We start from the raw sequence: 72089 nt of genomic DNA, 5'->3' as shown, positions 1-72089 counted from the left end.
TGCCTCCATTGTTGAGGCGGCCGATCGGAGCTGTGGCTGTAAGGTGGTTGGTGCCTGTCGGGGCGGCAACACCCGAACCCGCTGGTGGACACCAGCGGTGAGGGATGCCGTCCAGCTAAAGAAGGAGTCCTATCGGGCCTTTTTGGCGTGTGGGACTCCTGAGGCAGCAGACAGGTATCGACAGGCCAAGCGGAATGCAGCTACGGCGGTCGCCGAGGCAAAAACCCGGACATGGGAGGAGTTCGGTGAGGCCATGGAGAACGACTTCCGAACGGCTTCGAAGAGGTTCTGGACCACCATCCAGCATCTCAGGAGGGGGAAGCAGTGCACTGTAAACACTGTGCTCAGTGGGGACGGTGCGCTGCTGACCTCGACTTGGGATGTTGTGGATCGGTGGAAGGAATACTTCGAAGACCTCCTCAATCCCACCGGCACGCCTTCCTTGGAGGAAGCAGGGCTTGGGAATGATGGGGTGGGCTCTTCCATCTCTGGGGTTGAAGTCGCCGAGGTGGTTAAAAAGCTCCTCGGTGGCAGGGCCCCGGGTGTGGATGAGATCCGCCCAGAGTTCCTTAAGGCCCTGGATGCTGTGGGTCTGTCGTGGCTGACGTGACTTTGCAACATCGCGTGGACATTGGGGGCCGTGCCTCTGGATTGGCAGACCGGGGTGGTGGTCCCTCTTTTTAAGAAGGGGGACCGGAGGGTGTGCCCCAACTACAGGGGGATCACACTCCTCAGCCTCCCTGGTAAGGTCTATTCGGGGGTACTGGAGAGGAGGGTCCGTAGGATAGTCGAACCTCGGATTCAGGAGGAGCAATGTGGTTTTCGTCCTGGCCGTGGAACTGTGGACCAGCTCTATACCCTCAGCAGGGTCCTTGAGGGTGCATGGGAGTTTGCCCAACCTGTCCACATGTGTTTTGTGGACTTGGAGAAGGCATTCGACCGTGTCCCTCGGGGACTCCTGTGGGGGTTTCTCCGGGAGTATGGGGTGTCGGGCTGCTTGTTACGAGCCATCCGCTCCCTGTACGACCGGTGCCAGAGCTTGGTCCGCATTGCTGGCAGTAAGTCGGACTCGTTTCCAGTGAGGGTTGGACTCCGCCAGGGCTGCCCTTTGTCACCGATTCTGTTCATAACTTTTATGGACAGAATTTCTAGGCGCAGCCAGGGTGTCGAGGGGGTCCGGTTTGGTGACCTCAGGATTGGATCACTGCTGTTTGCAGATGATGTGGTCCTGTTGGCTTCATCAAGCCGTGACCTCCAACTCTCTCTGGAGCGGTTCGCAGCCCAGTGTGAAGCGGCTGGGATGAGAATCAGCACCTCCAAATCCGAGTCCATGGTCCTCAGCCGGAAAAGGGTGGACTGCCCTCTCCGGGTCGGGGATGAGATCCTGGCCCAAGTGGAGGAGTTTAAGTATCTCGGGGTCTTGTTCACAAGTGAGGGAAGGATGGAGCGAGAGATCAGCAGGCGGATCGGTGCGGCGTCCGCAGTAATGCGGACTCTGCACAGGTCTGTCGTGGTGAAGAGGGAGCTGAGCCGGAAGGCGAAGCTCTCTGTTTACCGGTCGATCTTCGTTCCCACCCTCACCTATGGTCATGAGCTTTGGGTAGTGACCGAAAGAACAAGATTGCGGGTACAAGCGGCCGAAATGAGCTTCCTCCGTAGGGTGGCCGGGCTCTCTCTTAGAGATAGGGTGAGAAGCTCGGCTATCCGGGAGGAGCTCGGAGTAGAGCCGCTACTCCTCCGCGTTGAGAGGAGCCAGATGAGGTGGCTCGGGCATCTGATGAGGATGCCTCCCGGACGCCTCCCTGGTGAGGTGTTCAGGGCACGTCCCACCGGGAGGAGACCCCGGGGCAGACCCAGGACACGCTGGAGAGACTACATCTCTCGGCTGGCCTGGGAACGTCTTGGGATCCTCCCAGAAGAGCTAGATGAAGTGGCTAGGGAGAGGGAAGTCTGGGCTTCCCTACTTAGGCTGCTGCCCCCAAGACCCGACCCCGGATAAGCGGAAGAAGATGGATGGATGGATGGATATCAGAAACAAAATTAAGCAGTCATAGAGGCAGCAACAAGTGTTAAAGCAGGAAAAACAATGATTGCCATAAATGAAAGTGATGATAAAACATTTACAAAGTAAAATAAGAATTAATAAATAAAAAGTAGATAAATAAATAAATAAAAGCGAGAAAGAAGAGAAAGAGAGAAGTTGCAGTTAGCTTTGGGAGTCTAATAAGGTGAGAGAGTTAACATAGGAGAGAAAGGGGTCCCAAGTTCTGTGAAATCTTCTCAGTGATCCTCTGACTGTGTGTTTGATTTTTTCCAAATGGAGAAAAGACATTAAATCTTTCAACCAGGAGGTCGTGTCAGGGGGGTTAGGACTCATCCAGTGCAGAAGTATACTTGGCTTGGCTATGAGGGCAGCAAATGCAACCAGGTCGGTTTGGTATTTATCGAGCCTGTCCGCCGGTGGTACACCAAAAATAGCTATTGAAGGGCATGGAGACAGGGGGGTGCCCAAAATTATAGAGAGGGAGTTGAAAAATGACGACCAGAAGGGGCCAAGCCTAGGGAAGGAGAAAAATGTGTGTGTATGGTCTGCAGGGGAAATAGAGCACCTGATACATTTATCGTCCGAGTCAGGAAAAAATCTCTTCAGCCTGGCCTTAGTATAGTGGGTCCTGTACAACACTTTATCAGGCTCATACAAGAACAGGTGCAGGTGGAGCTAATTCTGAGTAGTGACTTTGCCCACCAATCCTCATCTAGCGCCAGCCCAAGCGCCTTTTCCCATGTGTCCTTCAGCCATGAGAGGGAAGAAATTTGTGAGGAGAGCAGAAGATTATAAATTGAGCCAATGTTATTATTTGAAGCTGGTGGAGACATTATATTTTCTAAAAGGGTCTTCTCAGGCAATTCAGGAAAGGATGTAAAGTTGGCCTTTGCAAAATTGCGAAGTTGGAAATATCTAAATCGACCGTGTCTTGACAGGCCAAACTTAGCAGCAATACTTTCCCATCTGCCAAACGTTTTGTTCAGAAAAAGATCATGAAAAGAGACCAGTCCTTTTCCCTTCCACAGTTTAAAGCAGAGTCTAAAGAGGAAGGTAAGAAAAGGTGGTTATTACAAATAGGGGACAGGACAGAGGAAGACCTTAATCCAAAATGTTGCCTGAACCGTTTCCAGAATTTTAAGTGAAGAAAGAACGATCGGACTGTTAGTATATTGAGAGGGTTGCGATGTGAGTGGAGCAAAAAGCAGTGCAGGTAAAGATGAAGTGCATGAGCTCGCTTCTATGCGACACCATATGGTGTCAGGGGAGTGGCACCAAGTTTTAAGCTTCTGGAGGTTGGCAGCCCAGTAGTGAAACAGCATATTAGGAAGTGCCAAGCCCCCATCACGTTTGGGTCTTTGGAGAATCGATAATTGAATCCTGGGGGGCTTGCCCGCCCAGATAAAAGGAAGTAAAGAGGCGTTTGGAGATTTGGAAAAAGATTTAGGGAGAAAGATAGGAAGAGTTTGAAAGAGAAATAAAAGCTGAGGTAGTATGTTCATTTTAATTGTTTCGATGCGGCCTACCAATGACAGGGGCAACACACTCCATCTCTGAAGATCCGATTTGATCTTCTCGAAAAGTTCTGCAAAGTTGTTCTTATGTAATGAACTGAAAGAATGTGAGATGTTGACACCTAAATATTTAAAGCCACTAAGAGATAAACAGAAGGGTACCGTATCAGGGGAAATCAGCTTTGCTAATTGGTTAATAGGAAAACATGTACTTTTTGCAATATTTAATTTGTAGCCAGAAAACGCTCCAAAGGTCTCTAGCAGGTTCACCACTCCATCTATACAGTTTACTGGGTCCTGGACATATAACAATAAATCATCAGCGTACAATGCTACTCTATGCTCAATGTCTCCTCTGATTATACCTGAAAATAAAGTGGAACTCTTCAGGGCGATGGACAAAGGCTCTATAGCGAGTGCAAAAAGCAGGGGCGAAAGAGGGCAGCCCTGGCGAGTGCCGCGGGAGAGAGGAAAAGACGGTGAAATTTCTGAGTTCGTTTTGACTCTAGCCACTGGAGCAGAGTATAAAAGACGGATCCAGGAAACAAACTTAGGGCCAAAACCAAATTTTTGGAGGACCGAAAACAAATAACCCCACTCTACCCGATCAAATGCCTTCTCCGCATCGAGCGAAATAACCATCTCAGGATACAGAGAGGCAGAGGGAGTTAGAATCACATTCAGAAGTCAACGCACACTGGATGATAGCTGGCGGCCTAGAATGAAACCTGTTTGGTCATCCGATATGATGTCAGGAAGGCAGGTCTCCAGCCGGCGTGCCAATGTCTTTGCCAATAGCTTGACGTCGTGGTTGAGCAAGCTAATTGATCTATAGCTACCACACAAGGTGGGATCCTTACCTTTCTTTAATATAAGAGAAATCAGTGCTTCATTCAGAGTTGGTGGCAGGTGACGAGAATTTAAAGGACATTGAGAAAACAGGTATGTCAAGTCCAGCAACAAAGGATGTGATATGGAGTGACCATAGAGACAAGGCTTCCTGCAGGTAAAGGAGAGATAAAGGAACTCCCAATCAATCAGAAAATGCTCGAAAAAGGTTTGAGGGGCTTGAAGAGAAAACCAAAGGCTGCTGCTGAGCCACCGTTCAAACAATTAAGTAGAGGTGGACACACGAGATCCTGTGCAGTGCACACATCAGACAGGACATACTACTGTGACGCCCTGTACCCTTAAGGTGTTTAATTTCATGACTGGGTTTGGTGGGTGGGTGTTGTATCTTTAATTCATTATTGTTTAGTCTGGATACTATAGATGTAACTAGGTTTTGCAGTGACTTGTAATCATATACTGCCATCTTGTGGTCAAAATGTACAGTTTGTCGTTCAAAGGTCTATTTATCTATTCGTGTTTTACTTTCAAGTGCTGTAAAAAAAGTAAAACTTGCTGAAATCGTATTCTGAAGCAAATGAAAATATTGCGTGTTGATAGGTGGATATACAGTTTCTCAACAAAAAACAACAAAGTCCGCTAATGTTTTTAGATACCATAGCTGAGTTTCTATTCTGCTTTGCAGAGTGAAATAGCAAAAGTCATTACAACTCAATCAAGAAATATTCAAAGCTTATATGATTAGAGCTTAAAAGGAATCGAGTGTAAATGAAATACTGATCACAATAAAGAGCACATTACAGGTCTTTTAAGGTTTTGCAGAGCGAAAAACACTATGGTATAATTCAAATCATGCTTTAAAAGGTGCCGAGAAGACATTTTTATTGCTTTTTTTTTAGCTTTGTGGGTAACTCAAGCATTTGATTTGAAAGTTTTTGGAGCAGTGAGCTGTGGCGTTGACCTCAACACGGAGCACATCATTGTGCTGCATGCAAAGACAAAAAAGCACTGTGCAATAAATGCATATATTTATTAAGACAGTTAGACTCTCACTGTGGTTATAAGCAAAGTATAAAGGTTTGGACTTTTCCTCTATAGCCTATGTATAAAAACACATTTAAAAACAGTAATAAGTAACAGTAAATGAACTCATGTGTCGGATGTAAAATTTAAAAGCGATTTGCAGAAATTGGCTTGGAAGAACATAGTGAGCCCAAATGTGACACTGCTCAAAATAAAAAGCTGATCACTGTTCCTAGATGCCAAAACAGCATTGTTACCGCGTAAGACACAGAAATACAGTGAATTCTGCACAGTTAGACTCTTAACCCTTGAAATATCCTCCCGATTGCAATACACCTACTGTCCTCTAGGGTCAAAATGACCCCATCTGGTTTGGATTTTATTGAAGGCATAAAACATAAAATTATTCAATTCATTTTGTGTCACACCTTTAGTTTGACTTCAGCCCAACCCATAACCACACATTTTCCTCCTCTTTTAACAAAATGAGGGCAGCTGGACGTTGTTAACATAAAAATAACTCATAACCGTTTTTGTTTGAGAAAAGAAAATAAACAATTAAATATTTTGACTTATGCCATTTTGACGATTTAACCTATCACAGAATGATGTATATCTATGACTGGGTTTAAGTTTAGTCAAACCACTATTCATGAATCATTTAATTTTTTGAATGGAAGCAAATAACACCTTCTGTCCTCTGGGGTCAAACTGACCCCATCTCATTTGACTGGTTTTTAAAGCAAGAAGTAAAAATTTTCAATCAGTTCTGTGTTACACCTTTACTCTGACTTCAGTCCATTTGAAATTTTGGGCAGATAGATTTTGTTTATATAAAATATACCCTGTTTTTTGAGGCACAGAAAAATATCTAATTAATCATTTTTGACTCTGTATAATTATTAAGTATTTGACCTCTCATAGACTGGTTTATGTCAGATTTTAGTGAGGAAACTGTTTGAGTCTCTTGAATTTTTTGAATGGCAGCAAATAGTAACACCTGTTGTCCTCTAGGGTCAAATTGACCCCATCTGCTTTGACTGTTTACAAAGCAGAATGTATCAATCATCACCCATCTCAGTTCCAAATTCGTAGTCACCTTTTTTCAACTCACTACCTGACATATAACCAATATCAGCAATCATTTCCAAAACATTAACTTTTCAAAACTAACTCACAGAAAAAATAGATCTTACCGACTGTCTAAATGTGCCCTCTGATGCAGGCAGGTAGTAATGGCTTGATCTTTGAAGATGTATGCATCACATGTATGCGTTGTTTTTGCAATTTGACGGCATTTTTCAATCACCCTCGTCAAGGGTAATATTTGCACCTACACCTTTGGGTGGTGGGCCAGAACGGGCAGCTAGACCAGAAGGTGCAGCTTGGCCAGGAAGGAGGGGGATAGGCCAGAACGGGCAGCTTGGCAGCGGGGGCTTCCACAGATGAGAAGCTAAGCAATCCTGCAGGAAATCCATAACCAGTCTCAATATGTTACAGAGAAAGAGACGACTGGACTGGGATGAGTTGAAATTGATGGGTAGCATGTAGAAGCCCATCACAGAGTGATTCACCTCTCAAGAGCCATTATCATCCTGAGCGGGCTGTTAGCTCCCACTGTCATGTGGGGCGGTGTGGTCACATGATCTCAAGGGTGGATGTTTGGAGAACTTCCTGGGGGAGAGAATCAAACACTCCAGGTTATGCCCAAGGTCTACACCTGAAAACATACCACACATTGCCCTGTTGGTGTCTCTGTGTTTTTTGCCCTTGGCATGGGCCAAGAAAACCTTAGAGGGTTTCCAGACTTAAGTGAACAGGAATATGGTGTTTGCTATAGATCCTCTTTAGTTTTTCAGAAACCCCTGCAATGTCACTTTCTCTTCTTGTTCTTCAAGTTGGGATATGCACAGGTTTTTAGGTCCTCTTTTTTTTTTTTAAATAATTTTATTTATAGTTTTTTGTTTAACAATGCAAGAAAACAAGAGGCAGAAAAAAGAGAAAACAACAACAACAAAAAAACAAACAAAACAATCAAACAAAAAGGAACAAACAAGTATGCACACTACCATAGACAGTACAACAATAATAGAGAGGTCCAAATCCATGCCAGTCCAGAATTGATATTTACAAGAGATGACAGTCAAGTCCTTAAGTCCAAGATTAAATTTAAGATCCAAGTGCAAAGTCCTAGCGTTGATTCCAAAAAGGGAAGACCTTGGCTTAGATACATGGAGGGATGGTTTATAACTGATAACATCACTTATACACATTATCAAAACCTCACAGTACAACAAACAGAAAAAAAATAAAAATAAAATAAAATAAAATAAATATATATATATATATATATATATATATATATATATATATATATATATATATATATATATATATATATATATATACATATATATACATACTCAGTTAACAGACTGTTCCTTCCCCTTTTTATATATATTCAATAAAGGGGCCCCAGATATTTAGGAACTTTGGGTGTGAATTGGACAGTGTGTAACGAATCTCTTCCAAGTTTAAGCAAGAAACCATATCATTCAGCCAGGCTTTAAAAGAGGGAAGGGTGGTGGACTTCCATTCTTTCAGAATTGTCCTTTTTTGCTATAACCCAGCCAAATTTTAAGGCTTTTTGCAGGGCAGAAGGAAGGGTTAAAAATTATCAGAACAGCCCAAAATAACAAGAAGACAGTTGGGAGATAAAGGTTTTTTATATATGATTCTGTAAAGATGAAAAATGTCTTTCCAGAAGCCTCTGAGTATCGGACATGACCACAGTTGATGAGCTAATGTCCCGTCCCCTGTTTTACACTTATCGCATTTGGGAGATACATTGGGATAAATTCTGTGTAACTTGGTTTTGGAGTAGTGCAGTCTGTGAATGACTTTAAACTGAATTAATTGCAGCCTTGCATTGATTGAACAAGATTTTATCCCACTCAGGCCTTTTGCCCATAGCTCATCTGAAATGTCTATACCAGTGTCACTGACCCAGGCATCCCTGATATGAAGAGATGGGGCTTCCAAATAAAAAAGTTTAACTAAGGATGTAATCAACTGTTTTGAGGTGGGAGATTTTTTCATTAGTTCATAGAAATTGTGTTGTTTTGGCATTGTGTCGAGGTGAAGAACCTGACCTGACAAAATTTCTGATTTGAAGATAACGAAAAAAATGTCCTGATGGTAAGTTATACTTCAGCTGTAGTTGGGCGTAAGTTGCAAATCTACCATTAAAATATAGGTCCTTCACAGTTGATAAACCCCTACCAGACCATTGGGAAAATACACTGTCCATTAGACCTGGCTTGAAAGAGGGATTTAGGCAAATAGGAGTGTAAATTGATGTTCCAGAGAGACCCAGCACACCCCTGATTTGCTTGAGGATCTTGAGAGAGTTGCAGAGGACAAAATCACTTTTTAGCTTTTTCTGAGGAATATTAATGTTGGAAAATAAAACGGCAGACAGTGATGCATCAGTGAGAGATTTAAGTTTTTCAGATTCAATTCTCGGCCAGCTAGGAAAAGAAAAAATGATCTGCTCTGTTGGGGGTTGAACATGACTCCAAAAAATCCACGTCCTAGCGTTACATGCCCAGTAATAGTGACGGAAAACTGGAAGACCTAGGCCCCCCTCATTTGTGGGCTTTTGTGAGTGTGCTCTAGAGATGCGAGGAGGTTTGTTGGCCCAAATAAAAGGTATTATAATTGAATCAATTGTTTTGAAAAAGGAAGACCTAAGAAAGATGGGAACATTTTGAAAGATATAAATGAATTTAGGAAGTACAACCATCTTAATTATGTTGACACGTCCTATAAGAGAAAGAGGGAGGAGTTTCCATTTCTCTATCCTGGCCTTTAGTTTATCAATCTGATCTAGGTAATTAAGTTTAAAAAGGCATTTAGGATTCTTTTTAGGTCCTCTTTAATGTGTTTCTGTTGCTTTTCCCTTCCTTCTTTCTTTGTGGGAACACTCTCAGCCTGGTGGTTTAAGGGTTCTGATGGCAGTAAATTGCTGGATGGTTGAATCTCCCCCATGGTTTGAAATGAGCTCCATATAGCCTTCTGTGAAGTATTAGGCTTCTGTCACTTTATTGTGCTGCCTGTTATTCTCTGACTTAATTACAAAAAGATCTATCACTGTGAGAAAAGACATTTGTTGTCATTATTATGCAGAAATGTAGAATTGAACCACAGAAACCACAGCAATATTTAACTAGATACCAAAACAGCAATAAAAGTATCACATGTATCTGTGTTCTGAACCTCCATCACAGCGTGGTGTTGATACACGAAAAAAAAAGCCTTGAAAGTGAGAACCACCTTAAAAATCAGAAATGCAGACATTTGCAGACATTTGCAGACATAAGCTAAGAAGGACACAGAATGTGCCACTGAGTACAGAAAACACAATGTGACTGTGCTAGGGCAAGAAAAGCACTGAAAATGCAATGGAAGTGGTAAGACATTGATTTTTGCGCAGTATGACACGAAAGAGAGAAAAACCATAAATCATTCAAAAATCATGTTTTATCTCTGAAATACACATGTTGAATTGTTTCCTTGGAAATTTAAATGTCACTAAGGTGCTTGATGTCAAATGTGATACTTTTTCCAGACATTAACACACAAAGAAAGCAGAGTTGTGCCACTGAATAGAGAAAACACAATGAGACTCAGCTGGATGCAACAAAAGCACTGAAAATGCACGGGCACGGTGATACATTGATTTGTGCACAGTTTGACCCGAGAGATATTTAAAGGCACAAAAAATGAGTCTTTCTACGCTTTTCTTTGGGCCAGCATCACAGAGTCGTGTCAATGCAAGAATAAACTTGTTGCAGAGAGAGAAACAAATTAAAATGTTGAATCATTCAGAATCACACTTAATCTCTGAAATACACATGTTGAATTGTTTCCTTGGAAATTTAAATGTTACTCAAGTGTTTGATGTCAAATGTGATATTTTTTCCTGACATTACCTGAGATGCACAAAGACAGCAGAAATGAGCCACTGATGGAGAAAAACACAATCAGACTGAGCTGGATGCAACAAAAGCACTGAAAACAAAAGGGACACGGTGATACATTGATTAGTTCACAGTGCATTTTATAATGGGAGTGCGCACATAAACATGTCCATGCATACAGCCAAAAGGGAGGGATGATAACTCAGTCTGTCAAGCAGCAATAGCCACGAGGTGTAAGTACTCTATTGCAACACTGCCATGAGGACCATTATGCTGTGGTCTGTGTTGGTCCAAGTATTTCTTTGACTGTGATACATTATTCTCAGAAGAGATATAATTGGATTGTGGATGTATTCATTTGTACAGCATGACCATCTATGTATCTCAGTATCCCATCTATGTAATATCCAAAACGTTGTTCAGTATAGAATTTGTGAATGGGTGGGGAAAAAGGAAACATTGGTTGAGATATTCAGAATATTTTCATTCACAGGGTTAACATTCTTTTTCAAACAAGTAATAATCCTGTTGGGTACTGTCTGTTTTACGAAAGACTCACCCAGATATTGACATATTTAAATGGAATTGATGGATACAGATACATTTACATATCGACATCCTATACGTGCTTTATGGCCTTAAAGATAAAAGCTAAACATCAATGCTACATACTCTCAGCTACATTTATTAGTCGTGGAAGGGCCAATGTAACTGGACAATTTGTGTATTTTTATTTCTATCCATTGAATGAATCCACCAGTTTTTTTGTTTGTTTGTTTGTTTGTTTTGTTGTTGTTGTTGTTGTTGTTGTTTTCTTTTGTATAATGTGCATTTCATAACATGGTTTGCCCATTTATGTAGGCCTACTTAAAATGATTTGAGCATTAGGGACCATACCAAAGGCTTCTACAGTAAATTATGTGCTATTTTTTGGGGTGTTGACTTGTCTTTACAGCAGCTATTGTGTCTCCAGAGGTCCATCGCACTGCAAACTCTATCTCACTGCCAGCAAATTCCTCCACATTTATTTGTTCAGTGTCGTCTCTTACAAATTTTCTACAGTTAAAAGCAGTGTTGTGTAAACCAAACTTTACGGTGACTGCTGCCGAATAGTGTATTTTACAGTTTCCAGAAAATGTAAACTGTTAGGTGTTATCATGCTATATGATTTCCAAATATTTATTTTATTACAGTCTTATGACATTCTCTACCTTTTTTTCATTACTCAGCAGCTAATCTAATGTATTGGGATAACTTTTATCTGATTACACTAACTTGTTTTTGTAATTTTTTTCCAGTCACCAAGGGCCTGCAAATACGTAGAATATGTAGAATTATGAAACATATATATATATATATATATATATATATATATATATATATATATATATATATATATATTAGTGGTGGGACTTTATATTTGAATATTCTCATGCACAAGTTTAAACAAATCCTGTTTATTTTGTTCAGAAGATGTTTTTTTTTTTTTTTTTTTGTGGACACTACTTTCAAGTACATTCATCAGCCATTATGTGGTAAATAGTGCTGTCAGGAGATTAAAGAATAGTCTTATTATTTACAGGATTTGTAATTAATTGATCTAATTAATCACATTTTAATCTTATATCTGCTTAAGGTCCCCACATCAAGAATTGGAATTCCAGGACATTACAAAATTATAGTGTGTGACTAATCAAATGAATACACGAAAAAGAGAAGATTTGTAAATCCCCTCTTTTTTATCAACTGGTCAATATTAATTTAAATGTCCGTGTTCCCTGCCATAAACATAAATTATATTTTTTTCAGCGGAGGGAGGCGGAGTCTGGTGGAGCTTGTCAATCAAAATCTTGCTCGTAAACTGCTGTGGGAGGTGTGCCCTCTGGATAAGAGCTCAGCGTGGATATGAGGAGAAATGTGAGATGACAGAGACACAGAGACGCTGCGAGTCAGAAAAGTTCAGGCAGCTCACGCTCCAACTCAGGATGTGTCGTGGTAGTTCAGAGAGAAAGAGCGGGGCCATTGTGAGAAAAGACGACAGAGATCATGGAGAGGATCAGAGGATGGAGCCTGAGATGAACACGATCAAAAAAAGTTTGATATTTCAATTTTTTGATCAAAAACAGGAAGAGAGACATTAAAGAAGGGAATCCACTCTTCTTAAGTAACTTTGGTGTTTACATGGTCATAGAAAACATTATTATTTGGGTCTTAAAAGATCATTCAAGATGCTCTGAAAATTCCCGTCAGCCAATGAGTTAATCTTGTGTTGATTTTTATAACGCGTTAATGTGTGGTGTAATTAATTAATGTAATTGACGTGTTAAAGTCACTGCTCTAATATATATATATATATATATATATATATATATATATACAGAGAGAGAGAGAGAGAGAGAGAGAGAGAGAGAGAGAGTGGCTTTTCATCTGATGGTGTATTTAAGCTGAAATGCATGTGTTAAAAACTGTAAACCAAACATACAGACATATAGGCTACATTAATCAATTGATCAAGGTGATTGGAAGTATAGCTAACAATCTAGCCTATTTTAACAAGACTACAGTAATACAACCAACTCAAACGTCATATTTTCAATTAAACAGTACAGAGATAAACATTGCAGCTCCCATTCGACAAACGTACAGCACTGCTTGATCACAACTGATGTTAATGCAGAAAACAGCTTAACCTAAACACGGAGGCACCATTAGAACATCCTAGAAAGGTAGTGGTGAAGTACGACCTCTGCTGGAAGAGCATAGATGCTGCACATGCCAAAAAAAATCCCCCCAAAGACCCCCACTTACTGTATGTAACTTACAGATAATAGCCATTTTGGGCTCTAATTTCGTAGACCTGGCGCAGGCTCACCTGCCTTCGCCGTGCACACAGGGCGTGACCGGCGCACTTTGCAAGTTTCCTGCAGTGCCAAGAGAAGCGCAGTCAAGGTGCAAAGGAGCGCAGAGCTGCGCGTCCATGCCTCCCTCCGCGCAAATGGCAGAGAGGGAGGAGAAAAGCCGTGAGTGGGTTTAACACAGCCGAGCGCTGTTTTCACCAATCAAATGAGCGCCTCTCCTCGCCGAGGCGCAGCGTCTGATTGGTCTGAGTGATCTCCAGCACCTTGGAAACAGTGCTGGTAGCGGAGATGGTCAGAGCAGCTGTCCCTGCAGCAGGAGAATGGACAGCGGGGCACATCGGAGGACACGAAGCGTGTCACCTTGTTGGCCAGCTCCCGGGACAGATTAAATATGTTCCTTTGTCGTTAATAGGAGTACAAAATGAAGAGACAGTTACACAGCTGGCTTATCCATTCAGAATACTTTTGATCCACCTGCACTCCTGGTTTGTCATCGCCAAATAGCAGAACCTTTGGTGATATACTGTATGCTCTCCCTGTGTTTCCGCCTCATCCTCCTTACAATAATGTACTCCATATTTTTAGATCATGTTAAAAAAAAAGACTAAAACAGAGAAATATGGGAAATCACGGGTAAATCCTGAGTGACATACATGTTTCATGTTTTTTTTTTACTTCGTCTTTTCTTCCCCTCTTTCTTTGAATTAAATGAAACGAGAGAAGCCAGATATATACTCAGTATCAGATGTTAAGGCTGTTTATTGTTTAATTGTAAGATGTGCATCAAACTTCCAGCTGCCGTCAGGTTAACTTTCCATTATGACAAACGGCTTTAATCTGACATCAGATGTGACGGGACAGTTAATATAGATATAAATGTATATGCTGGTTCAGACGGTTACATTAAATAGTGATTGCTGTGATTGTTTATTGCATTAAAATGTGCCTGACACTCTGGAAACCTGCCTCTGAGGCTTTGATGACATGTGCTCACATGTGCGCCTGTCACCAAATTACAGCTGCAGATTGTGCGCTTCGCCTTGCGCCGAGGATAGACCAGGTTTGAGCTGGCGAGCTTTCAGTGCACTTTTTTGGCACGAAATTGTCACTGCGCCAACATGAATCTGCTGACACCTCCCCCTGGTGCGCCGTCAACTCCCCCTGGCGCGCAGTCACACCCATCTCTGCGCAGACGGTCTACCAAATTGTCAAATTGGCAGCGCACGGTGGTGCGCCGCACGAAATTAGCACTGCGCAGGGTGCGCCAGGCTTGCGCCCCCTGCACTGCGCCACGAAATTAGAGCCCTGTATGTTTATTTTCTATTCGTGAATAATAAACTATGTAACAAAATGTACCCGAAAGTACTGAGATTAATGAGCATGACATTAACACTACAGTGTCAAATTCAACGTCAATACTTCTTCAGAGATGACCTTTGTGAAATAAGCAAGATTAACATCCGTGTTACACCAGATACTTACATCAGCATAGTGACATCAATCAAGCAAAAATTTTAGCCCAGTCCGTGTAGTCCAATATTTATAGTTTATTTTTAGTTTTTTTATTGTTATTTTTGACAAGATGTGCTGATTTATTCAGTATTAAATGGGGTATTTGATGATCGCAAAACTGATTAAAACATCAATATAGGTCAGTGTTGACTCAGATAAGACATATAAGCCTACCGGGGTGATTCAGAATTCATTTAAATAAAGAATATATATATATATATATATATATATATATATATATATATATATATATATATATATATATATATATATATATAATTTGAAATCGTTTATGTGTTTTCATGATTCAAGATTGAAAAAAATGAAGTATCATGTAAGTATGATCATCCATGTATGGATCACTTGGACATTTAGGGATGATTGAAGGTATTGTTATGGCACGAAACACCTCCGGATCATTCAACTGCCTACTTTCCTTGTGCCTCCTCGATCTTTTCTTGTGCGTTTTATCGCCGACAAATAGGCTTCTCTCTTGTGGTATCTTGAATCAGGAGACATTCATGTCATGTTTACTTAGCCATTTTGACACACACTGACACGGCGCATGCGCGCTACATCAACTCAACTGGGCGTTACCTTAAGGTGTACAGAACTCATACAGAAACACAATGTAACTGTGTGGTTAATACACCACATCTCTCAATCAATAGATAGATTACTTCCGTGTAAATCCTGTACTGTGTAGACTACTTGGGTTGATTTGGATAAATACAGGCAGATCACTGAAAGTCCGGTTCTCCAAGCCTGCCAGAGGAGTTTTATTGTGAAGGGCACAGCTAGGGTGACCAGATGTCCCGCTTTGTGCGGGACAGTCACGCATTTCCATTACTTTTCACACGTCCCGCAAATTGAGACGGTGTCCCGCATTTTTATTTACAGTCAGGCTCCAGTTTTGCACTGCACCTTTTATAATATGGCATTTGTCAGACGGTTGTGTGTGTCTGTATCTGTGGGTGCAGTGAGTGACTGAGGGCTGCTATCAGGGGGCGGGGTGGGCTGCTTGATCACGTCAGTCAAACTCTGACACGGACACAGCTCAAGGGCGGGCGCGCGCACCAACAAGAAAATGCAAATCAGGTCCGAACGGCACCTGCAGGCAGCGCAAGGACAGACATGGAGGAAAGAGAGGAAAACAGGATCAGCAATACTAAGAAAAGGAAATGCAGCTACAAAAAAGACTGGAAAACTATCTACTCCTGGGTGAAACCAGTGCAGGGCGAGTCTGATAAAGTTTTGTGTGAAGTTTGCCTGAGCCAGTTCTCCGTTTCACACGGAGCGGAGGTGAATATGACGTGAAAAGGCACAGACAATGCGAGACTCACAAATAACCTGTTGCTTTAAAGGCGACTTCCCAGCCTATGAATACGTTCCTGCTAAAACCTAAACAAGATTCAAACGCAGATAAGGTGACAGCAGCTGAACTGACGAGCGTTTACAACACTGTGAAGCACTCCCTGTCATACCGGTCAGAAGACTGTGGTAATAAGACAGCATTGACCATATTTCCAGAATCTGAGATTGCAAAGAAAATGTCATGTGGTCGTACAAAGGCAGCATCCATAGTTACAGATGTTCTTGCACCTGCCTCTGTCGAGATTTGTTTGAAAGAACTAAAAAGTGTTTGCTCTATAAGAGCAAACACTTTAATGTGGTGTTTCGAGTTGTGCTAGAGTTGTGATGTTGCTCTCAGCTGATGTACAAATACAAGAAAGAAAGAGCACATTGAGGCACATTAAAATATAATACTTGGAATAACAACTGTAGCCTTGGCCATCTGTTCTGTTTTCAGTCAGGTGTTTTAATTTGAGAGGCACTGTGAAATAACATGAACGCTCCATGCCTACTATGTTTTCTCACATGAGAGAACTTGGGAAAGTTACATTTGAACAGGACAAATTTGGTGAGTTTTTCTTTGCAGTCTGTTATGTACTAGTAAATCAACCAGATAACAGAAGTATTGTAATGTTATAAGCTAAGGGGCAGACAGAAATGTTTTTTTGTTTGTTTGTTTGTTTTTAAGTTATTTTAGACTACCTCAACCTTTTGGTATCACAAGTGTCCCACATTGTCCCACATAACCATATTTTTTTGTCCCACATTGAGTAAATTCAGATCTGGTCACCCTAGGCACAGCACTGTTGGGCTTCAAAGCCCCGCCCACTAACAAAATGAAATATTGAGTTGTTTCTGTTGTTTCTGTTCGTGTCTTTTATACCAAGGAAACAGACTGATAAAACGTACCTTGGTCTTGGAGATTTAACTCTTCAGATTTCTCTTCCCTTTTTTGGGGTTAGCAATACAAAGCAGCTGTGAACATAAAATCTGTCACCTGTTTATTGCTATGACGACAGTCCTTGGGAAGAACTGTCTTATACTGTAGGCCTGTAATGGGGGGGGGGGGGGGGGGGGGGGGGGGGGGGGGCGCACCTTACTTTGGCAGGATGTTTTGTTCCCAGCTGTGTTGAAGTGTTCCTCAGTTGTTCAGGTACCCAGTGGGAAGGGTACCTCAATTATGTCCCTGGGCAAGAGCTGTGGGCCACACAGCATCTATTCATTAAAGCCTCCACAAATTAAGGCCATACATTTATTTATTTATTCATTTTATTTTATTTATTTATTTAATTTTTTTTTTTTTTTTTTTTTTTTTTTGGGGGGGGGGGGGGGGGGGTAGATAGAGGTATCAAAAAGTCAATTAAAATGTTCGATTACAAAATCTAAATTTCCATTAAAATTGAGAAAACATTTTTTTGTATCTCATTTGATACAATAGGTAGACTATTTTTAATCTCCTTGTGGATATTTTATCATTTATCTAATTTTTTTCAGATGTATAATCAATAATCTGTTGACCACATTGATTAGATAGAGGTATCATATAGTCGATTATGTATCAAATATGTTGCACCAGACTTTAAGGGGTAAAACCCTACGACATTTTTTGAACAATGAAGAATGGGAGCAACAGTATTGGAATATTTTATCAGCTCACGATGTGGCCACCTATTCCTTCGAGAGTTGGGAAAATGTTTGTCTTACCCGGTACTCTTCTCGAGTGTTCTGGTGGGAACGGACGCCCCAACAAGTCCTGCTCCGACTGGGTGACCTCGGATTTTTCCCCGTGTAGAGAGACAGACCGACAGAGCACTGCTCAATCCAACCTGCAGGGGTACAAATTTAAGCTGCGGATGTGGCTGCCGTGCGGCTGTGGTTCGTCACTCACTCCGCTACCATAACATCTAGGATTATAACTCCAAACATTAATCAAAAGCAATATGTATAGCTGGCATAATTTACCTCGTTTGTGTAAGCACTGTCAACAGTGTGTGTGTGTAACAGGTTGTGTTTCTGTCGTCTTCAGTGGCGTAGCAAGGGTCCCCTGGGGCCCCAAGCAAGATTGGATTGGGGCCCTTGGGGGGTTAAAAAAAAAAGTTAATATCTATATCTTTTCAACATAATATACACCCGCATCAAAAACAATCAACAATAGTTGTGCAAAACAATCAAATCTCTTTTATTAATACAAATCACTGTAATAAAATAGTAGAACGATTACTAGAAAATATGTCTATGGGTTACCTTGGTCTAACGTCTGTTATATCAAATTGTAATCAAAAGTGCACAACTGAAAAGTACAAAAAGGTCTGAAAAACTGAAAAATAGTGTCCTTTGAAGTTCTGTGTCCATTGCAGGTAAATCAAAAGTGCACATCTACATTTCTTAAAACAAATATATCCAATATTAAAGCCAATAAACCAATAAACCAAACCAATAAATTTGCTTTTAAAAATATAAAAAATAAAGTGCAATGACTACAGCTGTCCTTAATTCTTTGCAAAAGTCAAAACTTTGAGTCAAAAATAAAATATAAATACCGCTAAAGATGTTGCACCCATATTCAAAAGTGGTGCTTCCTTGCCTTTGCTTGTGCAAAATCACTTGTGATGTCTTCTAGATTCAATGATCTTCTTACTCTGTGCTCTCTCGACATTAAGGCAAGTCCTGAAAGCCTCTCATGGGACATGATGGACCTGAGGTATGTCTTAATCAACTTGAGCACAGAGAAGCTTCTCTCCCCAGAATCACTGGAGGTGGGGGCGGAGTGGGACTCATTTTCAGCCCTGGAATTTCATACCTCAGACCGGCCCACTTTATATTATGTTCCATTGTATCAAAATAATGTAATTATAACTTAACATGTTAAGAGCGCTGATAAGAAAAAAAAAAGTGGGCAAGCAAAGTAGTCAAAACTATCAACAGACTCATCTTCATCTATCTCATGTTCCTGGAGGTCTCCCTGGGGATAATGAAGGGGTGGAGGAAAGAGAGGACTGCAGGGAACTACCATCTTTTCCCTGGCTCTGCCCCTGCACTTCCTGTCAAAGTCGTCAAAAGTGTGCATCAATCATAAAAGGCATCGATGCAGGCCAGTGTTGCCAACTCCTCAGTAAGGAAAGTAGCTATTGGCTGTCCCAAAAGTCGCTAAATGACATCATCATCTATTTTGTATTATCGGCAATTTGCATGAATTGTAATGAACGCTGTAGGAGAGAGGAATAACATCATGGGAGAGACAAAAGTGAATAAAAAAACACCCTAAATATGTTTAGAACTACAAATAAACAAAACAACTTCAACATTAAAGACATTAAATTATTTCAATGCTCGTTTTGTCCTGTAGTATTAAATGTTATAGCAAATTTAATCACGATTGTTATGTAGGGCGGAATTGCTAGCTCTACAACCAACCCTCCTCTTTTATCCGGGCTTGGGGCCGGCAAAGTGACCAAAAAAAGACACACTCAGGCAGTTACTTAGGTTTTTTTTTTAAAAAAAAAATATATATAGTCTTTTTAAGTTTTTCTTTCTTTTTAATTGTTTTTTTTTTAAGTTTGGTTTAGTTTATAACTTTATACTCCACTTACCTGTAGGAGCCCACAACAAGTCACAGTAAAACATAAACATATTATGCCATAACAATAACATTTTTTACAATTTTTTTGTATAGATGGTTTTAACTTGACAACATTAACAATCTATATGGACCAAAAAGAGACAACAGACAAAAACTGTCAATGGCAATGTGAGAGAATGATGGTAACTGGTCTGGCATTAATTCAGGCTCCTTGTTTTTTTTCAGACCCCACTCCACACACATACGGTGTTCTGGTTCACAGGAAAAGTAGGTTATCATCATTTTGGTCAAGGCTTTCTATGGCAGGTTCAGCAACTGAGGGAGCTGACTTAAATGAGTAAGCAGCTGATGTGCCAAAAAGCTGCACAACATTATCAGGCAGCTTGTGCTCATAGCAAGCCTCACCACACAGCTTGAGACCATATCGGATTTACAAGATGGAGTTAAGGGTCTGCAAGGACATCCGATTTCTGAGTTTGCTTTTTACCACAGACATCTGACTGAATACTCTCTCAACTTCAGCATTCAAGTGTGGCAAGGACCACACAGACACAGCAGCCATGGCAAGTTCCTGAAATGGGTTGATGTCAGCTGCATCCCTGAACTTCCAAATCTCACTCCAGAAGCCCACTGTATTTTTTGTTTCATTCCACTTATGAAGATGGATGACACACCATTGCTGGACAATCTTGTAATGCCAATGTTAGTTTTTGTTAGCACAGGCTAACTTTGGAGTATGACAATTTGCTTGCATTAATTTAAGCTTGTGTTTTAGCTTTTAGCCTGAGTTTTTGCCTGTAGCTCATGTTTTATCCTTAGGCCTGTGTTTTTGCCACTAATTTTTTTAGCTGTTAGCTTGTGCTTTATCACTCTCCTCTTAGGCTTTCTTCTGTTCTTCTGTCCTTTTTCTGTCTGACAGTTATGTCCCAATGTCCACCACTACAAAATTAGCCGCTGAATTTTTTTTCCGCAGGGAAAAACACAGATCTCTCTCCTCACTACTAAACTTCATTTGCTGCTGTGATGTTAGGCACAGAGACTTTGTTGTGCCTTTGATCAGTCAGGTCCTGCCAGAGTCCAACAGCTTTCAAATGTTAGGCCTGTCTAATGTGTGCTAGCCAAAATTAGCATTAGCTAGTGCATACTAACATTAGCCTGAGCTAGCACGTGCTATCATAAGCCTAACCTAGAGTGCTAATTTTAGCTGATGCAGGCTAACTTTAGCCAAACATGTTGTGACAGTGAGGGCTAATTTTGGCCTAAGATAGCTTGTTAACATTAGCTTTAGCTAGGTCGGGCTGATTACAGTATAGAGGCACTATCAGTTAACTACTTGTTGAGAATCATGTTTCAAATCAAAGACTTTTCTCTTTTCTGTTCAGGCTAGTTGACCTGCAGTGTTTGATGGCGTCTACTCCTGTGGTTGATGACAGCATTTAGATGCTTGTCTATTTCTGGGGTTATATTAACTATTATTAGTAACAGTCAGCAAGATATACCATTGTGATAACTCACTTTGAAATGTGGTGTAACAAAATCACTTCAAACCAAGTGTAATCATTCCACCTGCTAGTCATTTTTCAGATTATGCTGTGGATGGTGAAGTTCTCTGTTACAGCCGCTTGAACTAAAAGCAGATAAAAGTCTTGTGGGTTTTGTGTGTCTGTTGACAGGTATGGTGGTACATCCGCCTTTTTCTTTAGGTGTTTGGCCTCAACATGTAGGATAGGGCTTTCAATCAAAATTTGGTCAGTCTAAGGACATGAGCTGGGTCACACATTTTAAGCAAAGTTAAGCTGCTGTGGTCCTCTCCTGAGCTATGCAAGTCTGCTTCATTTTAGTACATCTTGGCCTGGTCATTCTCTGCTCTTTTTGGAGATGTCTTCTATTTCGACCCCAGGACCTCCACTCAAACTCAGCACTGATGTGTTTACCATGCCAGCCACTTGGAGCTTCATGAGGCCTTACGTGCCAGCATCTTGCAAACTGCTGTAATATGCTAAACTGTCTCAGGGGGATCATTGCACTGCCCGTTCCTGAGGTGCTGTCTTGTGGGGTAGACACCACCCTGTGTTGATCTTGTGCTTGGGGCCTGTCTTTATGCAGCTATAATCGGTTGCTCTCTTTCAGTCCAGCCTGACTCAGAGGAAGTGGCTCATATCAATAAAACAAACCAGTGGCTGTCAGTGAAACAAGCCATGCAGGTGCTTGTCCCTCTATGAAAGTCCCTTGCTGTCCTCCACATTGGGTTTTTGCCTGCCTGAGGTACTCACTGAGCAGGTAATTACTTGGGGCAATCTTCCTGACCTCCTCCTGGATCTTTGTTGTTTCATCCTGGATAGTGGCTTTCACACTCTTTAGTCCTCAGCCTCCATCTTTCAGCTTAATGTACATCCTCAGGGTGCTGGACTTGGGGTGAAACCCTCCATGCATTGTGAGGAGCATCCTTGTCTTGGTATCACTGTTTTCTTCTGTATCAGTCTGAATGAGTTCTGTGTTTGGTTCTGCTTTATCAGTCCTTCTTAGGAGCTATAAACTGAAAACATTCGGCTGACTTATTTCTTTCTTTTTAAACTCACATCCCTGTTGTTGTTTTTAACTCAGTCTTTGGCTGAAGGATTTCAGTTTGAAACATTTAAAGCTTGTAATCTTAGTTCTTTGTCAACAGGTGAAACTGTTGGGTAATCTGATCTTTAGCAGCTTTTTGTGTAGAGTGGGGGAGACTGTCCCTCCTACACAGAACACAGACTCACTGAGGACCCAGGGCACAATGAAAATCCAGGATAGAGAGGTTCAGTGAAGGTTGTGCTGAAGGTGTGGAGGTGGATCAGTGTGTCAGAGAAGACTCTGTAGAAGGACAGAGTGCCAGCAGGACAGTCCACATACACTGCTACTCTGTCAGAGTCAGAGGGCGAGGGGAGACGGAGGAGTGTTCCTCTGTTGTTGTGACAGACAGAGTAACCTTTATCAGAGCAGCTCAGACTCCAGGACTGATCATTATATCCAAACAGACAGCCATCCTTGTCTCCTTTCTTTCCGATTCCTCTGTAACTCACTGATATATAAACTCCAACTCTCCACTCCACCTCCCAGTAACAGCGACCAGTCAGACCATCTCTACACAGCAGCTGAGGCCAGTGGTCAAATCTGTCCGGGTGATCAGGATATGACTGATCTTCTTTAACACGTGCCACCTTCCTGTTGATTTCAGACAGGCTGAGGTATCTGTACGCTGTGTTTGAGTCCAGAGTGAGTTCACAGAAATCTGACAGAGAGAAAAAGACACAACACAGCAGCAGTTTATCATCAGACACACCTGAAGGCTTCATTCTTTGTTAGCTGACAGTCTGCTGTTTGCTCATCTGGAGTCAAAGTGATTCCACACTTACACTTCTTCAGACCAGGTTTTAACCACTGCTGTTCACCATGGTCCACCCTGGAGGAAGAAACACAGTCAGAATGATTTTCTGTCCAACACGAGTCCTAACTGCTGCTCAACATGAAGCAGTGATCCTCAGTTTGTCCCTGTGACAGAGAAACAGGCTGAAACTCATCTGAGCCAACTGTCTTTATCACACCGTCACTTTTTCTGACCGATTGGAGATCCTGGGAGAAAAAGATTCAAAAAGCAAAGGCTGCCTGTTGCTCTATCTTCCAACATTTACTTCATTTGATCCTTTAAAGAAGAAACTAATTTCTTCTTTTAAAGTTACACTTCAGAATATAAAGCTGATTATAAATAGACTTTGAATCTGATCATTGTCTGCAGATAGAGATATAAAGTAGAGCTGAGCAACTATGGCAAACTCAAAATCACAACTGTCTGACCTCTATTTTGGTTAATGACAATTATGCCACTCGACTCAGTTTATTCTGTAACTATTTGTATAATTTTAAACCAAGTAACTAAAATGAAAATGCACAGCTGAACGATTAAGGGTTATTTATTGAAACAATGGAATTGAAAACTCCCATCAGCGAGAATGAAGATGTTTTATGAAAAAAAAAAAAAATTCTCACAAAAACTTAAAATCTTGTATTACTTGCAAGTAAAATCAATAGTTTTAATACTGCTGCATTATTGTAGAAAATCAAATTCACCTTATGAAAGAGGTACTTCACTTCTTTTTGGCGGATGTCATCCTTGTTGTTGGCAAAGTGTCCAAACAACTGACACAGATTTTATTTTGGGTACTAGCTGTTTGCATTGTGCTGTCTATTGGCTCAGTGTGTAAGTTTTCCTCCCTGATGCTTTTGAGACCCACTAAGTCCTGCTGAATTATCAGCGTGTATCAATCAATCTATGCTCAGTCTATCCTTGGTCTGACTAATCTGTTTATATGCATTTTAATAGTCTGATTTCTTGCTAACTAAGCTCATAGTCCAATTTCTGAAGCTCCTTGTAAATGTACTGTGTGAAGCAGACTGAATGGCACAGTGTCGTGTGGCTACTCTTTCTGCTGGTTTTCTGGCAGCCTTCACGCTTTGGAACACCTGGCTGCCTGTCGTGTAACTACACAACCAAGAGTGTATATATATATATTTTTTTCACATTTTAATTTAGGCTTTACATATTTATACTTACACACCTCAGTTGTTTAATCATAGTTATAACCCAAAACGAAATCATTAACGGTTCGGCAAGTCATTAGTCATTGTAAACTTTTCAGATACCTCTCACCAAATATATATTGACACTAACAAAGGAAACTTTAAAATCTTGAAAAATTATAACTAATAACTAGGGGTGGGGGATATACTGTATATCAACAACAATATTATCCAAAATGTTGCACTAACGATGAGCAATTGTACATTATCCAGTATTACTGCCTCGGAACAATAAACAAATGGACAGTGTGTAGACGGCAAAGAAGAGGTGTATGAAAGTCCACATTTGCCGTATGCTTGCCTCAGAAGTCAATCAGCTCACAGGATTCAGTCACGTGACTCAGTGGCAATCAAATATTACAAGGTCTCACACGGAGGAAACATGCAGGAGTCTCCAATCTCAGCAAATGATTGAATAGCAAAACATTGGTCCTCCTCCCCAGCCTGGAAATATAAGATAGGCCGAAAAAACTGTTGCTGTGAAGGGCATTTTAATTACAAATCTGTTCACCCACTTGCAAATAAACAATACGAAAGAGTCTGAGAAATATGTAAAACTTCATTACTCCACAAGCAGGACTACCAATAAAGAAAAAATGAGTAAATCTGCGCAACACACTCAGCAAACCTCCCACCGACTCATTCAGCAGCACGATTTGTGTTGTGTGTTGCTCACCCTTTTCTCTGCTGTGGCTAGCCTTTTCTGTGGTTCTCCATTTGTTCTTTTACCTTGCCTTTTGATGACTCCAGCCTATCAAAGGTTCTTTTGTGTCCCAGAAAGACTCATTATTCTCTTGTCGAAGTTCCTCAACTATGTTAGTATCTACGATTCGCCACAAGCATCACTGTTGGTTTTTGCCATTTGGTTTAGCTTCTGCTTAAGTTAACTACTTCAAACCTGTTTTCATGTTGTTGCTCTTTCTAGATCTTATGTCTTCCTTTGTTGCTCTCTGGCTTGAATTCATCTTTATTAAAGGGTGCAACATTTACTTGAGTGCTCATTTGCTGGTTTTTATTCATTTCAAAGCTATTTTAGTCATGGGTCTGGCAGAGCAGAGAAATCTAGCATCTGCTTAACTCACGACGCCAGCAGAACATGCTATGCTGACATGTATTGAGTGAGTGCCTGATTCAGGCCCAATCACTTCTCTTAAAAAAATATGCAAAACCAAATTTCTTTCTGGAAATGAGATGCTTTCTTTTGCCCATTTGGTCTTGGAGCTCTTGTCTGGTTATACCTCAGTTTGTCCAGTCTCCAGAGTGGATCTCCCAGTCCAGCAGACAGCAACTTGACTTCTGAGTCTCCTGGATGATTGTAGCTCAGGTCCAGCTCTCTCAGGTGGGAGGGGTTGGAGCTCAAAGCTGAGGCCAGAGAAGCACAGCCCCTCTCTGTGATCAGACATCCTGACAGACTGGAGTTAGAAAATGGTGCAATAAGGAAATTGAACTGATGATGACTTTTTGTGAACATAGAGCCTGAAACAGAATGAGCAGAAAACCTGACCTGAGAGTTTCCACTTCACAGTTTCCTGACCTCTCCTTACAGATGATTGGACAAACTTTAGAGTCATGCTGAGTTCTGTGTTTTAAGTCACTGACACTGACATTCAATGGATTGTTCTCCCTGACAGAGTCAGATTTGAGCTCCAGCTTCATACTGACCTGAGAGTTGCCAGTTTACAGTGGGGACTCTTCAGTCCAGGAGACAGCAGCTCCACTCCAGAATCCTGCAGGTCATTGTTAGTCAGGTCCAGCTCTCTCAGCTTGGACGACTGTGAGCTGAGGACTGAGGACAGAGCTTTACAGCTTCTCTCTGACAGGTTACATCCAGAAAATCTGAAAAGACACAATACTATTTGCTCAGTGTGCTTGATAATTTTAAATAATCACAGGCCATGCATGTTTTGTGAAATTTTCACTTACTTGCTCTGCTTCCTTGAATGGAATTGTTCAATCAGATGCTCTTAGTAAATATCTACTTAATGTGTGACTTTCCAATCCATGCTTCTAAAATATTGTGAAACTTTAAATTTATAAAGAGCCTTTGGTTTTAAGCATACCTTACACTCAAAGGATTGTTCTCCCTGACAGTCAGATTTGAGCTCCAGCTTCATACTGACCTGAGAGTTTCCAGTTTACAGTGGGGACTCTTCAGTCCAGGAGACAGCAGCTCCACTCCAGAATCCTGCAGGTCGTTGTTCGTCAGGTCCAGCTCTCTCAGCCTGGAGGACTGTGAGCTGAGGACTGAGGACAGAGCTTTGCAGCTTCTCTCTGACAGGTTACATCCACTTAGCCTGAAGAAGATCATGGAAAGAGAACAAAAAGATGGTTTCACTGATCATGAACAGAATGAATTCAGTTTCAAATGTCTCTCTCTTTCACTCACACAGCTTTGTTTGCAGCTTTGATCACTGGCAGCAGCCTCAGAAGAGCATCCTCTGAAGCAGAGTATTTCTTCAGGTCAAACAGGTCCAGATCTTTGTCTGAGGACAGTAAGATGAAGACCAGAGCTGACCACTGAGCAGGAGACAGTTGATCTGTAGAGAGACGTCCTGATCTCAGGGTCTGTTGGATCTGCTCCTCTAGAGAACGATCATTCAGTTCATTCAGACAGTGGAACAGGTTGATGCTTTTCTCTGCAGACACATCCTCACTGAGCTTCTCCTTCATGTACTGGACTGTTCCTCGATTGGTCTGTGAGTCACTTCCTCTCTGTGTCAGCAGACCCAATAGCATCTGATTGGTTTGTAGAGAGAGACCCAAAAGGAAGCGCAGAAACAAGTCCAGGTGTCCGTTTGGACTCTGTAAGGCCTTGTCCACAGCACTCTGATGGAGACAGTCCAGTTTAGGTTTGACTCTGAATATTTGAGGCCACCAGGATGTTGTTTGTTCTTCCATCAGGTTGAGTCCAGACTCGGTGAAGGTCAGATGGACATGAAGAGCAGCCAGAAACTCCTGAACGCTCAGATGGATGAAGCAGAACACCTTGTCCTGGTACAGTCCTCTCTCCTCTCTGAAGATCTGTGTGAACACTCCTGAGTACACTGAGGCGTCTCTGATGTTGATGCCACACTCCATCAGGTCTGATTCATAGAAGATCAGGTTTCCTTTCTGCAGCTGCTCAAAAGCCAGTTTTCCCAGAGACTCCATCATCTCCCTGCTCTCTGGACTCCAGACTAGATCAGTCTCAGCTCCTCCTTCATACTTGATGCTCTTCACTTTGGACTGAACCACTAGGAAGTGGATGTACATCTGAGTCAGGGTACTGGGCAGCTGTCCTCTCTTGCTGGTCTTCAGCACATCCTCCAGAACCGTAGCAGTGATCCAGCAGAAGACCGGGATGTGGCACATGATGTGGAGGCTTCTGGAGGTCTTGATGTGGGAGATGAGAGTGCTGGTCTGATCCTCATCTCTGAACCTCTTCCTGAAGTACTCCTCTTTCTGGCGGTCACTGAACCCTCTGACCTCTGTCACCATGTCAACATACTCAGCAGGGATCTGATTGGCTGCTGCAGGTCGTGTGGTTATCCAGAGGCGAGCAGAGGGAAGCAGGTTCCCCCTGATGAGGTTTGTCAGCAGCACATCCACTGAGGTGGACTCTGTACCATCAGTCAGGACCTGGTTGTTGTGGAAGTCCAGAGGAAGTCGACACTCATCCAGACCGTCAAAGATGAACAGGACCTGGAACTCTTCAAACCTGCAGAGTCCTGCTATTTTGGTTTGAGGAAAGAACTGATGAACCAGTTCCACCAAGCTGAACTTTTTGTCTTTCAGCACATTCAGCTCTCTGAAAGTAAATGGAAATGTGAACTGGATGTCCTGGTTGGTTTTGTCTTCAGCCCAGTCCAAAGTGAACTTCTGTGTTAAGACTGTTTTCCCGATGCCAGCCACTCCCTTTGTCAGCACTCTTCTGATTGGTCCCTGTCTTCCAGGTGGGCCTTCAAAGATGTCTTCTTGTCTGATGGTTATTTCTGCTCTGTCTGGTGTCCTGGATGCTGCTTCAATCTGTCTGACCTCATGTTCCTCGTTGACCTGTCCAGTCCCTCCCTCTGTGATGTAGAGCTCTGTGTAGATCTGGTTCAGAAGGGTTGGGTTTCCTGCTTTAGCGATGCCCTCAAACACACACTGGAACCTTTTCTTCAAGGTGGACTTCACTTTACGTCTGCACTCTGGAGCAAAAGATCCTGAATGAAGAAAACAGAAATGTAATGAATGAAGTGAAGCTACAATCAGTCTAAAGAGTTTCAACTTTTAGACATCAGGATGGATTTGATTTAGCTTGTCTCTGAAATCTCTTCAGCTTGTCAGTTGTGAACAGTTTGTCTCAGCTCATAGATGTGATACAAATGTGAGCGTCGTACTCAGAGCAGAGTTTGAAATGTAAACCTCTCCCATGTTGTCTCCATTTCCTCTTTCCATCATGTTTAATGTGTTCAATTCCTCTTACTGCTCTGCAGACAGTCGGCCAGCTCCTCCTGCTTCATCCTCCTCAGGAAGTGCAGAGTGATCTTCAAGAAGGCCTCTCTGCTCCTCCTCTGCTCTTCATCCTCATCCTCATCCTCCCTCTGACTCTCAAAGCATTCTGGGTAATCTGGACTCAGAGCTCTCTGGATCTTCTTCATCTCGTTCTTTACAAAGCTGATGATGTTCTCCTGAAGCAGCTGGAATAGAGGAAAACGTCAGGTTGAACTTGTAGAAGGTAAGATCAGACCATGTGTGACAGAATAGTTATTATATTTCAGAGAGGAGTTCTTTTAAGTTATTGTTTATTTTGGGGTTATTTGGTCCTTCATTATTTTCAATGGTTTAAGGTTTATTTTTAAGTCCCTGTGAGGAGTTTCTAAGTGATCTTGTAAAAGTGTCACCGCTAGATATATGCCTGATTGTAACCACACTTTAAGGCCCTGTGTAAACAACAAGGTTTCGACCGAAAAGGCTAAAACACTGTGAAAACGCTGTGAAAAAAAAATCTGTTTACACGGAAACACTGAGGGAAGCTGTAGTAAGCATGCCAGGCCTGTAGTTGGCGCTGTAACTGTCTTATCCAGAAGCAATTTTTGGTAGATCTCCACTGAAAAGAGTTGGGTCGATCATCTGGTGTATTGGCGAATGCTAAGAGCAGAAGTAGAGCAACAGATGCTTAGTTTATTGAAAGACAGTCAGCAGATCCAAAACTGAGCTCTTTGACCCTCCTGCTCGTCCCTCAGATCAGCCACAGATCAGTGTCCTGCTTGATCAACTTGTGCAACAAACTCCGCCAGAAATCTGGGTGTCATGATTGATAACCAGCTGATCTTTAAGGCTCATGTGGCCTTGATTGCTCGATCTTGTGGATAGAACTTTACTGTCATTGTAACAAGTACAACGAAATTAAAGTCACAGCAGCAATCAAGAAAAGAAAAGTAAAAAAGTGTTTAGAAAGTACAAAAAGGTCCATAAGAAAATAGATGCTGACAGCTTGTCCATCATTGTCCAGTCAGCCAGCCTCCACCTCCACAGGGTCCAGGACTGAGTTTCTTCAGCAGTCTGTTCAGTCTCTGTCTCCTGGATCCTGTCTGCTCACAGCAGGTCAAAGCAAAACACCCTGCCAAAGCTACGTCCACGGGGCCTCGTCAGTCAACGCTGCTGGAGTGTGGTGCTCGTGGGCGGATAACTAAGTCTGTGAGTGAGAAGGTGACGGACTCCCTGGTTATGTGGATAGCGAAAAACTGCCGCCCAATTAACATATTGCAAGACGAGGGACTGAAAGAGGTTATTCGAGCGGCATCAGGAGATGTGTCATATGATACACCGTCGAGAGGAACCATCATGACAAGAATACACACTCTGTATGAGAATGAGAGAGAGCGGCAGAGGAACATGCTTGAGGAAGCAGTGGGCATCGCGCTCACAGGTGGACTTCTGTGAACTTCTGTAGGTGGGTGTGCGCGCGCGCGTGTGTGTGTGTGTGTGTGTGTGTGTGTGTGTGTGTGTGTGTGTGTGTGTGTGTGTGGGAGAGAGGGTATGTGTGAGTATGTGTGTGTGTGTGTGTGTGTGTGGGAGAGAGGGTATATGTATGTGTGTGTGTGTGTGTGTGGGGGGGGGGGGGGGGGGGGTGTATGGGAGAGAGGGTGGGTGTGTGAAGTAAAGGGAGAGTGTGTGTGAGTGAAGTAAAGGGAGAGAGAGAGTGTGTGAGGGTACAGAAAGACTGAGCCAAATTATCTTTATAGGGTAAAAAATTGTTAAACATTCTGTATTTTCAGCAGTATCTTTCCTTTTTCTTTTTTAATTGACTCATGCACCTTTGAAATTTAACTTATATGAAGATGGAACACATTTTTGTTGTTATTACTGGTAGCTCATATAAGACATTTCTCGATTAATCTAGATTAATCTCAGTTAACTACAGAAAATAGTGCGATTAATTAGTTTTTTTTTTAATCTATTGACAGCACTAATATATATATATATATATATATATATATATATATATATATATATATATATATATATATATATATATATATATATATATATATATATATATATATATATGCTGTCTATATATATATATATGCGCTCTACCAGACAGAACAGGCCACGCAGCTTCTGGTACAGGCCCTTGAGATATCACGCATCGACTGCCATTTCCTCCTAGGCCTCCCTGCATGTATGTTTAAACCTCTGCAGATTACCCAGAATGCAGCAGCACGTCCGGTCTTTAACCAGCCTAAAACAGCAAGTCACCCCACTGTTAATTTCGCTTCACTGGCTTCCAGTAGCTCCAGTCCAATTCAAAGCTCTTCTCCTGGCTTACAAAACTTGACAAAAACAGCTCCTGCCTACCTGAGATCCCTCATCCAGGTCTATATTCCTTCTGGTCCACTACGCTCTGCTTGTGAAAGACAACTGGTGCACCCAGCCCAGCGTGGCTCTAAATCTTTAGCCAGACTCTTCTCCTCTGTTGTTCCCAAATGGTGAAATGAATTACCTAACTCTATACGACTCCACAGAGTCGCTTTCTACTCAAAGAGATGTCTAAAGACTCATCTGTTCGGGGAACACTTAAGCTGACCCTTCACCTCTTTGTCCTCAGGGTTTGAATAAGTCAGAAGGTCTCAGACTCAGCTCTTTTGATTTTTCAGCACTATTATTGAAGATTGTTGAAGGTTAGAGTATATCATTGCAGCAATTATATGTGGTTTGCTGGTTAGATATCCAGCAGTCCAGTTAGATCTTTATATATATATATATATATATATATATATATATATATATATATATATATATATATATATATATATATAGTTTGGTCCATATTGACATGATAGCATCAGGCAGTAGCTGCAGATTTTTCGGCTGAACATCCATGATGAGAATCTCCCGTTCCACCACATTTGGATGTGGTGCTCTATTGGATTGAGATCTGGGGACTGTGGAGGACATTTGAGTGCAGGGAACTCATTGTCATGTTGAAGAAACCAGAAACCAGAAACCATCATTCCAACTTTATGACATGGAGTGTGTCTGTTGGAAGTGGCCATCAGAAGATGGGTACACTGTGCTCATAAAGGGATGGACATGGTCAGCAACAATACTCCGGTAGGCTGTGGACTTTAAATCATGCTCAGTTGGTACTGGGCCCAAAGTGACCCAAGAAAATATCCCCCACACCATTACACCAGCAGCAGCAGCCTGAACTATTGATACAAGGCAGGATGGATCCATGCTTTCATGTTGTTGATGCCAGTCTGAATGTGGAGCAGAAATCCAGACTCATCAGACCAGGCAACGTTTTTCCAATCTTCTATTGTCCAGTTTTGGTGTTGCTGTGTGAATTGTAGCCTCAGTTTCCTGTTCTTAGCTGACAGGAGGGTCACCTGGTGTGGTCTTCTGCTGCTGTAGCCCATCTGCCTCAAGGTTGGACGTGTGGTGTGTTTAGAGATGCTCTTCTGCAGACCTCGGTTGTAACCAGTGGTTATTGGAGTTACTGTTGCCTTTCTATCAGCTCCAACCAGTCTGGCTATACTCCTCTGACCTCTGGCATCAACAAGGCATATTGGCCCACAGAACTGCCGCTCACTGGATATTTTCTCTTTTGGGGACCATTCTCTGTAAACCCTAGAGTTGGTTGTGCGTGAAAATCCCAGTAGATCAGCAGTTTCTGAAATACTCAAACCAGCCTGTCTGGCACCAACAGCCATGCCACATTCAAAGTCATTCAAATTACCTTTCTTCCCCACTCTGATGCTCCATTTAAGCTGCAGCAGATCATCTTGACCTAAATGCATTGAGTTGCTGCCGCGTGGTTGGCTGATTAGAAATTTGGGTTAACAAGAAGTTGAACAGGTATGCCTAAGTGTAGGTGCTGACTGAATTCCGTCAGTAGTACTGAGTACTGATTCACGTAAAATCTAACAGTACCATGTTTTGGTACCCTAAACACATCCTTGTGACTGTGAGGAAGGGTTGCTGACTGTCTGTGGTGGACATAAACACAGCATTGCAAGTTCATAGTTATTAAATACACCTCTGGGTGCTACTTGGACACATCTTCAGTGATGAACCCGAGGTCATAGGGTGTTCCGGGTCTTTGATCATCAAACACCCTCGCTCGGGCGACCCAGCCGGGGGTGATCAGCCCCCGACTTATGTCCAAGTGGCCCACTACTCCACGGATCCCCCCTCCGGATCCATAGCCATCTTGAGGCTTTCTCCGCAGCCTCTATGATGGTTTTGATGGCTCTTCTGCACAGCTGGCCTTTAACTCCAAGGAGTTTAAGGGTGCGGGACAGTGATTGGCCAGCAAAACCCCGGCACCCCACCTCGACTGGTTCGCAGCAGGCTTTCCAGCCTTTGTTCCGGCACTCCACTACCAGTTCGGCGTATTTGGCCCTCTTGCGTTCGCTGGACTCCTCCGAAGTGTGGGGGATGGATCCATAGGCGTGTGATAGGTCCAGCCAGAGTGTTGCCAAATCGCCTCTGCTTTCCCTTGCTTCCTGAATCAGTTGGGAAACCACACCCGTGTGCTCTTGGCATCCTGGAACGCCTGGGACTCCCCCCTTCTGCACTGAGGTGTCTATGTAACCATTCTTCAAGAGGAAGTCTGTAAGCCATTGGGACACTATCTTGAAGAAGATTTTCCCTTCGACAGCGATAGCAGCGAGATGATTCGGAACTGCTCGATGTTGCTTGCATCCTCCTCTTTTGGAATCCAGACTCCTTCTGCAGACCGCCATTGAGTGGTGACCCTTCCCCTGCGCCAGATCACCTTCATGATCTTCCAGAGTCGCACAAGGAGTTTGGGGCACTGCTTGTAGACTCTGTATGGGACTCCGCTGGAGCCAGGAGCTTGATCTTGCCGCCATCACTACTTCTTTGACCTCTTTCAGGGTGGGCTCTGCGGTGTTGAACTGGACCACAGGCTCTGGCGGCTTTACCAGTGCCTCGCATGGGCCAAGATCTTGTTCCCTTAATGGATCGCTGAAGGTGATGTTGAGATGGTGGTTAATCTCCTCTACAGGACACATCAGGTTGCCGCTCTTCTTCTGACCCAGTAGTCGCTTGGTGAAGCTGAACGGGTTGGTGATGAATGCCTTGTGCTTCTTGGCCCTCTCCTTTCCTTTCCTTCTGTGCCATTCAGCTCGCTTGAGTGTGATGAGCTTCCTCCTCAAGATCTGCCTTAGCTCGGACAAGGCATCTCTCTGCTTCTCACTTGCTGCCCTGAACTGGCGTTTCAAGGTCTTCAGTTCTTACCTCAGTTGACTGATCTTGTGCTCCCGCCAGTTGGGTCTTGCTGATTCCTTTCTCACAGGCCATTCTGTCACCCCAAACCGTTCTGCACCGATGGTTGTTATGAAGGTGCACATGGCCTGGAGTTTGTGGTCCACATCGCCCTTCACTGTTGTCTCCATGATCTTGTCTATGTCCTCATCCAGCCGAAGCCATTCCTTGTTGTTGATGGCAGGCCACTTAACCCGACGTTCTTATTTTCCACTCTGCGAGAGGACTGGTGCGGCTTGGAGGTTCCGGACACTGTGGGGTGGCTCCGGGCCTGGCTCCTCCTCCGTCTGACCAGGATCTGTGACGAGCACTTTTTCTGTGCTGGCCACTGCCCCTGTGCGTTGCTTTACCTTCCCTCCCTTCAGGCAGGCCATCTTGGTCGGATGGATTTTGAGACCTGTCGGGTTTTTGCACACCTTGCCGCATATACAAACTTCATATATGGAGAAATAAATTTGTTGAACTGAAAAATTTTGAGATTTTATTATTTAATAAATCAGTATTTTTAACCACAGAAACACATACATTAATACCAGAAATTGGTAGCCTTTAGTACTGATACCAATTGCCAGGTACAGAAACAGATATTGTATTGTTTCAAATGTGGATTGTACCAACCCTTAAGATTGAGTGTGTGCTCTGATTATCAGGAAGAACTGTGTTTGTTCATTTACACACCATCAATATGGAGTCCAGTTGTGTCTGTTGCTGCCGGACATACTGACCAATGGGGGCCTTTGATCTCTGCTGCTGAACTCTGTGGAACAAACAGAGATCATAGTGTTTATAACAGAATGACACATGGTGTTCATGCGATAGACTATCAAATGGATCCTCCTACAAACACAGGACACACATATACATACATGCTGAGTACACTTCTTTCTGCCTCCAGTCCTGTAAACTGCAGTTAGATCCTGATAGAAACGCAAAGACTAAAACATGTTCACCTCCACAAGGAAAACACTAACCTAAGTTGGGATCAAATGTTTCACACACAACAACAACAGGAAGTTACCTTTGAAAGACTCACCTTTCATCATCACTAAGCTCTGCAGACTTGAACACAATACGGCCATCCATGGACTGGTCACTCTTTAAGGACACACAGCTTGGTCCAGGCCCAGCAGAGTCTGGTCTCTGATGTTTGACTCTGGCAGAATCACAAACACTGATGAATAAACATGAACACTGAAAATCTCCACGGTTTGAGATCCGCTTAAATTCACTCAAAACTTTTATAAAGTTTGAATTTGTGATAAAAATGCAGAGAAAGACTATTACTTTGGACCATCAGACTGATGAACAGCTTTGCAATTAAAATGTTAACCAATAGACCCCTGTTAGATCCTGACAGAAACGCAAAGACTAAAACATGTTCACCTCCTCAAAGAAAACACTAACCTCAGTTGGGATCAAATGTTTCACACACAACAACGACAACAACAGGAAGTTACCTTTGAAAGACTCACCTTTCATCATCACTAAGCTCTGCAGACTTGAACACAATACGGCCATCCATGGACTGGTCACTCTTTAAGGACACACAGCTTGGTCCAGGCCCAGCAGAGTCTGGTCTCTGATGTTTGACTCTGGCAGAATCACAAATACTGATGAATAAACAAACTTCTGATCACTCTTTGAGGACATGCTGCTGCTCTGAACTTCAACAGAGAGAGAGATGCAGTGATGTGAGTGTGAATGGTGATGGTGCAGTGATGTGAGTGATGAGCTCTGACATGAAGAAGACTCACGGACAGTTAGAGATCCTGGTCTCACCTCTGAGCTTTGGTCTGGCTCTCATGGTCCCCACTCAGGGTGCTTTTAGCACCTCCCTCCTCTCCGTCCTCACACCGATTCATAGCAGAGCCCCCACCTTCACACAAAAACAGCAACATGTTCATTCTTTACAACAAGTTTTATATCACAGTATGGTGGCCCTGGAGGCCAAAACACAACAGAGAATCAGAAAACATAACATTTAGTAAAAGTTTGAGGCAGCTGAAAGTTCACTCAGTGGTGGAGCAGCTCAGAAGGTTGGCTGGTTCGAGCCACAGCAGATCAAAGCTATGTTTTTATGAATGAACAAACAAACTCTAAAGATTGAATGAAAGCATATGAATAGTTAGGATTTTAAAAATCTTAAAAGTAGGGGTGTAACGGTACACAAAAATCACGGTTTGGTACGTACTTTGGTTTTAGGGTCACAGTTCGGTGCATTTTCGGTAGCGTATGGAACAATGCAAAATCCTTTGCTTGTTAAGCATGTTTATTAAACCAAAAACTTGCCATTATACAGCTAGGGGGGAGGATCTTCAAGCTCCGGTTGGTCGTTAGCAGCAGCCATGACGCACAATTCAGACACAAGGGCTGTTTCCCAAAGCCTAGGTATTTTGCCTTGCCTCTGAAGGCAGTGCATCCGAAGCCACTTCCTTCCAATCCAAGACAGGTGTCCTGCCTCTGCTCAAAAGGAGATGCTAATGGAACAGCCTACAAAGGCATATTTTTTACCATCAGATTCCTTTCACAAATTTTTGTGTAATTGGAGTTACATTGTCTCACATAACGTGTTGCACTGTGGACAGTGCTTGGAAAGTTTATACAAACGCGGGAGGAGCTCAGGCGGCTACAAATATTGTCATGGCTTGCCACTTTTGTACGCTTTTTGCTTTTTTATTGTCACATCATTGACACACTGGAGGTGCAGCTTCTCAGTAATTATAGTTACGTGAGTGGCACACAAAAGAGTTAAGTGGTGGACATGGCATAAGTTGTTATTTTCAGAGGTGTATTTTGTTGCTAACATTTAAATTGGAATTTACCACACGCCTCCGCTGGAGCATCTCTCTCTGGTGCGTCTTTTCCTTCCATTTTTTTCCTTTTTTGTAGATTAATGCATTGCATGTTGGGTATTTATAGCCATGGCAAGCCCGTGAAGGATACACCTGTGTATCCTTCGATGTCAATTAACCACATGCTAACCAAACCAAGGACATATGCCTCCGGAGGACATGAACATTGGAACGGCACTTGGGCAGCAACTGATGATGTGGATGCCTGCCCACGCCCACCCCTTGCCCACATCAGACCAAGGCAAGGCAAGGTACCTGGGCTTTGGGAAACAGCCAAGCTCCTGTGGCTACAAAAGCTCTTTGATATTCATCTTCTGATTGGCTCACCGTGAGACGTCACGTCCACATGATATGCACATGATCGCAAAACACAAATCACAGACCACTTTCCTCATGAATATTAAAATGCCTTCGCTGCTCAGCCAATCATAGACGAGTACTCATGTGAATATTAAAGAGCCATGTGCAGCGGCTAACGTAAACTTACTGTACTGTTCGAATCCAGCACTGTACCGAACCGAACAGCCTTATGGAGCAGTTTGGCACGGATACATGTACTGTTACACCCCTACTTAAAAGATATCGGGTTGTTATCACACACATAAGGAGAATCTTCATAGATCATCTTCTCATAAATCTTAAGCACACACAAACTGCAAGATTTGAAAATAATGACCAGCACCACTGCATAATTTCGCCAAGATTATTTGACCAGAGACAGAAACGCATCACTCGTGCCCAGTTGTTTGATGTAATGTTTTTAGCGCACTGGTTGGACAGGGGGAGAGAGCCGTGGAGCTGTCTACAGTGGTGCCTTTTATCCATTACGGAGAGGGACAGACATGAAACTCTCCCTAAATCAATCAATAATTTTGTGATCTCACACTGATTACTGACAAAACAACAGTTGGCTACTATATGAAAATTATGTGATTATGTGTTATCTTTAAAGGCATTATTTAACTGGCTTCAGTGGGCTGGTGGAGCGCGCTGACCTGGAGCCTTTCTGTTGCGCTTTGAGCTCAGCAAGCGGGCCAGTTATAATGTGGAGCCCTCACAAGGAAGCAATAAGCACAAAAAATGGAGGCTAGAGCTGCGATGGCTGTAGACATTATTTGTAGTAAGAAAAGTAAACAGAGACACAACACATCGGGATGAAGTTGTGGTTAGCAGCCAACATTAGCTGGCATGAGCTGTGCGGTTGTTGTCTGTTGTCAAATTGTTTTTTTTTTGGCTTCCTTGGCCCACTTAAGCCAGTTGAATAATGCCTTTAAAAAAAATGTGCATAATCACATCATTTTCATATAGAGCTGAAACGATTCCTCGAACAATCTGAGGTACTCGATTACAAAAAATGCTCGAGGAATTTTCTACGCCTTGAGGAATCCTTCATTCAAATTTTAAAAACGATCAAAGAGTGGTATTTCAAATAGAGCTGACACTATATTTAGAGTTTTCAGACCCCTCAAGCTACCTCTTTTTCAAAATAGCGACTGACAACAAATCTAGCTTCTTTTTTGGAGTTTTCTTTCGCAGAGGGATTTCACAGTCACCTCTCACTGCTCCTCTAGTTACAGTGGTTGTTGTGGATGGAAAGTGGGGTGGGGAAGTGGGGGGGTGGGGTGGGGGGGGGGTGATTTCTAAGATGACGGAAATTTGCCAAAGCAAACCTTACATTTTTACAGATCTTGGAGACATGATTTTTAAAGGTGAGATTACAGTCAATCACAATGCCTAAGTATTTGTATTCCTTTACTATTTGTATTCTCTGTCCAGCAATTAACACTTCAGGTTCTACATATGCTTTTTTTGTTTTTTCAAAAAACATAGCAACTGTTTTAGTGGTGTTAAGTTGTAAACAACAGTTGTTCAGCCACTCACTTACAGTGACCATGTTTTTTGTGAGTAGTGTAACAGCTTCTGTGTGGTTTCTACCTTTTACAAAAATGACTGTGTCATCAGCGTGCATGAGGTCTTCACAATCCTGGCACACAGACGGGAGGTCATTGCTGTAAAGACTAAAGAGGATTGGGCCTAGGACTGATCCTTGAAGTAAGGTTTTTATAGCTGGACACTGAATGCTGGATTTTAACACACTGAGTTGGATGGAGAGATATAATTTAAACCAAGTAGATGTAGAAAAATTAAATTGACTTAGTTTAGCCAGTAAGACATTATGATTGACTGTGTCAAACGCTTTCCTAAGGTCAAGAAAGACAGCACCAACTACACCACCTCGGTCGATCAAGGATTTGACCCTCTAAGCAAAGTAAACAGTTGTAGTTTCTGTGGAGTTGATTGGTATTAAGATGAGGGATTAATTGTTCTACCACCAATTTTTCAATTACCTTAGATATGACGGGAAGTATACTCATGGGCCGATAGTTTGATACGGATTCAGGGTCGCCACTTTTGAAGATGGGAACAATAGCAGTTGGTTTCCAATGTTCTGGGAAACCACCCTGACTCTCTGAAAATGAAATATTTGCAATGTGAGTTGTTTTTTCACCAGAGGGAACAAGTCCTTGATCATAGCAGAGTCCATTTCATACACATCTCTAGTTTTTTTTTGGTTTTAAGTGGATCAATTACTTTTTGCACTTGTGATTCGGTCACCTTTTCAAGGTTAAATCTATTTTGCGCTGGGTTTGGAGCAGTGATGGTGTAAATGTGAGGGTTTGTAAAGCTGCTGGCAATGCCAGCTATAGAATCAACAAAGTACCCATCAAAAGATTCAGCCACCACAGATGTTTTTTTTTAATTACGTTACCATCGATTCTTAATTCAATCTGTTTTTCTTACATTATTTTGTCCAATAAGTTTCTTAATTTCTTGCCATATGATTATGGGGTTTCCTTTAGAATTCTCTATTATTTCGAGAAAGTAATTTGCCTCGGCTTTCCTAATTTTACTTGTCGTTTGGTTTCTTAGTGATGTGAACTTGAGCCTATCCGTTGTCAGTTTCGATTTCAATGCCGTTTTTAGAGCCCGATCTCGTTCCTTCATACTTCCAATTAACTCCAGGCCAGGAGCTCCAGGCCTGTTTTGACTGCACAGATTGGAGCGTCTTTGAAGCTGCAGCCACAGACATTCATGGACTTTGTGACACTGTGACATCTTACATCAGTTTTTGTGAGGACCTGTGTGTGCAAACCAAGACCTTTCGCACATACAGTAACAATAAACCTTGGTTTACTGGGAAACTGAGGCAGCTTTGCCAGGCCAAGGAGGAGGCCTACAGAAGTGGGGACAGGCTCCTGTACAAGCAGGGCAGGAACACACCGACAAAGGAGATCAGAGCAGCCAAGAGGAGCTACTCTGAGAAGCTGAGATGACAATTCTCAGCTAACGATCCTGCGTCGGTGTGGAGGGGCCTTCAGGAGGCCGTCAACTACAAGAGACCATCCCCCCACCCTGTGGAGAACCCTCAACTGGCTGAGGAGCTGAATCTGTTTTACACCAGGTTCGAAACAGACTCCATCACACCCCACACTAATCCCATCAACAAAGGACTACCTGCCCCCCTGGACAGTTCCCCCGCCTCTGCAACCCCACCCGTACTGACGATCCATGAAGAGGATGTGTGCTAGCAGTTCCATTGACAAAAGATAAAGAAGGCTCCAGGACCTGATGGTGTCTCCCCCTCATGTCTGAGGGCCTGCGCGGACCAGCTGGCCCCCATCTTCAACAGATCTCTGGAGCTGTGTGAGGTGCCCTCCTGCTTCAAACGCTCCACCATCATCCCAGTCCCAAAGAACAGGATAACCATAACAGGACTGAATGACTACAGGCCCGTCGCCCTGACATCTGTAGTCATGAAGTCTTTTGAACGTCTGGTGCTGAGCTACTTGAAGGACATCACAGGACTTCTGCTGGACCCCCTGCAGTTTGCCTACCGGGCAAACAGGTCAGTTGAGGATGCAGTCAACATGGGACTGCATTACATCCAACAGCACCTGGACTCTGCAGGGACGTACGTGAGGATCCTGTTTGTGGACTTCAGCTCAGCGTTCAACACCATCATCCCTGACATCCTCCACCACAAGCTCTCCCACCTGTCTGTGGATCTCCAGCTTCCTGACTGGCAGGACTCAGCAGGTGAGGCTGGGGTCCATCACATCCAGCACACGGACAGTTAACACCAGCGCCCCCCAGGGGTGTGTGCTCTCCCCACTGCTCTTCTCCCTCTACACTAATGACTGCACCTCAGGGGACCCCTCTGTGAAACTCCTGAAGTTTGCGGACGACACCACCATCATCGGTCTCATCCAGGATGGTGACGAGGCCGCTTCCAGACAGGAGGTGGAGCAGCTGGTGTGGTCAGAACCACCTGGAGCTGAACCCGCTCAAGACTGTGGAGATGACAGTGGACTTCAGGAGAAACCCCCCTCCTCCGCCCCCCCCTCACCATTCTGAACAACACCGTGTCTACTGTGGACTCCTTCCGGTTCCTTGGATCCACCATCTCCCAGGATCTGAAGTGGACCTCACACATAGACTCCATCAGAAAGAAGGCACAGCAGAGGTTGTACTTCCTCAGACAGCTCAGGAAGTTCAACCTGCCCCAGGACCTGCTCATCATCTTCTACACCTCCATCATTCAGTCTGTTCTGTGCACCTCCATCTCAGTTTGGTTTTCCTCAGCCTCCAAACACGACAGGCACAGACTGCAACGAACTGTCAGGGCTGCAGAAAAAATCATCGGAGCTAGCCTGCCCTCCATCCAGGACTTGTACAGGTCCAGGACCAGGAAGCGGGCTGGTAACATCTCTGCAGACCCTTCACACCCCGGACACAAACTGTTTAAACTGCTCCCCTCTGGCCGGCGTTACAGAGCTCTGTGCGTCAAGACGTCCAGACACAGGAACAGTTTCTTCCCCCAGGCCGTCACTCTGATGAACAGTTAACCTGCTTTAAAACAACTCGTATACCTCATGTACAGCCACAGTCTCTGTTTCTGTTTCTATTGCACATTCATCTTCCATTCCCTGTTGCAAATTGCACATTTTTTATGACATTTATTCAGTGCACTATTTTCCTTACTTAAATTGTGTATATATTTTGTATTTACTCTGTGCAGAGTTCTTTATTTAATATTGTAATTTTTTTTTTTCTACTACTTAAACTCTATTTTTTCTACTCTATAATTCTATCCGCATTTGTACTGAGAGAGTGCAGTTTAAACCGGAGTCAAGTTCCTTGTATTCTTGAAAATACTTGGCCAATAAAGGTGATTCTGATTCTGATTCTGAACTTTGGTTTATACATGGGAGAAAGGCCTTTTTATTTCTACTTCTTAATTTCTTTGAGAAATCCCTACTTGTTCTATTTAGTCTTTCTGTAAGGCACTCGCTAGTACACTCCAAATTGTTGGATATCAACAGATCATCCCAATTTCTATAAATGTTAAAGCCTGGCACATTCAAACCGGCTGTTGGCGAGTTTTCATTTAACCAAGTCTCAGACATTCCGAGGAAGTCCAAATTAGATTCACACAGTAGATGTTGTACTTGCTCACAATTGGAGAGGATACTTCTTATGTTTATATTTCCACCTAGAAGTCCTTTGGAGATCCCAGAATCCCAAACTAGTCTAGAGTTATTTACTGTGTTAAAAACGTTCCTTTCCGGTGCTTGGCTATGGCTCAGTTAATGCAGTATGGCTTTCCAATGATCCTCGGAGCTAAGTTGTCGGGGGTTTATGCCCCTGGTAGGGTCTGGTGGTAATCAGGTCCTAGGGAAGGGACCAGACAAAGTGTAGCTCACACAGACCCCTAATGATGAGTAACAACAATGGTGCCAGGTTTCTCTTGCCCGGACGTGGGTCACCGGGGCCCCCTCCTGGAGCCAGGCCTGGGAGTGGGGCTCGATGGCGAGCGCCTGGTGGCCTGGTGGTTGGTGCCTGTTGGGGCGGCAACACCCGAACCCGCTGGTGGACACCAGTGGTGAGGGATGCCGTCCAGCTAAAGAAGGAGTCCTATCGGGGCCTTTTTGGCTTGTGGGACTCCTGCGGCAGCAGACAGGTATCGACAGGCCAAGCGGAATGCGGCTTCAGCGGTTGCCGAGGCAAAAACCTGAACATTGGAAGGAGTTTGGTGAGGCTATGGAGAATGACTTCCGGACAGAGGTTCTGGACCACCATCCAGCATCTCAGGAGGGGGAAGCAGTGCACTGTAAACACTGTGCTCAGTGGGGACGGTGCGCTGCTGACCTCGACTCTGGATGTTGTGAATTGGTGGAAGGAATACTTCGAAGACCTCCTCAATCCCACCAGCACGCCTTCCTTGGAGGAAGCAGGGTCTGGGAATGATAGGGTGGGCTCTTTCATCTCTTGGGTTAAGGTCGCCGAGGTGGTTAAAAAGCTCCTCGGTGGCAGGGCCCCGGGGGTGGATGAGATCCGCCCAGAGTTCCATAAGGCCCTGGATGCTGTGGGTCTGTCGTGGCTGACACGACTTTGCAACATCGCGTGGACATCGGGGGCAGCGCCTCTGGATTGGCAGACCGGGGTGGTGGTCCCTGTTTTTAAGAAGGGGGACCGGAGGGTGTGTTCCAACTACAGGGGGATCATACTCCTCAGCCCCCCTGGTAAGGTCTACTCGGGGGCACTGGAGAGGAGGGTCCGAAGGATAGTCGAACCTCGGATCCAAGAGGAGCAATGTGGTTTTCGTCCTGGCCATGGAACTGTGGACCAGCTCTATACCCTCAGCAGGGTCCTCGAGGGTGCATGGGAGTTTGCTCAACCTTTCCACACGTGTTTTGTGGACTTGGAGAAGGCATTCGACTGTGTCCCTTGGGAATCCTGTGGGGGGTTCTTCGGGAGTATGGGGTATCCGGCTGCTTGTAACGAGCTGTCAGTTCCCTATACGACCTGCCAGAGCTTGGTACGCATTGCTGGCAGTAAGTCGGACTTGTTTCCAGTGAGGGTTGGACTCCGCCAAGGCTGCCCTTTGTCACCGATCCTGTTCATAACTTTTATGGACAGAATTTCTAGGCGCAGCCAGGGTGTCGAGGGGGTCCGGTTTGGTGACCTCAGGATTGGATCACTGCTGTTTGCAGATGATGTGGTCCTGTTGGCTTCATCAAGCCGTGACCTCTAACTCTCTCTGGAGCGGTTCGCAGCCCAGTGTGAAGCGGCTGGGATGAGAATCAGCACCTCCAAATCCGAGTCCATGGTCCTCAGCCGGAAAAGGGTGGACTGCCCTCTCCGGGTCGGGGATGAGATCCTGCCCCAAGTGGAGGAGTTTAAGTATCTCGGGGTCTTGTTCACGAGTGAGGGAAGGATGGAGCGAGAGATCGACAGGCGGATTGGTGCAGCGTCTGCAGTAATGCGGACTCTGCACAGGTCTGTCGTGGTGAAGAGGGAGCTGAGCCGGAAGGCCGGACTCTGCACAATGCAGACTCTGCACAGGTCTGTCGTGGTGAAGAGGGAGCTGAGCCGGAAGGTGAAGCTCTCTGTTTACCAGTCGATTTTCGTTCCCACTCTCACCTATGGTCATGAGCTTTGGGTAGTGGCCGGAAGAACAAGATCGCGGGTACAAGCAGCCAAAATGAGCTTCCTCCGTATTGTGGCTGGGCTCTCCCTTAGAGATAGGGTGAGAAGCTCAGCTATCCGGGAGGAGCTAGGAGTAGAGCTGCTGCTCCTCCGCGTTGAGAGGAGCCAGATGAGGTGGCTCGGGCATCTGATGAGGATGCCTCCCGGACGCCTCCCTGGTGAGGTGTTCAGGGCACATCCCACCGGGAGGAAACCCCGGGACAGACCCAGGACACGCTGGAGAGACTACATCTCTCAGCTGGCCTGGGAACGTCTTGGGATCCCCCCGGAAGAGCTGGATGAAATGGCTAGGGAAAAGGAAGTCTGGGCTTCCCTGCTTAGGCTGCTGCCCCTGCGACCCGACCCCTGATAAGCGGAAGAAAATGGATGGATGGATGGATGGCTTTACTTGCGTTTTACTGGAGGCTCCCCTAGTTGCTCAGCACTCTGCCGTCGGTGTTCAGCCAGCCTACCCACAAGAGCAGTCGCGGATCCACCAGCTGCACCACCCTCCGCCGTTGGCATGTACCCCCCACTGCGGCCTGGCTGTCGACTTGGCTGCTACTGCTGATGATAGCTGCTCTGGTAGCAGGCCCACATGGCTCCGTAGAGATGGCAGCTGCAGGTCAAGTTGGTCTTTGGTCACTGGCATCTGCTCAGCTAGACAGCCCAGCTAGAGACAACCACCACCCGTACACTGAGTCCTGCAGTAAAACCACCGCAGCCAGGCTGCCAGGCACACTGCTGCTCTCAATGCTGGCATCCCCAATACCAGGCCCAGGGCACTGATGCACGTCCCCAGATAGCAAAAGGTAAAGCGTGAAGATGATGATGCAGTCATGTTGATGTTTACTTCGGGTGTTGATGGAACACTTGTGTTGGTATTAGGGGTGCACCGATCACAAATTTCCGGCCGATCACCGATCTCTGATCTCTGACCCGTCGATACCGATTTTTGCCAATACCGATTTTTCTTTTTGTAATCAAAAGCACACACTTTCAATGTTCCTGTCACAGAGTGTCACAGACAGACCAAGATATAGCAAAAAATATATTTCTTTATTTCTCAAACATGATTTAAATTACAAAGCAACACTATGAGGGAGAGCTCCTCACGGAGACATATCCCAACTCATCTCTCCAGTCCTAGGCTCTGGAGAGGTCTCCTCACTCTCTGCCATGCTACACCTTTTAACACCTTCCCCTCAGGTGCCACTGAATACCCCGCACTCACAAAAAGAAAACACACCGGTAACCAAACCTTCCCCCATTAACATCCTGTAACTTAAAGGAACACTATTGATAAAGATGTAATGAAGGATTAACGTTAATAACACAAGAAAATGAATTTGATGAATAAACTGATTGGCCAATCCTTAAATCCAAAATAAGTTACAGTTAACCTTAACCCCTAAACTCAACATAGCATAACGTAACATACTAAAATAACATTCCCCCGTTTATGTTTAGAGTGTGAATGTATATATGAAGGTGTAGGAGTATGTATGTGTATGTGTATGCATGTGTATGTGTATGTGTGTGTATGTATGTGTATGTATGTGAATGGGTGAGTGAAAGGCTCAGACAGACAGGGCAGCAGGCCCAGCAGAACCTCCCTTCACATTTCCCAACCTGTCAGATGACTCGGAACCTGGGTGATGAGATAAATAATCAGCCACAACATTGGATGATCCTGACCTGTGTCTGATCTCAAAACTGTAAGGATGAAGGGCCATGTACCACCTGGTGATGCGAATATGGAGTCTTTCATTTGCATCAACCACCTCAGAGCTCTGTGATCTGTCTCAACTACAAAATGGTGTCCCAGAAGGTAGTACTTTAAGCTCTCTAAGGCCCATTTAAGAGCCAGGCACTCCTTCTCTACCACCAAATACCGCATTTCATGGGGCTTTAGCTTACGGCTGATAAAAAGTACTGGCCTTGCCTGTCCTGCCTCTCCCTGCGCTAACACAGCCCCAAGCCCCACCTGAGAAGCATCAGTCTGAACCACAATGTCTTTTGTAAAGTCCGGGCTTGCCAACACTGGGTGGTTGCAAATCACTTCTTTAAGCCTGTGGAAGGCCATCTCACACTCCCTTGTCCACTGAAAGGCTTTCTTGTCCTTTGTTTTTGTCAGTTCAGTCAGTGGATAGGCAATGTCAGCAAAATCTGGCACAAAACGACGGTACCAGCCAATAAGGCCCAAAAAGGACCTAACTGCTTTCCGGGTACCAGGAACTGGACAGTTCTTATCTGCTGCCACCTTGTCCACTTGGGGCCGCAATCCCTCAGGGCCAACAGTGTAGCCAAGGTACTGGACCTCTTTTTGGGCCACTGCACAACTGGAACCATTAACCGTCAGTCCAGCTTGTTGAATCCGCTCCAAGACAGCGTCAAGGTGTTACAGGTGCTGCTTCCATGAACGACTGTAGACAACCACGTCATCCAAGTACGCAGCAGCAAACTCCTCACATCCCTGTAAAACCTTGTCCATCATACTCTGGAATGTTGCCGGTGCCCCCTGCAGGCCAAATGGCATGGTTGTGAATTCAAAAAGTCCAAAGGGGGTTCTGAAAGCAGCCAACAGTCTTGCCTGCTTAGCTAGCGGCACCTGCCAGTAACCTTTGCTGAGGTCCAATGTGGTCAAGAAGTGGGCAGGGCCTAGCCGGTCCAAGAGGTCATCAATGCGAGGGAGTGGGTAACAGTCAAAACGAGACACACTGTTTACTTTCCTGAAATCCACACAAGGCCACATCTCTCCACTTTTCTTTGGCACGAGCACCAGGGGACTGCTCCAAGCACTCTCTGAGGGCACTATAACCCCCAACCGCAGCATAGCCTCCACTTCCTCCTTTAGTGTACCCATCAACCGTTCTGGAATACGATACATGTGTTATCAGATTGGTTTTGAGTCCTGCAGATGAATCTGATGCTCCACCACTGAGGTCAGCCCTGGTTTCTTGGTGAACAAACCTGGCTTATTCAACAACTGCTCGACCTCAGCCCTTATCTCCTCTGGCAGATGGTTGAGGTTTGGCTTGGACTCCTCCTCTTTGTCAGAAGGAAAACATCCCTCTGCCGTTTCCTCATCCTCCACTCTACGCACCAGCCCCACAGTCTGCTTCCTCTCTCTCCATGCCTGGAGGAGGTTCACATGAAACACTTGATTGGCTCTCCCCTTCTCCTCTAGATTTACTTCATAGGTAACAGGCCCCACTCTGCGCACCACCTCAAATGGGCCCTGCCACTTAGCCAACAGCTTATGCTCTGAAGAGGGCAGCAACAATAACACCTTCTGGCCAGGTGCGTATTCCCTCTCTCTGCTGTGGCGGTCATACCATCCTTTTTGGGCTTTTTGGGCTTCAGCCATGTTCTCTCTCACCATCACTGCATACTGGGCTAATTTATCTCTCATTTGGAGGACATAAGAGATCACAATTTTGGGCATGGCAGTCGCCGGCTCCTCCCAAGTCTCTTTCAACACATCCAGGGGCCCCTGCACTGCCTTGCCATATAACAGTTCAAAGGGGGAAAATCCGTGGACGCTTAAGGCACTTTTCGGTAGGCAAACAGGAGGTATGGCAGCCAGGCATCCCAATCCTTTCCTGATCATTGACATATCTTCTGAGCATTTGCTTGAGGGTCTGATTGAAACGCTCCACCAACCCGTCTGTTTGAGGATGATATGGAGTACTGCGTATGGCCCTAATGCCCAAGAACTTGTAAATGTGTTTTAATAATGTGGACATGAAGTTGGTTCCCTGTTCTGTGATTATCTCACTAGGAATACCTACTCGTGTGATGAGCTGTCCTAGTGCTTTAGCCACCTGTTTTGCTTTTATTGATCGGAGAGGAGAAGCCTCAGGATAGCGTGTTGCATATTCACAAATGACCAATTGAAACCGGTTTCCCGAACTGCTGGGGAGCAACGGACCTATTATGTCCATAGCAACCCGTGAAAACGGCTCCTCTACCACTGGCAGCGGACACAAAGGCGCTCTATCTGACACCCGGACACCAGCAGTGACCTGGCACTGTGGACAAGAACGACAGAACTCTGCCACTTCCTGTTATACCTTGCCAGAAAAACCTTTGCTGAATACAGGCTAAGGTTTTTTCTCGTCCTAAGTGTCCTGCCATAGGAATACTGTGGCCTAACTCCATTACTGCTCCTATGTACTGCTTCGGCACTACCAGCTGCCTCCCTCCTTCTCCAAGTTTATACAGCCTCTGATCTATCACTGTGAACTCCTTCTCAGTTCCTGTTTCCTGGCCCTTCTCCGCTCTGCGAAAAAGTCCTGTCAAGCTACAATCATCCCTCTGGAGCTGCACAAAATCTTTTCTCAGTGTCTCTGAAGATGGTAGTAGGGTTTCTAGCTTCCCCAATTGCTTAGATTCCCTGCGTTGGCGCTTTGACTTGCGCTCCCTACTGGACATCTCCTCTCCCTCAATGCTGCTGTGCCAAAATGGCAGCTCCTGCAACCACTGCTCCTTACCAGGCCGCCTCATATCCTTGGCCTGACTGCGGGTCACCACCATACTTTGCTGCTGCGCTGCCCTTAGTAGATCTGCCACCATAGGAATATCTGTCCCCAGCACCACATCATATGGAAGCCTCCCAACTACACCAACCTGCAGCTTAATTTTCTCTCCTTGAACAGTCAGCACAATCTCAGCTGTTGAATATGGCCTAACATCTCCATGAACACACTCAATTTGCACAACTGAGCCATACTCATCCTTACCATCCTTTATTGAAAAATACAGTAAAAAATACAAATTGGATGTTTTGACTGCACATAAACAAATATAAATGAAAAGTTGTGAATATTGCTGTCCAAACTAGTCTTTTATTTTCCAAATTTAAAAAAATAAACAACACTTGTGTAACAGATTACACTGCAGGCCTGTTTTGAGCCTCTTACCAAAATAAGAGTGCACAGCAGTATTTTGCTATTATAAATAAAGAAAATCACAAGGCTTGAGGTAGTTCATAAAATAATTATCTACAGGACAAACTAACAACAAAACTTCAACCTTGATTTAAGTGTCCTGAGCTTTAGGTTTCCTTGTATTGTAAGAAGAAAAATGCCCAAATGCAGCAGCTTTGTGGTTACTTAAACGTATATATATAAATCTTGAAATAATTTGAATCAGCTTGTAGGAAAAAGACTCTTAAGAGTCAAACATTCTCCAAAGAATATAATGTAGCATGTGTAATAACAGCGTGTAGGAAAACGACTCTAAAAAGTCAAAAATTCATCAAAAGAATCAAGTGTAGCATGTGTAATAACAGCTTGTAGGAAAAAGACTCTTAAGAGTCAAACATGCTCCAAAAAATTAAGTGTAGCATGTGTAATAACAGCTTGTAAGAAAAAGACTCTTAAGAGTCAAACATACTCCAAAAAATTAAAGTGTAGCATGTGTAATATTTTTAAAAGTCAACTGTAAGGAAAAAAATGGATAATCATATCACAGGTAAGTTGTTCTTTCAGATTTACTACAGTCACTGGTACATTAGTGGCAGGTTTTTCTTGATAAACAAAAGCATTTCTGCTTTTTCACCAGAAAGGCAATTTCTTTTCTCATTTACAACATGTCCAGTCAAGCTAAACAGGTCGCTCGCTTTCAGTGCTTGTGCAAGGGGCAGAGAGATAGGCTCGAGCAAGCAGAGCAAGATGAGGGAGACAACTTTCATTGAGCCTCCAGCTGGGTCATGGCTTCTGTCGATGGGAACTTCAGAAAGGTAGTTCTGTACCTGAATTGCTGAAGCACTAGCTAGCTGTTGCTCCTTCTCAATGTTCTCCTTCAGGATTTCATTGTGGACTGCAAACAGTAGACTACACCTTTTGGCTGCAGGTGCATCTGTGTCAGGAGGTCCCACTTTGGTGGATGTTTCTGCAACAGGTCTCTCATCCACAGGTGTCCATCTGGTCCCTCCCTCTGCAAGTTTGGCCAAAAGGAGCAGTTTCACTTCATCCTTCACCTCTTCTGAGTTGTACTGATTCTTGTACCTTGTTTTAAATAAACAAAGAAAAATGGGTCAATCATTGTGGTTTTGTAAATGCAGATGTAGACTATATTTGTTAGGGCTAGAAAATACAATATTTTATAGTTACTTGCCTTGGATCAAGAATAGTGGCCAAGCTGTAAAGCGGCTCATGCTCCATGTTGCTGAAACTTCTCACAACAGCCTCCAACAGTGTGGCTTTGGCTGTACCCACACCACGGTCTGTGTCTGCTTGCCTCTCCAAAAGCCGTTTGATTGCAGTAAAGGCTGGGATGACATTTGCTGCTGTCGCTGATGATGAGCTGATCTCCTTAGTGAGTTCCTCAAGAGGTGCGAGGATGGTCAACACATTGTCTATAAGCTCCCACTGGTGTATGATCCAGCTCTAACTGTAAGCTTTATCAAAAAGGAACGTTTTAAGTCTACTCTTAAAGGTTGAGACCGTGTCTGCTCCCCGGACCTCAACCGGTAAGTTATTCCAAAGAAGAGGAGCCTGATAACTAAAGGCTCGACCTCCCATACTACTTTTAGAGACCCTAGGTACAACGAGCAGACCTGCATGTTGAGAACGCAAAGACCTAGACGGATTATACGGAACGATTAAGTCTTTAAGATACGATGGCCCGATGCCATTAAGCGCTTTGTACGTCAGAAGAAGAATTTTAAACTCTATCCTAGATTTTATAGGTAACCAGTGTAGAGACGCTAATACTGGAGAGATGTGCTCTCTCCTCCCAGTCCAAGTCAGTACCCGAGCGGCAGCATTCTGAACCAGCTGAAGAGTCCTAATAGACTTATTAGGACAGCCGGATAAAAGAGAGTTACAGTAGTCCAGCCTAGAAGAAACAAAAGCATGGACCAGTTTCTCAGCATCACTCCAAGACAAGATGTGTCTAATTCTCTTGATATTGCGAAGATGAAAAAATGCCGTTCTTGAGACCTGTTGGATGTGAGAGTTAAAGGACAGGTCCTGATCCGAAAGAACTCCCAGGTTCCTGACAGTGGTGCTGGAAGCCAAGCTGATGTCGTCAGAGGAGGCGATGTTGTTCAAGAAAGCTTCTCTGAGATGTTTAGGTCCAAGAACAATGACTTCAGTCTTCTCTGAGTTCAGCAGTAAGAAGTTTCTGCTCATCCAGGACCTTACGTCTTTGAGGCATGCTTCAAGTTTAGATAAGCGGTTGGTTTCTTCAGGCTTCATTGACAAGTAAAGCTGAGTGTCATCTGCATAGCAGTGAAAGTTTATGGAGTGTTTCCTCAATATAGTGCCGAGAGGAAGCATATACAAGATGAAAAGAATCGGTCCGAGCACTGAACCTTGAGGAACTCCATATTGCACCCTGGTGTGCGAAGAAGAGACGTTGTTCACATGAACAAACTGATGTCGATCCGAAAGATACGATCGAAGCCAGGCTAAAGCGGTTCCTGAGATACCAAGAAGACTCTCTAATCTCCCCAGAAGAATGCAATGATCAATAGTGTCGAAAGCGGCACTAAGATCAAGCAAGACAAGCACAGAAAGAAGACCACTGTCCGAAGCCAAAAGTAGATCGTTGGTTACTTTCAGCAGTGCAGTCTCAGTGCTGTGGTGGGCTCTGAACCCAGACTGAAAGACCTCAAAAAGACTGTTGCTATGAAGAAAATCACAGAGCTGACTCGCAACAACTTTCTCCAAGATCTTAGAAAAGAAAGAGAGGTTAGATATCGGTCTGTAGTTGACAAAAGAGCCTGAATCAAGTGTAGGCTTTTTAAGAAGAGGCTTAATAACAGCAACTTTAAAAAGTTGGGGCACGTAGCCTGACAGTAAAGACGCATTAATCATCCTTAGTAAAGAAGATCTGACCAAAGGAAAGACTTCCTTTAACAGCCAAGCTGGGATGGGATCCAGAAGACAAGTTGATGGTTTGGCTAAAGAGACAGTTGAATCCAGCTCTGACAGGTCCACAGGCGAGAAGCAGTCCTGGAGTATATTAGCTCTAAGCGACGTTTCCGCAAATTCGCCATCGATCGAAGGTTCTATCACGGTTGCATGTAACACGCTACTAATCTTATCTCTAATTTTTAATATCTTATTGTTAAAAAAGCTCATAAAGCCCTCACTGCTAAGCGATAGAGGAACGCATGGCTCAGTAGAGCTATGACTGTTTGTCAGCCTGGCTACAGTGCTGAAAAGGAATCTAGGATTGTTTTTGTTCTCTTCTATAAGAGTCGAGTAGTAAGCTGCACGCGCCAGTCGCAAAGCCTTTCTATATTCATTTAGACTATTTTTCCAACGCGAGCAGGATTCGGTTGTTTTAGTCGAACGCCATATTCTTTCTAATTTCCTCGATTGTTGTTTGAGCTCACGAGTTTGAGCGTTGTACCACGGAGCGGAACGATGTCGTCTGAGAGTCCTCTGTCTGAGCGGAGCAATTGAATCGAGGACGGCTTGAAGAGAACCCGTGGTATCCGCAACAAGTTGATCAAGCTGAGAGGGAGCACAAGAGCTCTCTGCAAAAGTAGAGCAAGAATTCAAGGCAGCAGGAATAGCTTCCTTAAAGATGTCTACAGCTCTGTCAGACAAGTTCCTGGACAAGATGGTTTTGTTCGCAGGTGAGAAATCCGACAGCAAGAATTCAAAAGTAATGAAGAAATGATCCGACAGAAGGAAAGTAGACCTGGATGAGGGATCCCAGGTAGGCAGGAGCTGTTTTGTGTTTGTTTTGTAAGCCAGAAGAAGAGCTTTGAATTTGATTGGAGCTGCCACTGGAAGCCAGTAAAGAGAGATTAACAGCCGGGTGACATGCTGTTTGAGCTGTTTAAAGACCAGACGTGCTGCTGCATTCTGGGTAATCTGCAAGAGGTTTAAATGGACACGCAGGGAGGCCTGCTAGGAAAGAATTGCAGTAGTCGATATGTGATACCATAAGGGCCTGTACCAGAAGCTGCGTGGCCTGTTGTGTCAAGGTAGGGTCTGATCCTCCTGATGGTATAGAGAGCATATCCACAAGATTGAGCAATTGAGGCCACGTGAGCCTTAAAGATCAGCTGGTCATTAGTTATGACACCAAGATTTCTGGCAGAGTTTGTGGCACAAGTTGATTGGAATAAAGCAGGACACTGATCTGTGGTTGAACCGTGGGACAAGCTGGAAGGACAATGGCCCTCATTTATCAAACGTGTTTACACCTGAAAAATGGGTGTATGCGCCTTTCCACGGACAGATTGGCATTTATCAATCTGAACATGGGTGTCGTGGTACCAATAATCATTAAACTTCGGTCTATCCCTGCATAATTGCGCACGATCGACACACTTCAGCTCCACTCCCTCCTCAGTCTGTGACAGGTTCAGGCTGGAGTCTGCAGCTTCTTTCAGACTTAAACACATTTTTAAAAGCCAACATTTAGAGATTAGTTGATCATGGTACAAACGAAGGCTGTGTAAATTAAATGTTTAAAACTCTGCTGTATTTTACGTTGTCACATCCACGCTACTGAATCACTGCAGTGATTTCATTGCAGATGAGTTGTTTTTTTCTGATTCGCTCTACTTTTCCAACTGCCAAACAACGTGTTGTCATTTTCTCTCTACCTCTGTTGCTATGGCGTTGTTGATTACCAGCATGGAAAATTTCCCTTTTTCTTGTATTGCGTCCCTCCATGTTGTAAATTCTGTGAGTTCGGGCCAGCTGAACCTTGAATATTTTGGTGCGTGTTATGTAAATTACATTTGTTTTCAGCAGCCACATTTATCAACATCTGATCAGGTATACACCATGAATGGCCCATGTTTCATAAATCCCACTTGAACGTTACCGTAGGATTGTTTTTACACCCAAATCTGCGCCAATTTTCACGCAAGATTGATGAGGGGCAGTGAGCTCAGTTTTGGATAGATTAAGCTGAAGGTGGCTTTCCTTTATCGATGTGGAGATATCAGCCAGGCACGCTGATATCTGAGCAGAGGCAGTTGTGTCAACAGGAGGAAAAGACAGGAAAAGCTGAGTGTCACCAGCAAAGCAGTGGTAGGAGAAGCCATGAGAGCGGACCAATTCACCAAGTGAGGAAGTGTATAAGGAAAAGAGTAGGGGACCAAGCACTGAACCTTGGGGTACCCCTGTTGATAAGCTGTGTGAGTGAGACACTATTCCTTGTCATGACACTCTGAAGGATCTGCCAGTGAGGTAGGACTTGAACCACAACAGCACAGATCCTGAGATGCCAAGTTCAGAGAGTGTGGAGAGATTGGGTTGAGATTTGGTTTCTTAAGCAGCGGGTTGACCCGAGCTTGTGTGAAAGCTGTGGGGAAGACCCCAGACTCCAAGGAGGAATTGACAATGTGTGACTGCAGGTTTGAATCTGGGTAAAAAGGTCTGCAGGATGCTGGTAGGTATAGGATCAAGAGGAGAGATTATGGGTTTGGAGTTTAGGTGAAGTCTGGAAACCTCCTCCTCATTCAAAGGAGCAAAGAGCAGAGTGAGGCATCAGTAGCAGGTTGGATCTGACTGAGCTGGTCAGGCTCAGAGAACTGGTTGTTGATGTCTGCAACCTTCTCAGAGAAAAAGGAGGCAAACTTGCCCAGAGTCAGTGCAGTAGAGAGCTGAGCGGTTTGAGGAGAGAGTATGGAGTTAAACGCCATTAACAGTTTTCTGGTGTCAGGAGCAGCATGGACCTGGCTTTGTGCCATAGATAAACCAGGGTTAACCCCAGAGTTACCTCGCTAAGATTTAACACCAGTGATTCCCAACAAGGGGTACGTCTGCCCTGGGAGTAACAGGACACATTGCAGGGGTACATGTAAACATTTAATGATTTTTTGTCAAACTTGGAAGTACATAGATAAGTTCATCAATAAAATGGTACAAATGCACTACATCTAGTTTCCCCTGGGAGACAATAACCTGTGGCACAGCAGTAACAAAATCAATAGTTGCTAACCTGGGGCCAGGCAAATATGAAAGACAAGCTCAAAAGTCTCATTAAAGCTTAGATGGCTGATGAAAAGAATGTGAAACTGCTATAGTGAGTCTGAATATTGTATTATATATTGTATTATATATGTATTGTATTAAATGTTTTTTTTTCCTGATTTCAAAAGTTGAACTATCTGTTCAAAAGAGATGTATTCAACTGAGCTCCATTTTTTGAGGTAAATGTTACAAGAGTTATATATAACAAAGGTAGGTTGGTTAGGTTTTTTGATTTCACTTTTTAAATTTATCAGTATTACTTATTTATTTTCAAGGCAATATATTATAAATTTCTGTGTTTCATTTGAGTTAAAAAGAAGAAAACAACAGAGGATTAAATGTTCAATTTAAGGAGGTAAAATAAAATGATTTTCATTTCAGTTGTGTTATGTTCTACTTTTGAGAATTATCAACAAGCATGAGTGAGGGGATACTCAAGACAAAAAAGGTTGGGATATAGCTCAGCTATATGAGAAGAATTTCTGATTTAATTTTGGTGAACGACAACTCCCCTCCGCAATGTTGTATACAACACAGTGTTTTCCTGAGGCCTAGACTGTTTTTGTTGTAATTTAAAGAATGTCTTTTTCAGGCTTAAAACTGCTTTAAATTTATTAAACTGGCTGAGACCCAATTATGTAAAACACATTTTACACTAAAAATCATTGTTAAATATAATATCTATACAATCAAATTCACTGATAGTTGTGAAAGTAGAAAGTGAAGTTAAAAGGAGAAATGGTAATATGTACTGTACACACCCTGGTCACCCCTACCTATTTCTCTGCCCTCGTTAATTGATCCAGATAAAAACGAGGATTGGACTACATGATCTAATCTGAATTTGAAATCCTTCTTTAAGTCTTGAACAACCCATTTTCAGGATTTAATCCAATCCGATAACCAAAATCAGAATGGATGACCTTCAAACAACATGCCCAGAGAGATGATGCGATTAAGAAACAAAAAAGAATAAAACTTTTTTCACACAGCTGCATCGGGCTCACCGGTCTGACCAGGAAAAAGATATTAGTCACACTGTCTCTCTCTCACACACACAAACACTAAGTAGCCTATTTTCCGCACCATAAGGCGCACCTAAAAGCCTTCAGCTTTCTCAAAAGCCGACAGTGCGCCTTATAATCCGTTGTGCCTTATCTATGGATCGATATTGATTAATCATGGATAATGTAGTCAAGGGGCGTCGGCGGAGTAACAGCGGTAAGCAGTAGAGCCTGTAAAGAGGAATTCTGCCAAGTGCTAGCATTAGCTCACAGGCTGGCCCGGGCTTCTTCTCTTGTTCATTGTTAGAGCAATACAGCTGATCTGATCTGAGAAATGCTCCAAGATACTCCGTACCGAGTCGAACCGAACAGAACCGCTCAGTGGAAACGAGCCTTTATGTGAATGGGAGAGGCGGATGGCTTGACCCTACTTCACTCGAAACATTCTCAGTGTACAAAACCTTTGCTCTTGTGTGTACTTACTTTGGATTAGTTTACGTAAAGTAACAGAAATGTGCGCCAAATGACTAACGAATAGAGTATTTTTACTAAATGTCCAAATTCAAAACAGGTCAAATTTGACCCTAACAGTATGAAAGGGTACGGAGAGCGGAACTGTCTCTACTGTTAGCAAAGTTAGCATAGCCTCCACACAGAGTCAGTGTTAACAGTCTGATCAGCTGACTGCTGCCAACCTGGCAACTAAATGTTAGATTTCAGTTCTTTGTACACTTACATCAAACTAAGAGTCTAAAAACAGAGAAAAATCTCACTTACCAAAGTTTGGACACGGAGAACTGATGTCACTGTGTTACAGCAGGAGAAAACGAACGCACGAACTGTGTCAGCAGGAAACCCCTGGGCGTGTCAGCACAGCAACAGGATCAAAACACAGCTTTAAAACCTCAGCTCTGAATCAACAGGGGGATTTCAGACAGTCATTCATCATAAAGATAAACGAGAAAACAGCTTTTATTCAAATGTCAGGGATAATAAAGTTATTTTAGTTTTATCCTACAGAGTTTTTAAGTTTTTGTTCGTTAATCACACTCATATCATCTTTAATCCTAACTCATCTTTTTTATGTTTCATTGGTTAATGTAATGAGTTAGATGTTGAATGAATTTACAATGGAAAAGTGTTTGGTTTGACTTAAAGATAAAGTCAGAGAAGTGATTCATGTTTAAGCTCCTGTATTAATGTGACCTGTCCACTAGATAGAGCTGTTTCCTCACATTTCCTCATGATCCTTGTGATCAGAGGTCGGTTTCACAAAGCAGTTTCAATAAACTCTGAGTCTAATTCTGAACTGTGAGTTGATAGAAAACTCTGAGTTTTTGGTTTCAGAACAGCTGATATGAGTGACTTAGTTAAATCAACTCAGAGTAGTTTCACCTGGAGTTCAGCCTGTGAAGCCCGACCATAGAAAGCCATCATCAATGGAGCCCCAATTAAATGATACACCACGGCAACAGGGAGGAGGCGGGATGCGTTATCTATCCCATTTCAACTAGAAATTTTGATGCGCTCATATGAAGATGTTATTAGAAAGAAAGAGCAACACAGCAGCAGCTGCAAGAGGGGGAGAGACAGCATGGGAGAACATTGCTGCTCGTGTTGATGCGTCAGTATAAATGTAGTCCTTTGTGATCACAATAACATTACAGCTGTTTGAAAAGTTGCATATTAGTTTAATTCATTTAACGTAGGTGCAATCTTGCAGGAGTAAAGCGTTCATGGCAGAAGCTAAGAATAAAATATGCGCCAGGAGCTGAAAGGTTTTCGCTCTGACTTAAAGTTCCCAGGATTCTGTGGGGTTTTGATTCTTTTTTTCATGGTATATCAGTGATTTTGTTGATCGATCAAGTACTTTTGGTTTTGGGCATTTTTTCCGTGTGGATTTATCTTTCGTTTCCTTGTGGATATAATGGCATTTTGGGTTGTGTGCCTCAAGGACCAAAAACTTAGTCAGACAACTTAAAATAGCTTAAAACAGAACACATAGATTATTGTCGTTAGTTTGGGACTTTTATATAATTTTTGATTGAAAAAGACTGAGATTGGGGAATCATTTTGGTTGAGATTTACTTTGGATTTGTCATTACAGGTGGGGTGTGCAGGAGAATGATGAATTGTTGATTAAACGGGAAAAAAATGGCTTTAAGTACAGTATCTGAGAGACTCATTGGTTTCATTTGTTTACTAATATTATTTTTTATTATCTATATACTTCTTACAAAGTTCTTCAAAGTTTTCTACTTTTCCTTGAAGTTCCCCCCTTGAGTGTTTTTATTTAACACTGACTTAAAGGCAGGGTTGGCAGTCCTGAAAAACTAGCATGAATTTGAATGTAGCATCTCGTCAGGACTCCTCCTAGCCCCTCCTCCCCCTCCCCTTGGGGCTCCCTCAAAGCAACGCCCCCGCTCACATGCACAGGCGCCGCTGATTCGCAATTATGATTGTGAATGACTGAAAGACGGATTCAGCACATCATTTTATGTTTTGCACTACGTAGAGTCATGTCTCATTTAGAGGTAAGCAAACACCAAAACGTTAAAACGTAAAGCTAAAAAAAACAATTTAATAAACGTGGCTTTTGTCAGTATTCGCGACTGTCATGTTAGAGTCGTCCACTTTTACCTGTGACATGATATCAGGAGTAAAGCTATAATACAAATAGTACATGAACATTTTCTCTAGGACTTACTAAATATCACTGTTTTTTTTTCTTTGCTTGTCAGAGCCCCAGTGGTGCGAGTTTATTAGACTCTGATCCGAACTACAGCCCAGAGCCAAGTACCCCATCAGGTCAGGGGGGACAGGCCCGAGGTCGAGCGAGAGGGGCAGTAGTTAGAGGCAGGGGAACAGAGCAAGAAAAGAAAGCCTCTGTCTTTCTTTTCTTGCTCTGTTTAGCTGGAGGAGCGGCAACGGGCAATCGAGGTATAGGTAGCTTCTCCGCCGTTCTACAGCGCTGCTCCTTCCTTCTCAGCTCGACCACACGCACTGAATCATGTGCACGCCAGTGAAATGTACGCGCAGGAGGCGGGCAGAACGGTGACGGGATTTGATTGGTTTACAAATAAGGTGTCCCTGGATGACGACTGGTTTGTGTTTTCCCTGTTTTACTCCTGTTGTGGATAGCGGATATTTTCCGCTCTACTTTAAGAACACATCATGTATTTCTTGCCATCGGTACATATAGATCATTTTAACCAGCATAACAAAAAGTGTATCTAAATCAGACTACTAATTATACCTTTAATAAAGATTGTGTTGTAAATATTAAAAAAAAACATTGTTCAAGCAGGTAAAATCTCAGCATAATCTCATGGTTTTTTCATCAATATCATATTCTGTTAAATAATGAAGCCCAATTTAACTAACACAGACTTCTACTCAGCCAACAGAAAGGTAAAACTTCAAAGACCGGTAAAAGCTGTTTCATGGTGAGGCACCCTTTTCTGACCACTCTGCGTTCAGTTGCCTTACTCGACGGCTCAACATCTCGGATGTTAAACAAAAAACTTCTTTTTACAAAGAAACACAGTGCAACACACAATATCTCTTTTCAATGACAAACAACCAAACAAGGCTTCACCAAAACTCACTTCTGACTGAATGAATGAGGAACTGAAAAAGTGTGTGGCTCTGAAAGAGGGCGGAGACAGAGAAAAACTCAAAGTTTACTGTGAAAAAACTTGCTCTCGACCAGGTTCGATCCAGAGACTCAGATAACAGAGTAATAGACACAGAGTTTTAGGTACACCTCTTTGTGAACTAGGCTCGAGTTAACCCTCTTTCTAAGGTTTGATTAACCTCCCTTTCTGAAACCGAAAACCCAGTTTCCCCTATTTCAAAGTTAACAGAGTAAAGTTTTCATTAAACCTGCTTTGTAAAACGGACCCCAGGAAACTGCTGTTTGAGGATCTTTGGTTGTTAACATTCAGTTTGAAGAACACACTACACACACACACACACACACACACACACACACACACACACACACACACACACACACACCCTAATCTATGCAGTCAGCCTGTAGATGGAGCTGTTTCTTACTAAGTAAACAGTCTACCATTCTTTGATTTCCTCCTCTCCTGTTTTGTTTGAGTTGGATGTTCATTGGATAAACTAAATCTTTTATCCTTCAAGGTGTGGAGAACACTGAAGAAGACTTTCTTTATTGCCACGTTGATATTTTCACTGCAGGACAAAAAGCAGAAACTGAGTAATTTCTCACACACTTCTAAATGTGAAAGATGAAGTGTAGGGACCAAGGGAACACACTGCAGTGCACAGGACCTGATCCTGGTGAGATACAGGAGGAGCCCAGCCAGGAAGTACCCCACAGTGTCCAGCCCCTCCAAGCAGCAGAGCCTCGGAACCCCTGCAGGACATCCCATCAGGAGCGGATCAAGTGACCTTCACCCAACAACCAGGCAGCAGAGGCACAGTTTGACACGGACGTAAGCCAGATCTTGGAGCCCACCGCCAAGAAAGAAGTGGACAGATGCATCGAGACCATGACTGCCATTATAGTCAGCTATGTAGCAGAGAGCCACAGGAAGCAGTACAAGCTGGCAGCTGAAGAAGAGAAGATACCTCTTGCTGAGCTTCACAGCATCCTGAGGAAAAAGCTCATGACGCCATGCTGTGCAGAAGGGCACCGAAGGCGCAGAAAGGAGAGAGCAAGGAAGCGTGCAGCTTTCATTTCCAACCCCTTCACCTTCACCAAGAAGCTGCTGGGGGATAAGCGGAGTGGCAACCTCATGTGCTCAACAGCAGAGACAAACACCTTTCTGCACAACACCCTCAGCGACCCAATAAGGGACCACGAGCTTGGACCACAGAGGGCCCTCAGAAGCCCACAAGCACCAGCAGTGGAGTTTGTAATGAGGGAGCCCAGCTGGGCTGAAATACAGGAGGTCGTGAGAGGAGCTAGAACAGCACCAGCCCCAGACCCCAGCGGCATGCCATACTCTGTGTACAAACACTGTCCACAACTACTTTGACACCTGTGGAAGCTGTTGAGGGTGATCTGGTGGAGGGGTCAAGTCGCAGGGCAATGGAAATTTGCAGAGGGCGTGTGGATCCCTAAGGAAGAGGACTCATAGGACATTAGTTAGTTTAGGACCATCTCACTACTAAGCGTCGAAAGCAAGATTTTCTTCAGCGTCTTCTCACAATGCCTAACAGAGTTCCTTCTGAAGAACAGTTACATTAGCTGCGTTTCCACCAAGCAGTACGGGTCGGTTCAGTACGGTTTGGGACGGTTTGGAACAGTAAAGTCTCATCCCGTTTGCGTTTCCACAGCAAACTGTACCCTCTCGAGGTGGGCGGCGTGTAAGCCGCATGCCGGAAGCCACAGCTGGTAAACAATAGCGCGACGCCGTAGCAGCTTACCCCGCGATTAAATCCAACAAAGAAGAAAACGCGACACAGTAAACAAAGAGCATGGATGGAAGACATGCAGCATTTCGTCCTCTCTGTGATTTTCATGTAACTCTCTGTTACAAAGTGCAATCAAGCTTCGTTTCAGAGAAGTCTGTGAGCCGCCAGGAGAAATGCAGCCGCTGTCGGGGTGAGTGACGATTCTTTTGACCAATCAACCGTCTGCAGTGTGTTGCTCCACCTCCCAAGAGCGGATCGGTTCAGTCTTGCACCCATATGAAAGGGTCCCAAAAAAGTGGGACAGCTCGTCTTGGTTTTTAGGGATCTGGCTCGGGATGAGTCTGTGGAAACGCCGCTAAAAGCGCACCGTACCGAGACGAACCGACCCGACCCATTGGCTAGGTCAAGCCACAATATGGTCAGGTCTCTTTTCCCTTCTCCAGCCTCTCTGATGAGTTGTGTCACCACTCCTGTGTGTTCAAGGCAACCAGGCACTCCAGGGATCCCACCCTTTTGAACAGAGGTGTCACACATCAACAAAAAACTAGACTGGGGAGTCACGTGATCACCGCAGGGGATGTAGACGCTTCGTATCACTGCTCCGCAGTTTTCCCCAATATTTAAGTTTTATTTTCTTACTTGACGACACTTTTTCAAGCGCTCGGTGGATTTTTCTGCTTCGTGCATATACTGAGCACACCGAGATGGCATCAAGCTCGAAAAAAACATCAAGCAAACATCCGATAACACCTCGTGCATCCGACAACACGGAGCTGGCTGAGCTAGTCAAGCTAGCAGTAGCAGAGGCTATCAAAGAGGCTATCCCCACGCTCGTGGAAGACGTGGTATCTCAACTGACTAACAAAACACAGGCGCTGGTGGAAGCATAGCTCGCGGTCTTCCGTGGTGAGATGGCTGCTTTGCAGGATAACATTTCGAAATGTATGGACTATATGGAGAAGGATAAGAACCGTGTAGCGGAGGCAGACAGTGGGCTCTCTCCATCGGTGGGTAAGCTCGCAGCAAAACTGTAGGACAAAATTGCCGACTTAGAGGACAGGTCACGCAGAGATAACCTGCGGGTGCACGGAGTTCCTGAAAATGCAGAGGCATTACATGTGATCGCTTTCCTGTCGGGGGCCATCCCACGGTGGTTCCCCAACCTGGACCCTGTTGAAATTATGCGTGCTCACCGCTTAGGTGCCCCGAAAGTAGATGCAAACGGCAAAGCTGTGCCTCGCTCCATCATCTTCAAGCTGCTGCGGTTCACCGACCGAGACAAGATCTTGAAAGCTTCGCGTGGAGCGGCTGTGGAGATGGAAGGAAGGATCATCCGCTTCAGCCCGGATTATAGCCCTCATACGTTTAAGCACAGGCTGGCCTTCTCTGAGGTAATGGACGCTCTGCAGAAACTTGACTTTCGCACCTTTCTGCTATATCCTGCAAAGCTTAAAGCAACGCGAGGAGGTTCGACTTACTTCTTCAGCACCCCACAGGAGGCAAAGGACTTTATCTCCTCTCTGGATGAATAATCTACAACCCCTCTGGTAATTATACAGATGGTCTGATTTAACACTAAATGGTGTTGGTGTTGCTGCTCTTTGATGACTCCTGGTTGTTTTTTGTGTGGGATCTTAGGATCTGGTTCTGAAAAGGGGGAAAAATTGAGAAATTTCTTTATCAGGCATGTTGCCAAATCACACACCTCACCAGCGGTGCTTTATCTTGTATTAATATGCACCTGTAATTTTCTGGATTTGTACTATAGCTTGTTGTTATCGTTATGGTATGATACAAACGTCACAGTTATGTGATGGGGAGTGGGCTGCGCGCGCGTTGGGAAGAGACATGCCGCACGTGGATCACGGGTCTAACTTGTGGGGAGGAGTTGAACCCACTATAAGGATTCAATTTCCTGTTTGTTTTTGTTTTTGTATTTTGTTGTTCTTTCTGTATCTCTGTTTTGGCTGGGTTTTTGTTCTTATGCCCTCTCTTGTTCCTTGGGGAGTGGTAGGTTCATGGGGGTTAGGGTTTCGGGGTGGGAAGGATCTCTCTCCTTATTTTAGTTTCACATTTTGTTTGGTCAGTTGCACTGCATTTTTTTTCAGCATCTAGCACTTGGTTTGTACCACATTACTAGCCACTATTATGTATCATGTGTAGTATGCACGTAATCAGCTGGAATGTTAATGGGCTTAATGGGCAAATTAAAAGGGCAGCCTGCCTAGATCTTTAAGAAGACAACAGGTGGACATTGCCTTTATACAGGAGTCCCATTTAAGAACCAAAGATGTCCACCGTTTCTCAAACAAACATTACTATGTGGGCGCATCAGCTTCACTTGATACAAAAAATAGAGGCTCATTAGTAGTCCTGAGACGTAGTCTCTCTATAACTATACTTGACCAGTTTGGAAGTGAGGATGGTAGAATTTGTTATATCAAGACTATTATATCTGGTTGTAGATTTGCTTTTATTTCAGTTTATGCTCCTTCCCAGTATGAACCAGAATTTTTTCCCAAGCTTACAGAACTCTTATTGTGTCTTCAAGATTTCGCTCTCATCCTTGGCGCAGACATGAACTGTTGTGCTGACGTGATAATAGATAAATCTGTTCAACGCTCTACAACCACACAGTTACAAGCGTCAAGAGACTTTCAGAACTTTTTGTCAGCACTTAGTTTAACAGATCTTTACCAAACTATAAATCCTACACTTAAACAGTACACATTCCATTCAGCAAGGCATCAGAGTTTCTCCAGAATAGATTATATATTATCCTCATCCAATTCCCTCTCTGAAATACGTGATGTCATTAAACCTTGTGCCCTATCAGATCATAATATTGTTGCAGCACATTTTACACTTCAAGGTACCCCTCCCAGAGCCCCACGTTGGCGGTTTAATATATCACTTCTGAAGAATGCTGACTTTTGCACCTTTCTCAGAGAAAAGTTAAACATCTTTATAGATATTAACGCAGCCTCAGTAGATGATCCTAGATATTTATGGGATGCTATCAAGGGTTGTATTAGGAACTCCTCGATCTCTTTCTCATCACATCCCAATAGGAGTAGACTGCGCAAGATAACCAAACTGGAGAAAGATCTTACCCAGCTAGTAGAGCAACAACAAACTTCATACTCAGAGACATTACAAAGCAGAATAGCTGTGACAAGAACTGAGCTGAACGCTTTGTTAGGGCATAGAGCTGAATTCTTAATGCATAAGACTAGAAGAATATATTATTTCAATGGTGCCAGACCAAGTCACCTTCTAGCTTTAAGATTGAAAAAACATGAAAAATACTCAAATATTACATCCATTAACACACCTCAAGGCACCGTATGTAACCCCCTTGATATTAATTCTGAATTTAAATCTTTCTATTCATCTCTCTATGACTCAGAAATTTCCCTTGATAAGGATGCTTGTGCATATTTCCTACAGGAACTTGATCTTCCTTCTTTGTCTGAAGATGAATCAGAATCACTTAATTCTCCAATTTCTCTAGAGGAGTTGAGAAAGGCTCTTATCAATATGAAAAAGGGCAAGGCCCCAGGTTGGGACGGAATTCCACCCGAGCTATACCTTACTTTCTGGGATATACTTGGTATACCGTTGTTGGACATGATCAATACAACCATTGATAAGGGTGCTTTTAATTCTAACAATAATATAGCTATAATCACAGTCCTACCTAAACCAAATAAAGATTTGACGCAATGTGGTAACTATAGACCTCTTTCCCTCCTGAATGGGGCTGTTAAACTTTATGCTAAAGTACTTGCAACCCGGTTGGAGACACATCTTACAAAATTGATACACACCGATCAAACCGGCTTTATTAAAACTCGCTTAGCATCTGATAATGTGCGTCGTTTGTTATACGTCATTCTTGCAGCTAGTAGTATCGATACACCTTGCTCAGTTTTATCATTGGATGCTGAAAAAGCGTACGATCGCTTGGAGTGGGAATATCTCTGGGCTACTTTGAGCAAATTTGGGCTTGGTACGCATTTTATTAATATGATTAGGGTTCTATATACAAACCCCTCTGCAATGGTTTATACAAACAACATTTTCTCTACTCAATTCCCAATTTCTAGAGGCACTCGTCAGGGTTGCCCTCTGTCACCTCTACTTTTCGCTCTCTCTCTTGAGCCTCTGGCGCAGAAAATAAGACAACATCCCTCTGTATGTCCCATCACGTTCTGCAATACAGACCATCGTATTTCTTTGTACGCCGATAACATCATTCTCTACGTAGGCAGTGCGGGTACCTCAATCCCTCATCTTCTTTCCTCTTTTGATTCATTCAGTTTACTCTCGGGTTATAAAATTAACTGGGCAAAGTCATCACTAATGCATTTAAATACAGCTGCACTACAGGCTCCCCTGCCCTCCCATTTGCCAGTCGTAAGAAGTTTTAGATATCTCGGAGTTGAAATTTTTCCCTCCATATCATCCATTGCAATTAAAAATTATCAAGGTATATATAATCAGATAGAAAAAGACTTGGAGCGTTGGTTTAATTTCCCAAATTCATTTCAAGCCCAAATTGCAATAGTTAAAATGGATATACTCCCACGTGTTAATTTCTACTCTTCTATGATCCCTCTTTCCCCACCGTTGGGCTATTGGGACAAGCTTCAATCACTAGTCTCTAAATTTATATGGAAAGGGAAAAAACCACGGCTGAAATTCACAACCCTCCAGCGAGACAAAACACAAGGGGGACTAGCTCTCCCTGATTTTAAAATTTACTTCTGGTCTTATGTGCTACGCCCTCTATCTACATGGTTTAACTCTAATTCTTTTGTCTCCTGGAGACCTATTGAGGAGAATCTTGCATTACCACACAGACTGCAAGATCTTGTATTTGCTAATATACCTTTAAAAAATGCCAAATTAGGTCTAGGCCCTGTCGTTTCCTTTTTACTTGCAACTTTCCGTACTGTAATGAAATATCTTGGTACTGATTATAAATGGCATAATCACACTCCAATTTTCAATAATTTCTCAATTCTCACTGGCAATAAGCCATTTTCATTTACACAATGGAAGAGCAAAGGAGTAAATATTTTCCTAGATGTGTTTAACTCCCAGGGTTTACGAACATTTAACGAGCTTCAATCTGATTATGATCTTCCAGGTTCATCTTTTTTCTTTTACCTGCAATTGAGATCAGCTATGCGGGCATACGGTGTCCCGTGGGGAGTAGCTCTTCCAACACACCCTCTACGCACATTACTTGCCTCAGAGGGATTCACACGGGGGTTGGTTTCTAAACTTTATAAGAACATCTCAGGTTGCTTTAAACCTCTACCTATAGAAGCAATTTGGAATAGAGACTTAAAAGATGTAAACGACAGAGAGATTTGCTGGGATACAGTATGGAAAAATCTTAACGACACCTCCAAAAATCCCAACCATCAACTGATACACTATAAGTTTGTTCATAGGATGTACCTCACCCCCAGAAAATGTTATGCTGTGAAAGTCACCATGTCCCCATATTGCAACCTCTGTCCTCTTAATGCCCATGGGTCATTCATGCATGTTTACTGGGAGTGCCCTGACGTGGTTGGATTCTGGAAGAAAATATCTCTCACTCTGTGCGACATTCTTAAGGTCAAGATTCCAATCTGCCCAACTTTGCCTCTGCTTAACGATGACTCTTCACTTAATTTATCCCTGCAAGATAAACGTATTCTGTGGGCTGGTCTCACTGCAGCCAAAAAGATGCTCGCTCTCAGATGGCAACCACCACATTCTTTGGCTTGGCAGCAGTGGGCCAACTCATTTCTCGAAATTATTACGATGGAACGTTCTGTGGCTCGTGTACATGGGGCCAGCCATAAAACTCTACAGGCCTGGGAGGCTGCATATAAGCTTGTTAAAGAGAGGGTGCAACGTGGCCGTCTTTGAACTTTGAATTTTAATTTAATTTTTACATTTTTATATTTTTACATTTACTTATTCATTTATTTATCTTTCTGGGGAGAGATCCTGGGTGGGTGGGTGGGTGGGGGGATGTTAGATAATTGCCATAGGAAGAATGGGTGGTATTTTGAATGTTATTATTTTTATTTGACTTCAATGTAAAGAGATTGTTTATCTGTTGCTTCCTACTCTTTCAACATTTTATTTATTGTAAAAGGAGAACAATTTTGGGAAAGAAAAGAAAGGAACACTTTGTTGAGTGTGACATGTACCTTGTAATGTTCTGCCCTTCAATAAAAAATTGATCACAAAAAAAAAAAAGAATAAACTAGACTGGTCCCACAACACAGATGCCCTCTTCAGGAAGGAACAGAGCAGGCTGTTTCTCCTGAGGAGACTCAGGTTGTTTGGCATCTGCAGCAGGCTCCTGAAGACCTTCTACCAGTCTGTGGTGGCCAGCGCACTCTTCTTTGCGGTGGTTTGCTGGTGGGGTGGCATCAAGACTGGTGAGGTCAACATGCTTAGCGAACTGGTAAAGAAGGCCCATTCTGTTGTGGGCCTTCAACTGGACACTCTGGAGACCGTGGCAGAGAGGAGGATTATGGACAATATAAGGGCGATCATAGACAACTCCTCTCACCCTCTCCACAACGAGCTGTGGGACATGGGCAGCTCATTCAGCCAGCGCATCATCCCACCCAGAAGCAGAACTGAGCGCTTCAGGCGCTCCTTTGTGCCCACCGCCATCAGACTATTGAACATGAGCAGAGGCCACAGTACATCACTGCACTGACCTCCACTAATTGATGTCTATGGCAATGATACTTAAATAAATTAAAACGATAATATATAAACTATAATAAATATACTAATATATAAATTTAATAATATTATATAAAAATAATATTAAACTGATATATAAACTATAATAAAAACTTTTTTGTTGCTAGGCACTGCCCAAGTAGCTGCCTGTTGCAGCAGCTCTCTCTTCTTTGTCCATTTCTTGTAATTTTTTTCGTCTCTTTTTCGTCATCTTTGTATTTGGGGTGGATCATTACTTTGTATGGCTCATTGTTGGTCATGGACACCAAACTTTTTGTGGCTTCAGCGATATTTTTACTACTTTTCTCCTGTGTTTGTCTGGAGATCCTACACGTAACCATGGCTGCATTGTTTACATGTGACATTAGCTGTTAGCAGCCTGTAGCATGTCAATGCTAACTAGTGTAGGGCTTGATGATTTCCCTCGAGGTGAGGAGGAGGAGGAGGTGAGGACGACGTGCTGGTTCTCGGGTGTGAGCTGGGTGGTGACGACATGGACCTGTTCTCCATCCATCGTTGTTGGGAACAGGGGATCTGTCTCCGGTGGGATGGACGAGCTGGCCATGCTAGCCCAGCGGCAGAGAGGGCAGAGTGGCATCGTGCTGTTCACGGACGTGGCTGACGGAGCTGACATCGGACGCCAGCGCCACATTGGAGGAGCTTCGCCTGCTGTGAGCAGACAGGATCCAGGAGACAGAGACTGAACAGACTGCTGGGGAGGCTCAGTCCTGGACCCTGTGGAGGTGGAGACTGGCTGGGCTGGAGAGTGGTGGACGGACTGTCGTCATCTTTTTTCTTGTGGACCTTTTTGCACTTTCTATACTCTTTCTTACTTTTGTTTTCTTAAATGCTGCTGTGACTCCTGAATTTCCCCTCGGGGATAAATAAAGTATTTTCTATTCTATTCTATTCTATTCTATTCTATTCTAATACACTGTTCTGCACTTTAATATTTAATTTATAATGTGTACATTGCTCTCAATTTTGTTTTGCTTTTTCATGTCATCCTTGCCTTGTCTAAAAACTGTGTAATTATTTTATTTTCTTCCAATGTATGCTGCTACCCTTGTACTTACCCTGTACTGCTGCAGTACCTGAATTTCCCCTCTGGGGATCAATATCAATCAATCAATCAATCTTTATTTGTATAGCGCCAAATCATAACAAATGTTATTTCAAGACATTTTACAAAAACATTTACAGGTCTAGACCCGTAAATGTTAATAAAATTTTAAAGGATAAAGGATTATCTTATCTTATCTTATCTGGAAAGCAGACTCCCTTAACATCAGGTTCCTAGTCCAAGCTGTTTATGATGTCCCAAAAAGGGTGCTTCCCAATGTGCCAAAATGCAGTCTCCTATCTCCTCTCTCCGCGACACCGGAAGTACTTCATGAGCAGTCATATTGGAGGACAATCCAAAGCGCCAAATGCACTAGGAGGAGGGAGGAGAGAGGAGACTGAGCTGGAGGAGGCATAATCGAGGAAACACAAGTGCAGGCTTCGCGGAAGTCTTTTCACTGACAGACACACCCCCTTGTGACGTATCAGAGCCGGCTATAAAACAACAGCTGTCCACATGTGTGAAACGGGAGCACCATGGAGTAAGATAAGCTGTTTAAGTGTAAAGCCTGGCACACACCACAGGATTCTCGCCCCGATTCAACCCAGATTCGGTCCTCCCGACAATCGGGGAAGAAATCTGGTTGGGGACTAAAATCGGCCCGACGTTCGGACAAAATTATCTTCTAGTGTGAGCCGTTGACAGATGAATCTCTAGCCCCACGATCGTCTTAAAGACTCATCAGAGCTGCCCCGATAATTTTCAAACATGTTTGATATTTATCTGGATGATTACAACATTCATTCTCACTGAGGATGACAACAGCCAAGAGAGAGAAAAAGCCCCCTTACAAGAGACCGGACAGCAGACAACAAACGCAGGCTCAAAGTGAAACTGAAAGGCTCCGGGTCAGCTGACTGCGCGCTCCACTGGCCCACTCGAGCCAGTTCAATAATGCCTTTAAAAATAACACACAACCAGGCCATTTTCATACAGTAGCAAACTGTTGTTTTATCAGTGATGGGTGTGAGATCATGCCATCATTGGCTGATACAGCAACAGTTTCACCTCTGTCCCTCTGCATGTGCGTAATGGATGAAAGGCACTGCTGCAGACAGCTCCGCCTTTTTCTCTCCTCCTGTCCCACCAGTGTGCTAAGCAGTGCTTATAGCAGAATAAACACATTATTTATTAACACAAAGTGGCCCCAATATAAGAATTAATTGCTGTGAATGCAGTAATTCCGCATTCATCTCTATGGGACCGAGATCTCGTAAAACGTTGAATATCTCGGAAAGTATTTGTGAAAAGTTTCTGAAGAGTCATAGCCCCCTTGTCCCCACTGAAACACACGTTTTGAAGTTTGAACGGTGAAAATCAGTAGAAGTTTGTAGAAGTTTTAGCGGTCCAAAAAAGCGGGCGGAAGAAGAAGAAGAAGAAGAAGAAATTTTTTTGACACAGAAGAACATATGCTGTGAATGCATTACTGCATTCACAGCAAAAACTTACACACAGGACACACAGAATTTCATTTTAGCAGCGTTTCAGAGATGAGACTTGCATTTTCCCTCAGTCAGGTCATTATTTCCATAACTGTTCTTTAAAATTTAATTCATTGCTTCAAATTTTAAAAAGATGCAGCTATTTCAACTTTAAATTCATTTATCCATTTAACTGATTCATCCATTAATTTCCTTTCATCCAAGAGTTCATGGCAGGTTAATTCAGCATTCTGCATTAGCAGTTGAGTGCCAGCTTTTCATGAATTATTTCAACCATTTTCAGACATAAATTCAGTCATTCACGTTTAGCATTCTGCTTTTGCAGTTGAGCACAAGCTTTTCAAGACTTAATTCAAATGATTTCAGACATAACTTTAGCCATTCTTGTTCAGAATTTTGCTTTAGCAGTTCAGTGCAAGCATTTTAAGACTTCATTCAGCCATTTTCAGACAAACCTTCAGTCATTAATGTTCAGCATTCTGCATTAGCAGTTGAGCGCAAGCTTTTCAAGACTTTTTCAACCATTTTCAGACATATCTTCAGTCATTCAGGTTCAGCTTTTGTTGCATTAGCAGTTCAGCGCAAGCTGCTTCAGCATTCTGCATTCACAGCGCAATTTCTTCAGAAATTGCTTTTCTAGTTAAAAACTATCACTCTGGGCCTGGGAAAACGTGTCATTTTTCTTTTTAATTCATGAGCATATTCATGTTAAACGGATCTAAAAGTGAATATGAATTTTCCGCGGTCGAGCGCCCTGTTGTTTACATTATTTTCCTTAATTTAGTTTCTCTCTTGAGTTCAGACCAGTTTATCCAGCTGTGACGCCATCATCACTGAAACACGTCGCTTCCTGTGACGCTCCTGAGGACAGGACATCTCAATGCTCATAAATGAACCTCCTCTTCTCCTCTTTCCTCTCTTCGTTTCCTC

At 43.5% G+C, this 72089-nt stretch overlaps 1 protein-coding gene across 2 annotated transcripts; it reads right to left on the bottom strand.

Annotated features, from left to right (window-relative positions):
- Positions 1-19641: 19641 nt before the first annotated feature.
- Positions 19642-57346, bottom strand: LOC141804011 (NACHT, LRR and PYD domains-containing protein 3-like). Of its 2 annotated transcripts, none has more exons than XM_074688203.1 (12): positions 57210-57346; positions 35868-35964; positions 35561-35680; positions 35122-35241; positions 34767-34845; positions 28774-28987; positions 26713-28510; positions 26447-26620; positions 25989-26162; positions 25565-25738; positions 23105-23151; positions 19642-22980 (listed from the first exon to the last, which is right to left on the bottom strand). In XM_074688203.1, exons 2-12 carry the CDS (start codon positions 35948-35950, stop codon positions 22448-22450), a joined length of 3516 nt encoding a protein of 1171 aa, XP_074544304.1. In that variant the 5' UTR covers positions 35951-35964; positions 57210-57346; the 3' UTR covers positions 19642-22447. The 2 variants fall into 2 exon arrangements, with proteins under 2 accessions (XP_074544304.1, XP_074544303.1); XM_074688202.1 differs by lacking the exon at positions 57210-57346 and adding an exon at positions 50317-50462.
- Between the last annotated feature and the right edge of the window lie 14743 nt (positions 57347-72089).

This window comes from Halichoeres trimaculatus, unplaced genomic scaffold (assembly GCF_033239565.1).
Source record: "Halichoeres trimaculatus isolate MK-OKI-2021-1 unplaced genomic scaffold, fHalTri1.1 fHalTri1_scaffold_15, whole genome shotgun sequence".
Lineage (NCBI taxonomy): Eukaryota > Metazoa > Chordata > Actinopteri > Labriformes > Labridae > Halichoeres > Halichoeres trimaculatus.
Note: the sequence above shows the minus strand (reverse complement) of the source record. Positions and strands in the feature narration are given on the sequence as shown.

Coding starts and splice junctions, on each gene's coding strand:
- LOC141804011 (XM_074688202.1), bottom strand. CDS start 50,386: ATGAGAGACCTGTTGCAGAAACATCCACCAAAGTGGGACCTCCTGACA. Junction 28,988..34,766: donor AACTGGACTCCATATTGATG/GTGTGTAAATGA, acceptor CCTCTATTCCAG/CTGCTTCAGGAGAACATCAT. Junction 25,739..25,988: donor TGTAAACTGGCAACTCTCAG/GTCAGTATGAAG, acceptor TTCTAACTCCAG/TCTGTCAGGATGTCTGATCA.